Source organism: Arachis stenosperma, chromosome 7 (genome assembly GCF_014773155.1).
Source record: "Arachis stenosperma cultivar V10309 chromosome 7, arast.V10309.gnm1.PFL2, whole genome shotgun sequence".
NCBI classification, from domain to species: domain Eukaryota; kingdom Viridiplantae; phylum Streptophyta; class Magnoliopsida; order Fabales; family Fabaceae; genus Arachis; species Arachis stenosperma.
The window spans coordinates 6,438,814-6,510,902 of NC_080383.1; the positions used below are offsets into that span (position 1 = coordinate 6,438,814).

A 72,089-nucleotide genomic window follows, 5' to 3' on the forward strand; every position below is an offset into this window, starting at 1 on the left:
TGAATGAGATGATAAATTTGTCTTTCTTAAAGAGTTATATTAGGTTTAAATCTTAGCCAAGAATTAGAATAAGGTTTAACAATCATATAATGTGGGTGGGTGAGTGTGTAAGTTGTGTAATGGCAAAAAAAAAAAAAAAAACTGTTATTTTGGATTGAGCACTATCATTATTCTTAGTTCATTGAGAACCACTTTTGTCACAAGTTGCAATTTAGGAATGTTCTTAAATCAATAGGGAATGGAACCTGAAACTTTTTAGGGATCAATAGGTAAATCAATAGCACTGCATTATTCCATCTTTAATACTTTGTTTTAGGATCCATCAATACTTTATTCTCATGAATTATTATATTCTTTCTCCATTCATCAAATCAAACCTGCTTAACTATCTATTATTTTCATTTTGGATCACTCATTTTTTTTTATTTTTCATTTGTATTTCTTAATAATGTGCAAAAATATCATTGATGTTAAGTGTTTTTGGCTTTTTGCTTGATATTTTTTTGACGCTTAAGTGAGTATTGTATGTATTCTATATAAAGTTAAGTAATTCTATCTTATAAAGTGATTTATATAATCACTTTGATATCGAAATTAACTCTAATATCATACCTATTGGTCGGTTAACAAAAGAAAAAATCAATATTATTCATTGTGTCAATTACAATCAAGCGAGAGAATATAAGGTAAAAAGACACCATATGTTACTCAAAACTTTAAAGTGTCAAGTTAATGGGTCTCTCATCTTATAAACTCCTCACTCTTTTTTATTTTCTTTGATGTGGAACTAACTTCATGCACTCCTCGTACTTGCAATATTAACACCACACTAAGCATGATATGACTTTAATTAATTGCTTTCATATTGTAATTTGGGATAATTAAACTTTAATTTGGAGAAAAATACCAATAAATAATTAATAAGCTTAGTATAACATCATCACTCATAATTCTATTCTATATATATATATATATATATGTATACATGGCCTCCTTAGCTAGCTTACCATATGTATATTTCTAGATATACAAACAACCACTGCACCCTTATATACTTATTCAATTTTGAGAATGAGGTTGAAAGGTGCAATGAGAACTATTAGGGTTTGTTGGTCCATTTGGTTAGGTTATTTGATAGTGTTATTATCATTATTAATAGGAGGAAGTAGTAGTGTTAGAGTTAGAGAGTATAAGTTTGAAGTGGGATACATGAAGAAGAAGCCAGATTGCATTGAGAATAGTTATGTTATGGGAATCAATGGCCATTTTCCAGGTCCAACCATTAGAGCTCATGTTGGTGACACTCTTCATATTTCACTCTTTAATAATATTTCCACCAATGAACCCACTTCTATTCATTGGCATGGAATTTCACAGGTTCAATTCCTTTCACATCTTCATTTATTATTTCATTATGATCTTTTCACATTTTCCTCCACTATTTTTTTCGGTTAGTAATACTAGAAAGACCGAAAAAAAAATCGTCAAAATTTGTCTTATTTAATATTTAAACTAAATTTTGACTATTTTTAATTAATTTTTTTTGTTACTAAATATTTTGTATTAAATATGATATTTTTCTGTGCACCAACCGATTTTGTTTTTTTTTTTTTTTTGAATTTTTCTCTTTTACTATATAAGATATGATATTATTTGAATATGTAAATATATGATATCTATAAATACCAAAGTCAATCTAGTTAGAAGTGATGAAAAATAAGAGTTTGAGAATTATAATAGAAAAAATATACTGAATGAGCTCAAAGGTTACAATTTATAAAATAAGTGTTATATATTAACTAACACAAAATTTGAGAGTTTAATCTAGCAGTTGTTGGAATAATATGATTTTTTTAATTTAATTATTAAATGAATTTATGTAAAAATTCATGATTTTTTTTTTCAAAGATGTAACTAGTATTTTTCATATATAATAAGAAGAGTATGGTTGAGTACTTGGATCCAATTAATTAATGGTATATATATTATTTTCAAATTAAAATAATTTTTTTGTCTTGGTGTTTCAGTATGGAACACCTTGGGCAGATGGAACTGCTTCCATTTCACAGTGTGCAATAAACCCAGGAGAAACTTTCCATTATAGATTCACCGTTGACAAGGTAATTAATTAACTAATATACATTATTTAATTATTATTTGGCCTATATATATAACATAAGCTAGCATATTAATTAATTATGGTTTGATTAATCCAAACACTAAACTTGTTTTTGGTTAGTTAAAAATATAATTTGGTTAATTAACCAAATTGATTTTATGTGATAAAATTAGTTATTAATCGGTTAAAAAATTCAAAAACCAATTTTTAACCAATTATAAAAATAAAAATCAGTTTAAAAAAAATCGATTTTTTATCTAAAAAATTCGATTTTAAAAAAATAAAAAATAATTTTTAACCGGTTAAAAATCGATTTTAATCGGTTAAAAATTAATTTTTAAAAAAAATTGGTTAATCAATTTAAACACAAGAGTTGCATAAAATTTGGTTTTAATTTTGATTAACCAATTAAAAAATGATTTTTAAAATTTATTTTTGGTTAACCACTTTTAATAATATAGATATAATTTTTAAAAATATTTTATTAAATTGGTTAATCAAAATTTAGTTATGATCTTTTAACCAGTTTACCATAATTTAGTTGTTTTGTGAACACTCCTAATTAATATATGGTGAAGGCTGGTACGTACTTCTACCATGGACACTATGGATTGCAAAGATCAGCCGGGTTATATGGTTCTCTAATTGTGGATTTGGCATTGGGACAAAAAGAACCATTTCATTATCATTCTGAATTCAACCTTTTGCTCAGTGATTGGTGGCATAATACTTCTCTTCATCAAGAACTTTCCCTCTCTTCCAAACCATTCCAATGGATTGGAGAACCCCAGGTATATATATATTTTATAATATACTTATATTTATACAAATTAAACCAAACAAATACATATCTAGATGATATGTTGTTAATTTTCTTTTTATTATTATTATTATTATTAATTTGAAATTTAAAGTACACTCCAACATGTGACATGCATTGTGACATAGGAATAAAGATAAAAAAAAATGGAATATTTTGAAAGGACGGATTCAAATGCATTGCAAATCAAAATCTAACACGAGATATGCTTAAAGGTGTAGTTAGGAATACTAACATGAAGAATAAAAGCATAAATGTTCTTTGTCATATATAGTACAATTTAAAGAATACTTAGAGTAAAGTATATTTTGTCTTTGAAATTTTTGTCAAAAATTTTAAAAATATTCTGAATTTTATATTGTTTTAATTTTATTCTAAAAAATATTCTTACTAAATAATTTTTCAAGAATCTTAAAACTAAGTATTATTACTGTTCCGAGGCTTACCTAGAACCGGACAGTGGTTGGACTTGTTTGAGGCCCAAGCGCTGGAGGAGTGTGGTCTCCGACTTGGTTTACGTCTGGGAGCCGCCTCCGAGTTGTGTGTTCCAAGAGATGGGGGGTGGTACCTGCAAAGACACTCTGATGCCTAAGTCAGCATGGGGTTAAGCAGGTTTAGAATGTATTGGTACTTAGCGATACCTGAGGGGTGTCAGGGTATTTATAGTGGTGATCCAATAACCACCGTTGGAGTAGTGCCACCTTTTTAGGTGGATAACCGTCCCTTTTATCTAGGGATTGTTGGGATATGGCTTTTAGAAGTGGTTAGAGAGATTTTAGAGGCAGTTACTTATTTGAATAAGTGTTATCTGCCAGCTATCTCTTGAGCCCGACTTCTTTGGAAAGAAGTCTGTGTTGAGTCCGACCTCTTCTAAAGAGGTCGGTGAATAACGAAGGCCAATCTTTGGATTGGGCCTTTTGGTGTATTTGGACCTGAGCTTTAGTGTTGGGCCAGTGTATGAACAGTGCCCCTACTCGAGTTCAATCTCTTTTTCTTAAGAGTTGGATTCGAGTATTTAAACTCGGGCTTGTAGGCTCTGTATAATTGGTTTTAGCACATCTTACTTAACCAAAGAATATTTCTTGTCCTAGTTTCGTACAACTCGTTCAATTCGAGTTGTTTTGAGGATACATGACTTGTTTTAATACAAATCACCTTTCTGAAACTTATTCTGATTTCTTACGACTTGTTTTGATACAAATCGTTTATTTCAAAACTCGTATTTTTTAGTATAACCTCATCTAGCTTGTTCGATGCGAGTAGTTTTAAGGTCTTACGATTTGTTTCATTTCAAATCGTTTAATTAAAACGTGGCTATTTCTTGATCTAATTTCATACAACTCATTTAAATTCGAGCTGTTTTTTAGGACTTCACAACTTGTTTCAAGTACAAATTGTTTATTTTGAGTCCTTTTAAACTATCAGATCATCTTTATAACCATCGGACTTCGTTGCTTTATCCATTATGCCCCTGCTCGAGGTCGAGCTTTATGAAGTCGGACTCGAGCAATCAAGCAGAAAGGATTTTCGAATGAAGCCTTTTTTTGTTGAACTCATTCATTCTGAGTTTTCTAGATGACTTGTTTTTTATACAAGTCACTTTTTTGAAGCACAACTCGTTATATATCAAGTTGTTTTGCGCAATTTAAATTACTTAGATCATATGGTTATTTTTTACTCGATTTTGTTCAACTCATGGGCTTGAGTTGTTTTAAATCATCAAGCCGTATTATAACCATTGGACACCAATTTATACCTCGTCGCTTTATCCGAGCAACCATTGAAAAGGCCAGCTCGTGATTTTTGCGCTTTGTCGAGCATAAATTGGCACCTTAGGTGAAGGGATTATATGCTTATTCCCTCCCCTTTCTAGTTTTTACAAGGTTGTCGTCCTTGTGTATGATACAACTTGTTTTATCCAAGTTGTTTTGGAGGATAGTTTTTACGTTTCGATTTTGTTCAAAAACGTTTACAATCCTTCCTTTTTAACTCGTTTCTATATGAGTCGTTTGAAGTGATTCATTTTGATACAAATCACTTTTAAAGCTTTGCTTTTAGATAGACACGACTTGTGCTTAACACAATTTCGTTGAAAATATGGTTGACTGGCATAACTCGTTTAATCCAAGTTATCCTTATGTTGTTGTGAATGCTAGAACGAGTTTTCTTGGAACAACTTGTTTTTGTGAAAGTGTTCCATTTTATACGACTAGGTCGTTTATTTTTAGAACTTGTAGAGATGAGATTGTGGGCTTGAGATTTTGTACGATCCATTTGTTATCCGTGTGGATCGAGTTGTTAGATCGTATTTATGCCTTAAGGGGCATATTTAGTTAAGTTACTTTTGCGACTTGTTCTAAACACAACGTTTTCAACCCGTTTGGCCCGAGCTGTTTCGAGGTGTTTTCTTTCCAATTCGCATATGTAACTTCTTTCCACCAATTGGTTCTTCGTCGCTTCATCCAGGCGATTTCTATATGATCGGCCCGTGACTTTCGCGGTTTATCGAGCTTCAATTGGTGTGTGTTAATTGTAGAAAATCAATTTTCATAAGGAATTGTTTTATCTTCTTATGTTGGAGGTGTGTTGCGACCTGGGTAGTTTTTCACCCTCGAAATTAGACACTTTGTAGTAGCCCTTTTCTAAGATTTCAGTAATCTTAGAAAAAACCTTTTTGATTTGTTTTGAAAAACCTTTTTCTTGGCTGACTGTCCCTTTCTTTAAGTTAAGTTTTCCTTAACAACTCGGGACAGCCTTTTGCCTTAGTGCTTTCAATAGGTTTCCTGATCTCTTTTTGGTATTCCTTATACTCAATTTTTGATTTATTGAGCTCTTATGATTTAGGTTATTTTTGCGATGCGTTTCCTTTTTTCTCGGTTTTTCCGACTTGTAAGTCAGATAATTTCCGAGTTTATTACGATCGACTTTTATAACCTCTTTACACCGACTTGTACCTCGTCGTTTTATCCTGACGACCATCTAGGTCGGTTCATGGGATTTTCACGCTTTGTCGAGCTTAAGTCGGCGCGTTTCGTAGAAAGAAAGAAAAACGAGAAGGAATTTATAAGAGATAAAAGATCTTTATTTATTTGCGAAGGTACTTTCACTGCTACTAAGGGTTTTTCACTATCTATGATCCCTTAGTCTCTATTATGATGCCTCGTTAAAAACCTTTCTTTAGAAAAAATCCTTTAATTTTTGGAAAAAATCATGAAGTTGGAAAAAGAGTATATCAGGGAGTAGAGTTCGCTTTTAGCTATAGTACCTTTTCATGTTTCAAGCATGCCACGACCTTGGTAGCTCGGTGCTGTTTAAGTCGGTCACCTTGTAATAACCTTTTCCTAAGATCTCAGTAATCTTGTAGGGTCCTATCCTTTTTGTTGTCAGATTTCATTCGCCCGAGCTCAGTAGCCTGATATTTTTTCTTATCAAGATGAGGTCTTTTGCGGCGAATCTCGTAGCCATCCTTTGTCTCAAGAGCTCTTTCCTTATCTGAGTTTGCTCTCAGGTTTCTGGAAGGGGGTCACGTTCTTCTTTCGTGCTCTAGCATCATTGTAGAATGTTGTCTTTAGTTTTTAATAATTTTGGACTTAGCTTTCATGATAAGCCAGTGCCCCTACTCGAGGTCGAGCTTCATAAAGTCGGACTCGAGTATTCAGTCATGCCATTCTTGAATCTTACTATTTGTTGCTATGTGACTTTTACAAGTTATTTTGGACTCTCTTTTTGGGAGGTCGGATAACTTGTTTTATACTTGTTGTGTCAACTTAGTAAGGTTGCATACTTATCTCTTGGCTTGAGGAGGCATTCTTATAAATCGCCATCCTTTTTCAATTTGTTTTAAACAAATTGTTGTGACGTCGGGTTTACATCCTCTTCGTGTTGATGTTTGATTATGATCACGTTGTCCTTAAGTTATTTGTGCAATTCGTTTTAGGCTTTGTCCCTTGCCAGTTTGATTTAGTACAAGTGGCTTAATGAGGTCGGACCACGATTTGCATTTATAACTTCTTACACCACTTTGGATCTCATCACTTCAAGTCAGAAAGAGTGTGCATTAAGGAGTAAGGTGCACTTTCTAGCTGTAGTATCCCTTTTGTTGTAAACATGGCACAATTTAGGTAGATTGTTTTTGAGTAAGTTGAGTATGTTGTAGTAGTTCTTTTTCAAGTCTTAAGTGACTTTGTTGGATCTTTTTATTTTGGTGTTGGCTTTTCTTCGTCCGCTTTTGGTCCGATGTCATTTTGGATCAAGACGAGGTTGTCAGTTGAGAAATTTCTTCGTATGACCTTCTCATGGCTATTTATGCTTGAGATCTGGTTCTCGAAGTTGTACCTCAAGAAAGAAGTCGGACTTTTCTTTGTAAGCTCTTAAAGGAAGTCGGATTTTTATTTGTAGACTTGAATCCTCAGAGGAGGTCAAATTGTCTTCATAAGCTTGGATCTTTAGAAGAGGTCGGATTTTTCTTTCTAAGCTTGGAAAGAGGTCGGACTTTCTTTCTAAGCTTGGAGGTTTTCGACCTCATTGTAGACTCTGATCTTTAAAAGAAGTCGGAATCTCTTTCTGATATTCTTCGAGGTTTTTGACCTCATTATAGAGTTGATCGTGAAAGAGGTCGGATTTTTTACAGACTCCAAAACGAGGTCGGATTTCTTCCTTGTCGGATCTAAAGAGGTCGGATTCTTCTGAGCAATGAGGTTTTAGACCTCATTGTAGAGTCTAACCTTTAAAAGAGGTCGGACTTTCTTCATGAGCTCTCTAAAAGAGGTCGGATTTTCTTTGGTGAGCTCCCAACTCATCCGACCTTATTGTAAAGTCTAACCTTTAAAAAGAGGTCGGACTTTTCTTCATGAGCTCTCTAAAAGAGGTCGGATTTTCTTTGGTGAGCTCCCAGCTCATCCGACCTTTGAAGAAAAGTCTGACCATGATTCCCTCCAATGAAGACTAGGCCTTTGTCACCCCGACTTTCTTTTTTCTTTGGATCGGATTCCAGTTTTCTTCCTGGAAGACATCCATCTTTATTGGTGTGCAAACAACATCAAATTCTACCACAGGAATATTTCTTTCCATATTCATTGGCGATGATGTAATTTGTGAGCAACCAACGAAAGATGTACCATGAGAATTCTTTGTGTTATTCACTGTTGTAATTGACAGGTGAATCCACTGAAGGAAAAACTAGATTCATCAATCCGTTGTCGGATTGGGTTGCGTTCAAATTGGCTGATGCTGTGTATTTGGAACATGCAACTGTTCCATTTCATGAGTGGGTATCATGGATTTTTCTGAGATTGTAAGTTGGCACAGATGTCATTACCCATCCTATTTCACGAAGAGGTTGGGATTAGTCACGTTCCCTTTTCCCCTCTTTGTTTTTTTTTTCTTCACGTAACTTCTTTTGCCAATTGAATTTTCTGAATTGAAAATTCTTTTATTCAATTGGCTTTCGAGTTTATTTTTTTTTTCAAGTAACTTCTTTTGCCAATTGAATTTTCTGAATTGAAAATTCTTTTATTCAATTGGCTTTCGAGTTCGTCTCTTTTTTTTTTCACGTAACTTCTTTTGCCAATTGAATTTTCTGAATTGAAAATTCTTTTATTCAATTGGCTTTCGAGTTCGTCATCTTTTTTTTTTTCACGTAACTTCTTTTGCCAATTGAATTTTCTGAATTGAAAATTCTTTTATTCAATTGGCTTTCGAGTTCATCTTGGTTTGCTTTCTACAATGGCCTTGGGACGGTGCTTTCTTCTCTTTTAATCCAATTTAACTGTAGAAGTAGAATCATCATCCCTATTTGATATCCTCTGCCCATTGGGAGAAGTTTTTACGGGATTTCTGGTATCCATAGAAACTGTATTTCAGCTTCTTTTTAACATGCTTGCATCTTATTCATGTCGAGTGGTTGTCTGACTATGTTATTGATCATCCGCCATTATCAAGAGTTGAGCTCCAGGTCCCCGGCAACGGCGCCAATATTCCGAGGCTTACCTAGAACCGGACGGTGGTTGGACTTGTTTGAGGCCCAAGCGCTGGAGGAGTGTGGTCTCCGACTTGGTTTACGTTTGGGAGCCGCCTCCGAGTTGTGTGTTCCAAGAGATGGGGGGTGGTACCTGCAAAGACACTTTGATGCCTAAGTCAGCATGGGGTTAAGCAGGTTTAGAATGTATTGGAACTTAGCGATACCTGAGGGGTGTCAGGGTATTTATAGTGGTGATCCAATAACCACCGTTGGAGTAGTGCCACCTTTTTAGGTGGATAACCGTCCCTTTTATCTAGGGATTGTTGGGATATGACTTTTAGAAGTGGTTAGAGAGATTTTAGAGGCAGTTACTTATTTGAATAAGTGTTATCTGCCAGCTATCTCTTGAGTCCGACTTCTTTGGAAAGAAGTCTGTGTTGAGTCCGACCTCTTCTAAAGAGGTCGGTGAATAACGAAGGCCAATCTTTGGATTGGGCCTTTTGTTGTATTTGGACCTGAGTTTTAGTGTTAGGCCAGTGTATGAACAATTACTAAATTGATTTTAAACTTCTTAAAAATTTAGCTATTAGAAATATAATTGATATAAATAAAAAAATTTTAGAACAAAATTAAAATAATTTTAAAAGTATTTCTAAGACTTTTAATAAATTTTAAGAATAAAAAATATACTTTATCCGAATATTTATAGATCAAATATTCTTAAACCATTTTTCATATTATTAATGTGCTAAAAATCCATATAAATGTGCTAGCAACTACTATCCTATATATCTAAGCAGATTTAAAACCTACTATCTCGCGTAAGTGGTATGAGATATTTTTTAAGTTGTGCATTTTAAAATTAATTGCTTTTGATATAATGTAATAACTAATAATATATAATTAGATGTATATGTTAAACATACAATTTTATTCTCTGAGTCTATGAAAATTAAATTTAAAAAATTATTATTATTATTATTATTATTATTATTATTATTATTATTATTATTATTATTATTATTATTATTGATGTTGTTGTTAATAAGTTAATGCTAACTAATAACGTTATTTCGCTATTATTTTTTCAGTCTTTGTTGATTAATGGAAGAGGACAATATAATTGTTCCATGGCAGCTAATACTATGAATAATAATGCGACGTTACCCCAATGCAAATTTAGAACAAGTGATGAAGAGTGTGCACCACAGATTCTCCATGTTCATCCAAACAAGACCTACAGAATCAGAATTGCTAGCACCACTTCCTTATCTTCTCTCAATTTCGCCATTTCAGTAAGTTCATTATTATATTGATTATTATATATACAAGTTCCAATTTAGTTAAGAGTTTAATTTTGATGCACTGCTACGATCGTCTAATTATATCTGTTTTTTTACATGAATATTTATGCGTTTAATCTAAAATATAGCGTAATTAGATGGACGTCTAAAATTTTTTTACACTTCACACTATATCAAAATTATTTTTTAATTAATTAATAATTTATGTATGTCTCATTGAAAAGGCATAATGGTGGATTTTAATAAGTTTATATATATATATATATATATATATATATGAGAATGATGCTGAATTCCACCTAGTACCAAGAATTTTAAGTCTTTAACTGATGCAGTATGAATTAAAGGAAGAATAATTAGGGTCTAGTTGAAAAAGGTACATATATATAATAAAGCACAAAAGGTCAGGAAAGAATGAAGAGAAGCTATGGCATAGGAAAATGATAGATCAATATTTATGTATACCCATTTTAATGAATTAAAAAAAAAAAGAAAACTTCAATTGGGTGTGCTATTAAGTTAAATCAAACATGTTTTTTCAAGTAGAATTAAATATGGATTTGTTAGTATAGTGATCCATATAGTAATACTCTTTGGTGATTAGTGGAAGTAGGGCTTTTTAATAATTAAAATTATTAGTGTTAATTAGTTTAGAAAAGGCTTTGGATTTGAGCAAGTTGAATTGGTCATAACCTAATTTATTTTAGACGAGTATAAATAAATAAATAACTTAATATAAAAATATTGAATAAATATAAAAGTTAATTTTTAGTTAGTTAACTTTAGTTATTGTTTTATTGCAAAATGATTTTTTTTAAACTCTAATATAATGTTTTAGAGTTAAGATTTTAGATTTAAAGTTTAAAAATTATGATAAAAAATTTTAAATAAAAATATTAATTGATATTGACTAAAAGAATTAGCTTTTTAATTTAACTTTGTAATATAAGTCAATATAGTATTAGAGATAAAATATATTTATTTAACTTAATCTTTTTAAAGCAAGTCTCCAAATCATAGAACATGTACTCAATTTCTCATTTCTTAATTCTATATTTGTCCTAATTATTATTTTTCTTCAATTTGTGCATAATTATTGTAGAATCACAAAATGGTGGTGGTGGAAGCTGATGGGAACTATGTTGATCCCTTTGAAGTTGATGACATAGACATATACTCAGGAGAGAGCTATTCAATCCTCATAACCACAAATCAAAACCCTAACAACAATTATTGGATCTCAATTGGTGTTAGAGGAAGAAAACCTAACACCCCACAAGCCCTAACAATCCTAAACTACAAAAAAGCATCTATTTCTTCCTCTAATATTATTATCCCTAATTCTCCACCACCAATCACACCCCAATGGAATGATTTTAACCGTAGCAAGGCATTCACTAACAAAATCCATGCCCTAATGGGTTCCCCTAAGCCTCCAACTCACTATGATCATAGGCTTCTACTTCTCAACACACAAAACCTAATTGATGGCTACACTAAATGGGCAATTAACAACATTTCCCTAGTGTTGCCACAAACTCCTTACTTGGGTTCCATTAAATTCAAGATAAATGCTGCGTTCGATCGTAGACACCCGTCTGAGAATTTTTCTAATGGTTATGATATTTTTAGCCCGCCGATAAACCCTAATGCGAATTTTGGAAATAGGGTTTACATGTTTAATATGAACCAAGTTGTTGATGTGATACTCCAAAATGCAAATGTGTTATCCGGAAAGAACAGTGATATTCACCCTTGGCACTTGCATGGACATGATTTTTGGGTATTAGGGTATGGAGATGGCAAATTCAAACAAGGTTATGATGAGAAAAAGTTTAACCTAAAAAATCCGCCACTAAAAAACACGGCGGCCGTCTTCCCTTATGGGTGGACTGCTTTGAGGTTTAGGGCAAATAACCCTGGAGTTTGGTTCTTCCATTGCCACATTGAAGCTCATTTGCATATGGGAATGGGTGTGATCTTTGCTGAGGGCGTTCAACTTGTGAAGGGCATACCTAAGCAAGCTCTAGCATGTGGCCTTACTAAGAAGATAATAATGTCCTTCAACACAACTAATAATTAGTTTGAACCTAGGCACTCTAATTGTATATGCCCTAGCCCTAATTAATTTCTTGTTAATCTTATTGTTACAATATATAAATACTATATCAATATACTAGCACTAATGTTTCAATTTCTATGATATTTCGGTTGGTATCATTTCACATTATAGTTTTACCTTCATCAAGACATCAACCTTTTAAGGATCACATTAAGTTCAAATTTTATTAGAATTAGTATTCTAAAAATTAAAGATGTAAACTAATTTAATATTTATAAAAAAAATTGGATTAGTTTGAGACAATTTTCTAACGAATTATTCATTTTGGATAGTTTTGTCAAACTAATTTAATCTTTTTTTTTTTTTTGGTAATGTAATTTAATCTTTAATAGGTGTTGAATTAATAGCAATAAAGCTTTTGTAATTTTTATAAGTCTTTGCTTTTTATTCAAATGAGAAAAAATATAATGGGCCTAGCCCAATTATCAGTAATATAGTTAACATATAGTAGAAGCAGTATATATAGATTATGGGGTCAGGCCCAGTTGGAATTAAAACAAAAAGAAATAGTATACATTATATAGAGTTTGGAGTTTGGACTTGTAATGAAATTAGCATGACCGAAAAAACAATAAAATTGTTAAAAATAAAAATTAATTAATAAGTAAAAAATCCAATAACCAAATTAATTGTTATCTCGTTATTCTTACCAACCTCTTCTTATTAAGCATATATAAGAAAATGTTAATAAGGGTTGTTTGTGTTTCTACTTTGGGAATAGGGTGGTGGACTACCTCGTACAAGGGTAGTAATATAATCTATGTCGTGTTTCATACCTGCAATTTTGTACGCCTGGGAATTTTGTGACAAAATCCCAAAATATTTGAGCAATGCTACGGTGAATGGGGTGTCCATGGTCTGGTTCAGTCCAAAGATTTGGTTTAAATTTAAATATTTTAGAGGATAATTTAGTATGATTTTACAGGTCTATGATTGGGTAAGAGTCTTAAAAATAGACTCGATTATTATTTATAATTGGGTCTGGATTAAGACGAACCCGTCTTCATCCGACTCATGTGTACTCTAAAAGAACTAAAAAATATATATATGTTTTAAATTAATTATAATATTATATTATATTAATTATAAACTTATTATTTTATTTTTAATCACACTTGTTGAATTAGAAAATAGATCAAATAAATATCAAATTAGAATTTATAGACAAATTAAAATTTAAATATGGATATGAACTTCTCGCTAACATGTTTTTTCTTTATAAATAAGTGTATCATAAATAAATTTTTTTTATAAATTATTGTTAAAGCTTTAAAGATCCAGTTTTCACTCGATTTAGACCCGATATAATTGTGAACTGAAAATATTTAAGTTTCATTAGGTCTAAAACCGAGTTAAAGTCTAAAAAATAAATCTAATATATATTTAGGACCGAATCTGAATTAGAAAAAACCTAATTTCACCCAATTCATATACACTCCTAATAATAAAGAGTGATAGAATGAAGATTATATTTTTTTTAAATAAAAAAAAAAGAAATAGACATATCATGTGTAATACATACTTCTTTAAAAGATTAGTTTCGATCTTCATTCTTTATCCAATTTTATTCTTCATCAAAGAAATTCTCTTAAATAGAGTCACCAGAAACAAAGAAATTAAAATATTAAATATGGTATACTAAATTTGGAATCATCGTATCAAAGAATTAATAAAAAACGGTGCACATATACAATAATGAGTCCTCTATATATTCAAGCCCAACATAAAATTCCAATTGTCAAAAACATAAAGTATACAAAAATATCTTAAGAAGAGTGTGAATTTTAAATCCTACTTTTGTATATGTAATAATTTATTGGTTAATAATAAATTTTTAAATGAAACTCAGTATTTAGAATTTAAAAAATACCATTAAAAACCAATCTATATATATTGACTAAGATTTCTTTTTTTGGTTGTACATCTCAATCTAAAACCTAAAACACTAAAACATTCAAAAAATAAAAAATCTAACACCTAAAATGTCCTAAAAGAACTTGTATCCTTTCATCTTTTCTTGCTCGCCCCAATCCTCTTCTCCTTCACACATGGTGGGTCCAATTTTACTTGTTTATATATAATCCCATTGCCCCTACAATTAAGGTAACCCATCTTAGGTCTCAACAGTTTCTAGACAATTCGTTACCCTTCATCTTCAAATGTAGCTATCATTTATGTATCTGTGGTTTTACTTTATCCATAGTTTTAAGGTCTTTTCATAATGTAATGTCTGTGTATGTATGTAACCTTTATTGTTTATTTTATTTCATAGGTTTTGAATGGTTCAAATATATCCTTAAAAGTGCATCACATAATTTGTTCAATTCTATTTGTTTTTACTTGACATCAAGTTACATGCAATGTTCATAAAAAGTAGTTCAATATTTTATGGAGTGTGTGTCCTATGCTTTTTAAATGCTTATGGGCCTAATGGGTTTACAACCCCCCACTACTCTTAATGGGCCCATTATGGGACCACTTCATTTATCAATAGAATAGCAAGATACAATGGGCCCACATGACAAATGAGCCCGTTGACCACTAAGGTCCAAAAACTTAGATAATGACTTTTTGAGGGTTGACCAGAATGAAAATTTATATTTTGAGGATAATAAAATTTGGGATTTGGAACCATCTTGTCAAATAGTAAGATAATGTATCCGCTTAAATTTACGGTGAATTAATTTTTTATTTGTCGTGTTGAGAATATTATGGGAAACAAAAAACAAATTAGAATTTGATTGTATCTATTATTTAGAGTGTAAAGGACAATAATTAAATTATTAATGAGAAAATAAATAATTTTATATTTAATTAAAGGGAGTCACTTAGATAAAGAAGTCTAAAACGTCTTTTTTTAAAGTTATTTTTTAGTAATTAAAATTTAACATATATAATCGATTAAATCATGTTATTTTTGTCAAAATTAGGCTAGACAAATTGATTTAAGCAAAAAAATAGTGAATCAAATCTTGAACTGGTCTAAATTAATATTATTTTTTTATAAAAAATAACTACAATACCCTTATTATAGAGAATGATTAAAATACTCTTATTATATATTTTTTTTAATTTTAAAAATTCTAAATCCTAACCCTACGATAGAAAAATAAAAGACTAAAATTTAGAATTCTCAAAATTAATATATATTATAGAAGTATTTTAGTCATTTTTTATAATAGGGTATTGTAGTCATTTTCTATAAAAAATAATATTAATTTAGACCAGTTCAAAATTTGATTCACTATTTTTCCGTCAAATCAATTTGTCTAGCCTAATTTTAACAAAAATAACACGATTTAATCAATTATATGTGTTAAATTTTAATTATTAAAAAACATCTTTATAAAAAGACGTTTTCGACGTCTTTATCTGAGTGGCTCCCTTAATTAAATACAGATATACGCATAAGATGATAATATAATTTAAATTTTTTTAATTAATCGTCTAAATTTATATTTTGATAAAATTGTGAAAGAATAGGAAAAGAAAAGAATGCGAACTTTTATTGATTGTTGATTGATTGAATTGGATTGAAGTGTTGTAAACTATGAGGGTAAAACTAAATATATATAGAGCATTGTCCTATGAAAGATAAAAGTAAAGATAAAATAAGAAGAGAAGATAACATAAAGATAAGATAAGATAAATTAATAAAGACTAAAATTAGAACTGAATTTATGTATTCTGTTGGGCCGAATTTGTGGGCCACAAGACTTCTTTATTGTTGTCATGGGCTAATATAGAAGAGTATTTTAATATGCCCCCGCAAGCTGGTGGATGGAAGATGTCAATAATCCACAGCTTGGATAAGTTCCAATGAAATTGTTGAGGAAGACGCGTCTGACGTAGTGATGCGGAGGAAGATGCGTGCGGCGGAGCTTGAACTGCGGGTAGCAAAAATATAAAAGGAGATGCTGTACTTGAGCAGCGATCTTCAAAAAATGCGCGCAGCGGAGCTTGAGCTGCCGGCGGCAAAAATGCTGTACTTGAGCAGCGATCTTCAAAAAATGCACGCAGCGGAGCTTGAGCTGCCGGCGGCAAAAATATAAAAGGAGATTATGTGCTTGAGCATCCATCTTCAAAAAAATGCGTACGTATGACGCAATAACTTCAAATGACGCATAGAGCGCGATAAAAAAAAGAGGGCGCATGGAGCGCAATAAGAGTGCAGATGAAACTGCTAAAACATATGCAGATTAAACTGCTGAAACAAAATGCAGATATGACTGCTGAAACAGAATGCAGACGAAATTGTCGGAAGAAAGGAGGCGCAGACGGAATTGCTGGTAAAGAACTGGGGTAACCAAAACTGGGGTAGGATTTTCACTTGGATACCTTTAACAAAGATTGGTTGGATCTTGAAGTGAATTGGAAAATTGCTTATTCATTGTGAGAGGAAGTTGAAAAAGATGTAGGGTGATTTCTCACCGAAAAATGATAGCTTATGTATCCTCTTCAAGGAGGATACCAAGGCTCTGATACCATGATAAAATTGTGAAAGAATAGGAAAAGAAAAGAATGCGAACTTTTATTGATTGTTGATTGATTGAATTGGATTGAAGTGTTGTAAACTATGAGGGTAAAACTAAATATATATAGAGCATTGTTCTATGAAAGATAAAAGTAAAGATAAAATAAGAAGAGAAGATAACATAAAGATAAGATAAGATAAATTAATAAAGACTAAAATTAGAACTGAATTTATGTATTCTGTTGGGCCGAATTTGTGGGCCACAAGACTTCTTTATTGTTGTCATGGGCTAATATAGAAGAGTATTTTAATATATTTTATTCTCTAAAATATAACACACACTTTAGAAGATCTAATACTAAAATTAATATAAAACTGACTATTTTTTGTTCAAGAAAGCTAGAATAAGATTATTAAAATCAAAAGAAAAAATTGAAAAGAGATACATGTCTTCAATGATATGAAAATATTTCAGTATTTGGAGTACATTAAATTAACCTAGGATACAGGGCTTTGTCAAAAAATCTTTAAGGCAATAAGAGAGAAAAGTATCACTTGATTGAAATTTTATTTGCAGTATATAAGTTAATTATTGTAACATGATATAATTCACTATGAATCTCTCTCTCACTTGGTGGCTTGAGCAATTATGCTACTCAATGAACTAGCCTCCTCTTTAGCAGCTTCCAATAATTCCTCCTGCAAAAATCATATACTATAAGATCAGTATTTTATCAGTATTTCCATTTATATTATTATAATTAAATAAATAAAAGTTTAATTACTTTATTGATCCTTATCATTTTTTAAAAATTTTTAATTAAATTTTTATATTTTTTTATTTTCAATTAAGTTCTTATACTATTTTTAATTTATAATTAGGTTCTTTTCATATCAAAAACGTTAAAATTAACAGAATATTTCTTCTAAAATACATGCGGTCAAAAATCTAGTTAGGTTTTTAATTATGAATACCTTCAATTTGCAAAAAAATATTCAATTAATTCTAACATTTTTTGTACTATAAATGACCTAATTATAAAATTAAAATAGTGTAGAGACCTAATTAAAAAATATATATATATATATATATATATATATATATAAATCTAACTAAAAATTTGATAAAATTTTAGAGACCAATAGAATATTAAACCATAAATAAATAAATAAATACCTGTGCAGCTATGAGTCTGAGTGTAGTTCTCTTGCTAGTTTCTTGCATCTCTCCAGCAAGCAAAATTTCATCCAAAATAAAATATGCCTGCTTAAGATCAACCTTACACAGATTAGCCTTTTAATTAATTATTATTGAAGCCTAATTAGTTCAATATGATCACAGTAGATTATTTGACTCGTTTTCTTTGAAATTTCTTTAGTAATCAATTACAGAAATACATAAATACTAAGAGATATAAAGGTATATCATCCAGAAGACATACAAAAACAAACAAAATGTCTTTATTTTAAAATAAAATTATTTGTCTAATAATTTTTATCTTATTTCTATATTTTTTTTTTTTTACTTAAAACACTTATTAAACAAAACCTATCAAATACTTAAATGTGATTTGACCATATGCATGATTATATGAAAATGTATATTTCACATTCTAGTTTAGTAAAGAAACTAGAGATAATAATGTTTATGAGAAACGATGAATTACCTTATGGAAGTTAAAGATCAAATCCAATTCACAAACCTGATAAAAAAAGAAGAAGAAAAAAAAGTATCAGAGGAACTCTATTTTTTTGGTTCATATAGTTTTATCACATTTGTAATTAGTTCTTTATATTTTTTTTGTCTTTCAATTAAATTCTTATATTACTTTTAATTTTATAATTAGGTCATTTTTAATATAAAAAATGTTAGAGTTAATTGAATATTTCTTCACAAATTAAAAGTATTTATTAAATGAACTATACTACGTGTACACCAAATCAGCCACCAAAGTCAGCCACCAGTATAAAATACATGCCAAAATATAAATACATATTGAAAATAAATTAAATCACACATGTATTTATACACAATACATTGGTAGCTGATTTTAGTATATGAATAGCATTTTTGTTATTAAATTCTTATTTTATTTTTATTTGTTATCTCATCTTTTTCTTTTAAAAACAAAATTTTTTATACTTATCTTTTTTTAAGTTAGTTATGTTTATTTTTTTTAACAGAATCATCTAAATATTCTAGTTGTTTTAACTTGTTTTAAAATTTAAAATCAGTTTAGTAATTAGTATAAATAGGTAGTATTATTTTTTCATAATACAATAACAATACACAATAAAAATTCTTCTTATTTTTTTTATTCTTTTACAATTTTATTAATATTCGTAATTAAAAATCTAATTAAATATAATATTATATTAATTTTAACAATTTTATATAAAAAAACTTAATTATAAAATTAAAATAATTTAATAATTTAATTAAAAAATATAAAAATTTAACTAAAAATTCAATAAAATTATAAAGATAAACAAAATAATTAAACCGGTATAATTTGTTAAGAAAGTTGAGAATTAAATAACTTGAAACTCACACTGCCAAAGTAGCGATCCAATGTCTCAACATAGTGATGAATAATGGAGAGTGTCTCCAATTCATTGTCATCTTGATCATTGCATATGCAAAAGTAAAGGCTAGCATATCTGAATAACCAATTAAATAACATTCAAAATCAACTGAAACAATATTTCAAAAAAAAATCTCAAAATTAGAAATAAATTTTCATGTTATTTGAATATTCTCAGTCACACCTTTTATAAACAACTTTAAATCCCCTCCATTCTACGAAATTGCACAGTTTCGGACCTCGTGACAGAATTTCACTGCTTAACTCTCGAATTACCTTCAAAAAAAACACTTTCAAGAATTTAAATTTGTAATTAAGAAGAGAAATTTTAATATTCAATGTAAACTTATATGTCACAATTTTAATTTACCACAATTTAAACCCTAATTCCCAAATGATGATACAGCTCAAGATCAAATAACTTGAATAAACAAACAAAATAATGTGATCCTCTTCTATAAAATATATAATATATCGTAATAATGAATTAAAATGTAAAATTTTGTATGCAATTAAGTAGACAAATACCTTCGATCTTTCTTTTTGAGAGTATGGAGAATACCATTTTGTAAGCCTTACTTTTCCTTGTCTACTTATGAGAAGCACAAAGTGAATCTGAAAAAAAAAATTAAAAAAAAATAAAAGAAATCAAACCCTTGTTATGAGAAATGGATATTAAGATTAATTTAAAAATATAATAAAAATTGAAAAACATGTACCATGACGTTTAATTGTTTGATTTGGTTTTAGTTATGGTGAAAGGGATGGTGGTGTTGTTTTTTCAGATCTATGAGAACTGAACCTTTTGGAGTTTTGGTTAATTTCAATGGTCAAACAAAAACTTCAGTTTCATTGAATTTCGCACAAACACAACCATTTGTGTGACTGTTCTAACTTTTTTTTTTTTAAGTAGCCACCGTAATTTATCATTTAAATTAAAGTAACAATTAACTAAATAATATAACGAAAAACAGGGTAAATGACACGTATATATGAAAATATTTAGTAACTAAAGAAAATCAGTTAAAAATATCCATAATTTATTTTATTTAATATTTATTAATTATTACAATAATTAATAAATATTAAATAAAGCAAATTCTGATGTTTTTTTTTGTCTATCTAGGATTACTCATAAATTATATGGAGGGAAAAATCTCCCTTGTCCATGTCTTAATTAATAGATTGTGGCACGATGATTAAGACAACAATGTGGCAGATTTTCGTGTTATCTAATCGTTTATTTTGTCTTTTTTTATTTTATATAGATCTTACTTCATTGCTATTATTTGCACTCTAATTTGTCTCTTATTTTTAATTTTTAAAATTTATTTTTTAATTATATATATATATATATATCCCCACTTTGCAAGTATAAATTGTATTATTATTTTTAAAGAGAATAGATTTTATAATTTTCACTCTCCTACTAAATCGTTACACTCTAGTAATTTTTTGAAAAACTAATTTCTAGATAAATTTCTGTAGAGTATATGAATTTAAATATGGGTCTAAAATCTAAATCCCACTGTCCTATAGCAGCACTTATTGAGCAATTTAATCTACTAAATAGTAAATACACCACAGGCATAACAGTTTATTTATGTATAAAACATAAAATCCACTATCATACCTTTAATCATTTATATAAATAAAAGAGGTCTAATATGTAATAAAAATATTTTGCCTTCCAAACAATTTATATACGTTATTTATCCTACAAAATGTTAAATATTGTGAATAAATTATCATATATATATTTTTTTATATTAATCAAAATAATAAAATATTTTAATCTTTTCATTAGTGCCTTAAATTTCTTAATTGTACCCTATATCAATAATTGAATGGAAAGCAAAAACTTTTTATAATTTTCAAGATCATGATATTTCTATATATAAGTGTAATGTTACAGATGTTATTAAAATAAAAAGACAACACTTGCCATGGAACCACAATTATACAATGTTGCTTATTATTATTATATGATGATGATTTCAATTATATATATATGATGCATCAAACAAGTTCAATTTGAATGGTGGAGGAATATTCTCGGGAAATTTGTTAAGGAAAGATATCAAAATATTATTTCATAAAAGGCAAAATATTTATTTCAAATCATAATACTTAATAATTTTTTATTATGAACAGTATTTGTTATTTATTTCCTTAAATAATTTTTTTTGAAATTTATATAATAAAATATAAAATATTTAGTACAGAACATTAAATAATTTTTTCAACTGATATACATATTCTTGAAATAGAAACAAAGTTAGTGTAAGATTTTTAATTTCTTGTTGTTATTTTTATGTCACTGATGAAATATAAAGAAATAAAAAATTTTGTAGAAATTATTTTATATATTTATTGTTACGCTATACTCTCTTTCCTATTACTATTTTTTTCACATAAATAAATAGTCATTTTAACCTTCAAAAGATTTTGATTTTACAAAATAGATTCTCGCATTTATTTTTGATAAAAATAAACTCCAAATATCTACTTCGTTTGGTAAAATAACCTAATTATTCAGAATAATAAATTAAGAATTAGACTTTTTTTTAATCAATTTAGTATATATTTAAAAATTTATTTTGTCAAAAATAAATAAAAAAATCTATTTTATCAAATCAAAATATTTTAAATATCAAAATAATTATTTATTTTTTTAACAAATACAGACAAATTCAATTCAAATTGGTTATTGTTACTTCATATTCTTTTTCTATGTTATATTTTATATATATATAAAGCAAAATTCAAATTTTTAAGGCTTATTTAATTGCGTTCACTCAACTTAGTAATTATTACTCTATACCCTTGTATAATGGCTATGGACTCCAAATAATTAGTGGTAAGTAAGGGGGTGTAAATAGGTCAGGTCAACTGAGATTTTGTTTTTAATAGACTTGACTTGTCATGTAGTCAATTAGTTCTGGCGTGCAGTCTATTAATAGACTCTTTTTTAAAGTATTAAACTTGGCCTGTTATTCACCTTGATCTGACTTGAAGTTTGTTAAAAAGTCTGATAATTTTTTTTTACAAAAATAAAAATATAATTTAAAAAATTATTTTTTAATAAATATATTCATATTTAATATTTATAAAAAATTTTAAATTTTAAAGTATTTAAAATATATAAAACTATTTATAATTAAATATAATACATTTAAAATATCTCATAATTTTATTAATAATAAAAAATTATTTATATATATAATTATGTATTAACAGGTTCAATCAGACCTGGCAAATAAGATTAATTAGTATGAGATTGGGTCTGACCTATTAATATAATAAGACTTTTATAAAAGCCTGAGTTTGTGTCTATTTTATAACAGGTAAGGCCAAACACAAACCAAACTACAGGCCCTGGCAAGCCACTTAACCTTTTTCCACTCCTAGTGGCAAGAAGCAACAAAATTACTAAGCATAATATTTATCTATTTGTTGCTCTTCTTTTTTAAAGGTTAATTAGGGGTGAGTACGGGTGGATTGATTCGGAGTTAAGGTGAAATTAGAATCGAATCAATTGAATTGTAATTGGTTTAGTTTGGTTCGTATTTGTATTTTTTTTATGTATTCGAATCAAACCAAACCGATTAAAAATAGATTGGTTTAGTTTGAATAATTGGGTATCGAATGAAACATAAATTCATAAAAAAAATAAAAAATAAATAAAATTTTATCTTAAAAATTTTGTAAGTACAATAAACATGTAATATTAATAAAAATAATCTAGACATGTTAAACAGTAAATACATTAAACACTAAACACATTAAAATCCAAACATATTAAAAGGAATATATATATTTTAAATTTTATTTTTTATTTAATTAATATATGGTCGGGTCTATGGATTGGTCGGGTTTTACGCCCCCCAAAACGGTTATTCAAACCAATTATTAGAGAGAGTCATTGGTTTGGTTCGGATTGAATTCGATTACCCATTAATTTCAGAACCAATTTAATTGATTCGGTTCGAATTCGGACCGATAATCGAGTAGTCGCGACTCGTGTTCACTCCTAGATTAATTTAGCATCTTTGATTTTTATTTTTTATATTTTGGCTTATACCTAGAGAAATATCTAACAAAATAAAAATAAAATAAATAAAGTAACTCCCATTATACTAATTTTGGCATTAGAAGACGGATAAAAGTTATGTGTAATGACAAGAACAATAAAGGATGGAAATTCAACCAATGAAAATTAGCTTGACAAAAATGGGCTAAATTTTATGTGAACTTTATCCACAGGATTGAAGGTTTCAATTTTTTAAAATTATTTTAAATTAGCTTTTGTGTTGGGAATTTTGTTTATATACTCATAACTCATAAATAGCATTTCAGTTTCTGTTTTTGATAAAAATGATGAAAATAGTGTAATAATATATGTATATTTTTTAATTAATTTAGGTTGGTCGAGTGATTAGTTCATTTATTCGTTTAAAAAAATATTGGAGGTTCGAATTCTGCCTTGTGTATACAGTAATTCATTGACTAATAACAAATCTTTAAATAAAATTTATCTATAACGAATTAATCTTTAACTTATCAAATTTAAATACCATAAATAACTAAAAAATAAATATATATTTCCTATATTATTTTTATAGAGACATAGAAATGAACTTAAATTTCAAGTTTTTAGCATCTAATTTAGAGAATCATTCATTAAACTATATTTATAACTAACATAAAAATTAATGATATACTCAGCAGTCCTAAAATAAAAAAATAAATACGTGAGAAAATTTTAAATAAATCAATAATTTTTGAATGTCTTGAAAATTGTCCAAAGCAAAACCATCTAGTGGAAGTAAAGGGGGAATGGATGGGTTGCATTATTATCTATTAATTTATTATTATAGTTTTTTTTTTAAATAGTTATCCCCACACACAGTGTGTTCCACTGAGTAACCCACTTTATGTTATGTGTGTTTGTGTGCGTTTCATTTTGTTTGGGTGTGTGAACTTCATAATTGGTCAGGTGCCCTTATCAATTATCTGCAAACCGACGAAGCCAAACACGGTCCCCACTTTCACACATTACACACTTTCATAGAAAAATTAATTAAATAATAATAAAATTAAGATTTTAGTTAACTTGTGCTTTAAAAACATGGATTAATAACATCGAAAAAATAAAAAAACATATTAACATCATCAGATGAAACTCTTTTGAAGGGAAATAATTAGTAAAACGGTAAGATGAATGGTTAATCAATTTTAAACTGAGATAGTGAAAATGATGCATGTTAGGATTTACTCATTTACAGTTATAAATTCTGATTAATCTATTATTTTATTATTTTATAAATATTTTCATTTAGAAAAATCTCAATTCAATATTATTAAGTATTAAAATAATTGAAAATTTATTTATTAAAACAACAAATTTAATATGCGGTTTAAATAACTTGAATTAGTGAAATAATCACTTCATTTATTTTATTAAATAAATGTTAAAATTTTAAATTTACTCATGGCTAACAATAATTTTAAATAAAATTTTAATTTGTGACAAATTAATTTTAAACTAATCAAGTTGGGAGATATTTAAGAGGAAAAAATTAATATATATCCTTGAGAGAAATATTAAAGAACAATTAAAATATATTATTTTTTATCATCATTTAGTCATCAATTCAATTTCTCTAGTCAAACATTTTAATAATATATTTTATCCTATACTTTTAAATATTAATAACTAAGGAATGAAAAAATAATAAAGTCTAATAGCCTGTCATTCTTCTATTCTTAAAGCAAATATTAATCGAAGTGTAAAAAATAAATAGAATTTAGCTGATATATACTCTAAAAACACATGATAAGTTTATTGTCAATAAAATTTTTAAATATTTTTATTTAATAAATATAAAACAAATATATTAAAACTTAAAAATTTTATAATGTTAATAAAAAAATTTTAATTTATAAATTTAATATGTACTCTTCGACTACAAGATAGATAAATTCATAAATAAATAATATGAAAAGAGTTACTTGATCTTCATGGCTTCTATGACCATTAATGTGACCGAATATGAACACAAAAAAACAAAGAAATATAAGGAGAGTTACGTAACTGTTATTAAAGAATGGTACTGATGAATAGAATACTCATAACTTATCCTTCCAAGATTGAATTCAGAAGTGGATGGGATTTACCTACCCTCCACTCCACAACTCTAGCCATTATTTCTCAATTGAGTTTATTTACACATGTTCTTTTTTACTTCCTTTCTTTTTGGAAACAAAAAAATACCTGGTTTCCTCAGTATCTCACCTTGGGCAATTCTACCTATTTGGACATATAAAAAATAAGTCATTAAATTAACTATAATGTAAATATGTATAAATATAATTATATTATGAATATATTAAAAATTATTCACTAAATTAAATATAAACTACATATTATAATATAAAATATATAAAACAAAATATTTATATATATAATATTTTTAATATATATTTTGTATATACAAATAATTATTTTAAGGATTAATTTTTTATATCAATTATTAAATTAATTATTTGTATAAATATATAATAAAATATATTTAAAATAAATTAAACAATATATAATAATAAATTTAATAATTATTTTTAGTGGATACATAATATTTTTTATTATATACATAATTTTTTATTTCAAAACGAAAGTTTTTTTTACCCTCATTCATTTGTATCAAATATTTTCGAAAATTATTTTACGAACAATCTAGAATTAATCTAAGCTTAATCTATTAATTGTGTATGATTTTTTAATAGAATTAATCTAAAAATATATAAAAAATGTTCAAGTCTTTTATATATATCGAATATATAAAAAATCTAAAAATATTACCCTAAAAATGATTTTGATTTTATTATTTTAATAAATATCTTTATAAAATACACATTAGTTAAAGCTTTGATTTTATCCAAACATTAAATACATGGATCAAATATTTGTATCTATATAACATGTGCAGAACACAATAATAACTTTTAAAATTTTTTAGACGAATAATATGATATAAAAATTAATCTGTGTAATAAACTAAAAATTTAAAAATTTATTTAATAATTAAAATTTATTAGAAACTAAATAACTGATTAAACATTTTTTAAAAATTAATTTAGAGTGACTTATTATTAAAGTTTTAATAAAATAATACTTATAATCTTATAAAATATATAATTCTAAATACTTAAAGTTTTTAAAGTAAAAATTTGATAAAATAAAAAATAAAAATACAATTACCTATAAATTTATAAATTTAACACTAATTAATTTTTTAATTTTATTATTTTCTAAACCTTTTACAAGAATTTTTTCATAAATATATTATTTTAATTTTAATATACTAATTATATAAAATATTTTACTCACTTATTTAATTATATCCATCCAATCATTATATTATTTTTATTAATATAATATTACATAATTAAATATACGTATAAAATTATTTTATTATTTATCTCAAAATTAAATTGTAAATAATCTCTTAATTGAATTACTCCACCCCTCAAATATAGGATATTTTACTCTGCCCTGGAATATGGGATGGTTTTACATTTGAAAATTTTGTTTTTTTATGAATATAATTTTAACCATCCCACCAATGAGTAATGTAATTATATAAAGACCCACCACTTTCACATTCACCAACACTCTTCCTCTTCTTAAGCAAGGCAAATAAATATAAAATAATATAATATAAATACTTAAAAATATTATTATAACAAAGAAGATAATAATGCTCTAAACACCCTGTCTCTTCTTTCTCTCTCTCTCTCTTTCTTCCCACCTTCCCTTTCTCTCTCTTCACTTTCTCTTTCTTATGTGCTCTTCAATCTCTCTGAAATAACCTTCTCTTCTTCTTCCTCCTTCTTCTCCTCCTTCTATTCATTCTTCTTCTTCTATCCATATTGACCTCTTTGCTGACCACTCATCAAGACCCAGTTCTGGATCTTCTGGTAAGCTTCCCCACGTGATTAAAAAAATCAACTTTTTTCACTCTTCAGTTCATTTCTTAAGCTGCTTGGTCAACTTAATTTGTGGGGTTCTGTTTTTTTATTTTTATTTTGTTCCTTTTTTGTGGGGGTTTCAATTTGATGTTTCTTCTTGTTGTTTGTTTTGATATGTGGTTTCACTACCCTGTTGATCTGTGAAGTTTTAATCTTTTCATGGCTTTCTGTTGCTCAGTTTTTTTAACTTTCGAATCTTTTTTTTCCTATGTGCTCTTAAATCTTAGCTTTTGATGTTATGTATGGTCTTCTGGGTTGTTTTTTAGATCTTGTATTTCTGCATGGACTTGCTATTGTTTTGACGGTGGATTGAATATGGAATCTTCTATTTTATTTGTCCTGAAAAAAATAGTTTGATTGAATTATCATTGGAACCATGTTATGTGTTTATGCTGCATGAGTTTTTAGTATTTAATTTGTTGTTTATTTAGATCTATTCAATCTGGACAGCTCCTGATCTAGTTAGTGTTTTCATGGATTGAAGTTATCATATGAAACCTATGTTATTTTTCTATGATTTTTTTTTTCTAGTTTTGTTTTAAATTTAATCCCTTTTTTTTTCTACTTTTTATGACCTATATAAGTATATAATCTTTATCAAATTTTGCTGGATGAGAAGTAAAATCTCATAATTTGATATGCTCTTGATGTATTCACTTCATGTTGAAACTTTATTTTGTTCTTTGTACTAAATCGATTATTCTGTTCTTCCTTGTCCTCTTGACAGGTGTGAAAGCATCTATCTAAAGTTCTTGAGAATCTGTTGACCTGAATTTTTGTATAGTTCTGAAGGAGGGGTAAAATTTGGGACGGATTTTTTCGTCACAAAAGCTCATAGGTGGAAATTTAGGCCAACTTTGAAGGTATTGACAAGATGATGATGTTTGATGACATGGGGTTTTGTGGAGATTTGGATGTTTTATGCGGTCCCCTCGGCGAATCGGATATGACTGCCAGACAGACTGAGCCTGATGCAGTGGTGGAGGATGATTATAGCGACGAAGAGATTGATGTGGATGAGCTTGAGAGAAGGATGTGGAGGGACAAAATGCGTCTCAAGAGATTGAAAGAGCAAAGCAAGGCTAAAGAAGGCATCGATGCGGCGAAGCAAAGGCAATCCCAAGAACAAGCTAGGAGGAAAAAGATGTCAAGAGCTCAAGATGGGATACTCAAGTATATGCTGAAGATGATGGAGGTTTGCAAGGCTCAGGGATTCGTCTATGGGATTATACCCGAGAAGGGGAAGCCGGTTACTGGGGCGTCCGACAATCTTCGCGAGTGGTGGAAGGATAAGGTCCGGTTTGATCGAAACGGTCCGGCTGCAATAGCCAAGTATCAAGCTGATAATGCTATCCCTGGGAAGAATGATGGATGCAATGCTATTGGTCCAACTCCACACACCTTGCAAGAGTTACAAGACACAACCTTGGGCTCTCTCTTGTCTGCACTTATGCAGCACTGTGATCCTCCTCAGAGGAGGTTCCCTCTAGAGAAGGGTGTTCCTCCGCCTTGGTGGCCGACCGGTAATGAAGAGTGGTGGCCTCAAATTGGTTTGCCTAAAGATCAAGGTCCTCCTCCTTACAAGAAGCCTCATGATCTTAAGAAGGCATGGAAGGTGGGTGTCCTAACTGCAGTTATCAAGCACATGTCTCCTGATATCGCCAAGATTCGCAAGCTCGTGAGGCAGTCCAAATGCCTTCAAGATAAAATGACAGCGAAGGAGAGCGCCACCTGGCTCGCCATCATCAATCAAGAGGAGGCCTTGGCTCGCGAGCTTTATCCCGATTATTGCCCACCTTTGTCTTCTGGTGGGGGAAGTGGATCTTTGGTCATCAATGATTGCACCGAGTATGATGTCGATGGAGCCGAGAATGAGCCTAACTTCGACGTGGAAGACCGGAAACCGGAGAATCTTCATCCGTCTAATCTCGGCATGAGGGGAAGGCTGCAGGTTCAGAAACCTTCTCTTCCAATCAAGGGAGAGGTTGTAACAAACTTGGACTTCATTCGGAAGAGGAAGAGCGACTTTAACTTGATGGTGGATCAGAAAATCTACACATGTGAGCACCCTCAGTGCCCTTACAGCGAAGGCCGGCTCGGCTTCCAAGACCGGTCTTCGAGGGACAACCACCAACTCAACTGTCCATATAGAAACAACTCTGCTGCTGATTTCGCCGGTCCGAATTTCCATGTCAATGAGGTTAAGCCTGTTATATTCCCACAGTCCTTTGTTCAACCAAACACCACAGCTCAGCCTGCTAGTTTGGTTCCTCCAACATTCGACTTAACCGGACTCGGCGTCCCGGAGGACGGCCAGAAAATGATCAGTGACCTCATGTCAATCTATGATGCAAATGTTGTAGGAAACAAGACCACAAGCTCCAATAACTTTGTAGCTGAGAATCAAAATCAAAACATTCCTCAACAATGCATCAATCAACAACAGGAAAGTTTCTTTCCCAATCAAGGAATGGTGATGGAAGGGAACTTCTTTGCAAGGGATGATAATAATCAATTTGACAGGTTCAAAGCCATGAACACACCCTTTGAGACCACCACCACAGCCGCGGCCACCGCCGTCGCTGCCGCCACCAACCCCCCCAATAACAACAACAGCAACTTTAATTTTATGTTTGGATCCCCTTGTGATCTAGGATCATTTGATTTCAAGGAGGATCTACAAGGAGGAATGGGAATGGATTCACTTCACAAACAACCAGATGTTTCAATATGGTACCAGTGAAGAAAAAGAACACAAGTTTCATGGGAACTTTTTGTTGTGTCCTTAAAAAAAAGAAAAGAAAAGAAGGGTTTGGAACACACACCCCTTTGATCATGTGAACTTCCCTTAACTATCAAAGTTAGTTTTTAAATTACTTTGCATATTTTTATATTCACATGTAATCCTCTTATTATTAGGTCTTCTTTAGAGATATTTTATGTTCTATGGCAGGTCCTCTTCTGGTTTATGTGTTAATAAATCAATCATGGATGTTAATGTCACTATATATATATATATATATAATGTAGCCCCTCTCTTGTGTTTTACCACCTTACTATATATTATTATGTGTAATATTGTGACATAAATAAGATTTTAATTTTAATTCTCTCCTATATTATAAAATATAAATATGTGGCCCCTTTTATGGGAGGAAGGTAAAATTTGGTTGTGGATAGATGCAAAGGGTTTGGCCTTATTATTAATATTATTGCAGACTTTATAATATAAATATATTTTGTATGCTTATCTTGTTGTGCATGTGAATGGACCCCATTATCAAGTTGTTTGGCAGATGCAAAGCTAAATTGCCATTTCAATTCCGTGATCAACTTGTATGCCATGAATGAGTGTGTGGGTTGTGGGGTCTTTGTTTTCAAGGCCACGTTGTCTTTGTCTTTTTTAAGTCAATGGTCAAAACCCCAAGCCTGCTTTTTTACAATTTTGCCCCTATCTTTTTCTTTATTTGTTGGATTCATTATTTTACCAAAAATCTAACTAATTGAAGGGTGAAACTGAGATATTCTTAGATATTTGTATAAAATTGATATGAAATAGCAATATTTTTAATGGAGTGTTGAGAATATTATGTTTGATATTTTTAAAAAATAATTTAATTTAAAATTAAAATTTATATTAAAATTAATTTACAAAATAAAATTAGTATCATCTTAGAAGTGCGGTATTATTTTGATAAAAAATCAATAGAATTTTATTACTAATATAATTATGTTGATTAAATAATTAAAAATAATATAAAATTTTAATTAAATTAATATTAAATATTAAAAAAATATTTTAAATTTTAAATTATTATTTATGATATATAACTCACAAATATTTATATGTTATTTTGTACGATTTAAATTAAAATTAAAACCTAATATTTATGAATGAAATCTAAATTTCCAACAAAGATGTAATCATATTTATTGTTTTGGTCTATCTAGATTTCACAAGTACGAATTTTTTATTCTTTAATTTAAATTTTAGATTTCTAATATCCATAAAATTTAAAGAGATTTTTTTTTTCATTCCTATGATTCCAATTTTATATTTTCAATTAAGAAATTAATATACACACACTTTGGTAAAACTTTCTCCAAGTGTTGATTGAAAAAGAAAGTGGCACTTTGATTATACATTGAAAAAGTGGGGTCCACATCTCTTTGGAGTATGGACCCCTTATGGCGGCTGAACAGAGTTATTGATTAATTTTTAATTTTTTATTTTACCAATTTTCTTGTTCAATGATGTTATGATTGTGAAAAATACTTGTATTTGGTTTGATATTTGGAGGGTATTGTTGAATTATTGATGTAGAATGACACAGGTGTCATCAAATTTAGTGAAGTAACGAAATTATTTGAAAAAGGTTGTAGTGTTATGTAATTCATCACGTGTGCAAATTCGCATAGTGGAAAAGTCATCAAATCTTCTGTGGCTATTTTTGTAATTAGTCAAAATAAAGTTTTTTTTTTTTATATTCCTCTTTTTTTAGAACTTTATTAGTACAAATTTGACTAACTAATTTAGTCAATAAATAAATAAATCCATTGCAGCTATTTTTTAGTACTGGTTTATTCTTTTATTTATATATACTACTTACTAATATAAATAAAATTCATACATATATCCAACTATATATTTTTACATTAAGAAAAATATTAAATTTAATTATTCGTTATGTAAACCAAGTAAGTAGCTAGGCCTTCAACAAGTTGAAAAATGTAACGTCACATTAAAAAATATTTTACTAGGAGAGTGGGACATATATAAATTTTAAAAAATATTATGTATATATAAAATATCAGTTATTAAATAAATTATTATATATTTATGAATAAATATATATTATTTTATTTATTTTTAATATATATTTTATATTGTTATATGTATTTATATAAATAATTAATTTATTAATAGTTAATTTTTTTATATACATATAATATAGTTAATTAATTTTTATGTCAAGATTGAAATAATCTATTTGAATTGAGTCACCGATTTCAGACAAGTTACTGTTGTTATTCTTTGATTAGTTAAAGAAAAGGAAAAATTCTTCTGCCAATTATTTCTAAGAAAGGAGATTGTGCGATAAAAAAATAATAATAATATGACAGCCGTAAATATTTTTTTTTATCCTTTAGTTTGATTTTTTACCTCTTTTTTTTTTCAATATATTGTTTAGTCGATATTTTCTTATTTTTATCTTTATAAATATTTGAAGAAAACACCAGTAAATATAAAACATGGTTTGTGTGTGTAATATGAGATAATGTTTCTCACAAAGAAAATGTGAGACACATTGTTGTACGAATTAACATGCAAATTAAATATACCAATAATAATAACGAGTTCCATGACGGTGACCTAATTAATAACCTACCATAGGTCTAGTTTAGAGATAAATAGTTTAATTAAAATTAAAAAAAGATAATTTAAATAATAAATATTTATATTAAAAATAATTTATAAATAAATTATTTTGTAGTTGATTTTTTAATTTTAAAAGTGTTTATTTTAGAAAAGAATATGATAAAAAAAATTTTATTATGAGATAAGTCATTTTTTTAATTTTTTTATAAACATTTAAATAACTTTTTAATAAGTCATAATTTAATTTTAAAAATTACACCAAACATTAATATTATTATTTTTTATAAGTAAAAAATAAAAAAAAACTTTTGAAACTTTCTAAACAATTGTATATGTACTAATTTTTCAATGTAGAGTTTAATAAATGAACAGAGATTTACGTATAATTATTTTTATATAAAATTAGTAATTAATCATTATAATTTAATTAATATATATTTTAATGATACATGAAAAATTTATTATTAATTAGTAAAAATTTTTAAATATTTTTTATTAATAAATATAAAATTTAAATATTTATATTTTCACTAAAAAATTTTTAATTTATAAATTTAATATGTATTTTTAAAATATAAAATAAATAAATTCTAATAATTATTAAATAATTTAATTAAATTATTATTTAATAATTTTTATTATTAATTTTATATAACTATCTAAATTTCTACTACGAATTAATCAAAATGAATTTAGTTATAATTGGAAATTAAAGAGTACTGTAATGAATAACACGACAAGTCATTAAAGGGGCGCAAGTACGTATATGATGGGTTGGATCATGAACTGCTTTCATTTATTTATTTATTTATTTTTGCAATTTCTTATTTTTCTTCAGCACAATAATGTATTCTTAACTTCTTGTATTGATCCATCTAATTAAATTAATCTTTTTTCAACCCTAAAAATTTCAATTCGAAAATAAAATTCACCTTAAAGTTATTCTTTGATCATATTAGGTATTGTACAAATTGATCCGTTATCCTATAAGAGTCATAAATCAATTTTATTTGTGTTAATATCATATTCAAGCGTATCTTGTGTAACTAATAATTTTTAATATCATGGTTCCTTGATCAAATGGTCATGACATTAATATCTACTAAATAATTATATATTCATCATTTATCTTAATAAACTTTTATATTTTATAACTAATAGTCCATAATAATAGTAAGAAATCTCACACCGTCTTATAAATTTATTCCAACAAAATATATAAATTATACTATAGTATTTAATCTTTATTATTTTTATTTGTTTTTATTTTTTATAGACAATATACACTCTATATATATTTAATTTTATTTTTATAATTTTTTAATTAAAAAAATACAAAATATAATATTTTTTATATTTATTTTTCTTATTTTTTTAAAATTTTATAATAACTCGTATATTGTTCATCTTATATTTTCTCTTTTATATCATAAACTTGTACTTATTTATATATTTGAGTGTTAGACTATCTTTTATAAGTACATTTTTAACTATTTTTTGTTCAATTTCAACCACAATTATGGAAAAAATTACAATGGAGAATTACCAAAATGAGTTATAACTAGTTCAGAGTCATAACTTATAATTTGTCTACGAATTTTACAAGAAAGGTTTCAAAAGAGAAATGTATCTTCAATGAACTATACGTTAAGAAAATATATTTTGACCTCAGAGCATAAATTAATAGAAATTTATGTAGATATAATAATAATAACAAAAAAACTTCTTTTGCTTTCTTTTTGGAAAAATCATTTGAAAATAAAGCAGTACAGAGAATATGATACACAAAACAGTCTTAATTAATTAATCTATCAACTGATACTAATTAAATTTAAGAATCTATAACTGCAAGCACCCTACAACACATATTTTATAATAAATTTTCACATGAAAGAAGAAACCCCCATCAATTAATTCATAAACGTGTTTATATATCTTAAACAATTTGAAGATGACTTCTCATGAATTCAAAGCTATATGTTTAAACAGGAAAAAATTATTTATTTATTTATTTTTTTATTTCTTAAAGAAAAGGTAGAGATATGTTTCGATATTTGCTTCTTATTAACTCCACGAGGAAAATTAAAAGATGAATTTTGCCAACAACACACTCCTTAAGGATTTTAAAATAAAAGCTTTCTAATTATAAAAATTAAAATTTCGAGTTCTTCTTGTATTTCACCCATCAAAAACTAAAAAAATTTACCAAATCTTAACAAGTGCTCTTCAAGTAATTAATTATTAGCTAAACTACTAAAAGATTAATTGAAAAGCTGGCAATCATTAATTAATTCAGTGAAGAGTAGTGAAGACTTGTGGCTCCAAATAATTTAGAGTAGTTGACTTAGGAGCATATATTTAATAACGGTTTAATTATTCTATTGGTCTCTATAGTTTTATAAAATTTTTAATTAAATTCTTATATTTTTTTTAATTAGATTTTTGCACTAATTTTTTTTTTCAAATAGATCCCTCTTAATAGTAATTGACTTAATTTTATAGGAATTCAACTAAAAAAAATAGTGCAGAAATCCAAATAAAAAGAAAAAAAGTGTAGAGATCCAATTAAAAAAAAAATTGCTGCAAAGACTCAATTAAAAAAAAATACAAGAACCTAATTAAAAATTTTGTAAAATTATAGAGACCAACAGAATAATTAAACCTTAAAATTTAAATAATATACTGTCTATAAATTAACAACTATTATTACATATATATATATATTAAATTAGTTATTTATTTAAAATATATATTATGATATAAAATATATATTTATACATAAATATATAAAAAAGTATTAATTGTTTATATGTACATAATATTTTTTATAAATTTAATTAAATAATAATAATAATAATAATAATAAGAGAGTCGCTGACTATAATACACAATAAAATAGATTAAATAAATTAAATTATATATAAGTATATATGACTGGTAGTTAAGGATCTGAATCTGATGAATATGTATGTATATAGTAGTAAGCAAAAGAAAGAATTAGGAGGTTAAATAGTGGCCATTGCTTTTATTGGCTTAAATGTAAAGGAAGACAGCGTTATAGCTGGCCATATGGTTTTCTTTTAATTTATAGCAATAATAATGCATAAATAGTATGCACCACAAAAATTGTGATATGATCCCTTTTACTTGTATCTATATCTATATCTATCTCTTTAAAAAGAGTAGACAAACGCCACTGTTTCTTGCCTTTTCCCACTAATTCATTCATGCTTTTTCTATGCATATATATATATCCACATTTTTTTACATTATCATAATTTCATTTCCTTTATCTAATATTAGGCAAGATTTTTGCTTTCCATACATCATTTATAAGAATAATTAGTGTCATGTTTTATAAGATGGGGGATTTTTTATGGTCAGTAATTTTTAGTATTTTTTATTATTATTTAATTAATATAAATATTAAATTATTTTTAATAAATAAATTTTATTGATTTATATGTATAAATTTTAAAAAATATAAGTGTAAATTATATTAATTTATATGTATAAATTATGATAAATATATATAAAAATTATATTTTTTATACGTAAATTTTTTATAAATATGTGTATAAATTATTATTGACAAAAATAATAATATTTATAGATTATATAATATTACTCTTATAAAATAGTATTAAGTGTTGTATAATCTAAAAACATAATGCTATTATTGATTACTTTTAGAAAATTGAAATATCATATATGTAATATTGTCTAACTTCAAAGCATATTAGTAATTTACATTTCTTTCCCTAAAATATAGGTTGTAGAGAGTTTTTCATTTATATACTGAAAGACAGAAAAAGAATTTATAGCTAGAACAAGAGAATGGCACTACAAAAAATAAGTTAAATGCCCTTAGATTTACTGTTGAATGTAGTGACGGTCATTCCTCGCAAATTTAGCGTGGCATTTTTTGTAATGGATATAAATAAGATTTATAGTTTGTAGAATTAGTTACCGTCAAATTTTATATTTTGCCATTAGATTTGATGGTAATTAGTGGCACAAAATTTTATTTCAGTAGTTTCAACTTTATTTGTGAAGCTTTTATCAGATTCGGCTGTTAGTATATTAATTTAATGAAATATTTAATTTTATTGGTAAAAATTTTCGCTAATAAATTCGACGTTAAAATTAGGATAAAATTCAAACACAAAATTTCTCTCCCTCACTTGTGCGAATTCACTCTCTCTCTTCTCGTCTTCTCTCTTTGGCATTGAAGCTGCCGTAGTTGCCACCACTACCAGGAGCTTCCGCTGCCCCTGCCACTACATGTTGTCGCCGCTGGAACTGTCAGGCATGCCACTGCTGTTCGTGTTTGTGGCCATTGGTGGTGGTCACATTATCGCCGTCACTGCTGCCTCCTATCACCACCACATCTCTTCTATCTTGCAGTTACCATCAAAAGTAATTTAGGTATAATTTTTTTGTATTTTTTAGATTTTTTTGTGAGTTTAGGATTTTGTTAGATATTTTATTAAATTATTGATTAAATTAGTGTATTGAAGTTTGTGATTAGGATTTGGTATAGTTTTTTTTTTAATTTTCTTGTGAGTTTAGGATTTTGTTAGGTATTTTATCAAATTATTGATTAAATTTGTGTAATGAAGTTAGGGTTTAGGATTTTTTATGTTAATTTAATGCAAATAGAAATTAAATTAAGATAGATTAAGTAGGGTGTGATTAAAAGTGCTTGAACTGTTGGAAGATTTTATTTAGTTTGTTGAATTAGTTTCACCTTGTGAATTTAATAAGTTGTCTTTTTTATTAGGACGGTGCTATTTCTCTGAAATCAATTGGAGTTCGCTTCTTCTGTATTCTGTGTATCCGTGTTCTAAGTAGATTTTCTATCTCTACATATAATCAATTGTTTAAATTTTATGTCGAACTTACTTTTTCTAGAATAGTGTTTTAGGACGAAAGTGGGAGAAGATTGTGTAGATGTGCCTTCTTGAAACCCTTGTTTGCTAGAAATTGTGGAGTTATAAAAAGTTGCGCACTAGAACAGTTATGATTTGATGTGTTATTGAATTCATGTTTATTTTCATTTATGCCTGCAACTATTTTCTTTGTGAAAACTGTTAATTTATTTGGTGGATGTCTCTGGATTAAGAAAAAATTCTGCCGAAATTTCATTTAAATTGGATAAAAAATGTTTGGTTTGTGAAAAAAACGATAATTAAATTTGGTTGGAGATTCTATTTATAGGAGATACCCTGCCGAATTTTCTAAACATTTTAATAAGTTATGTTGTTGGATGAGTTATAGGGTATTTGTTGCAAGATGATTCCAAGTCATCGTCTGTGGATGTATAATAGGAACAATAGTGGACCGGGGGGTTTGTTTAAAACCTAAATTTTTTGAGGGAGTTGACGCGTTTGTTGCATATGTCTTCAACATGAAACCGTTTAGGTTTCAAGCGGTATCTGGATATCCGTGCTATAAGTGTCGGCTGACTAAATAGTTAGGACTTTTATATATAACACTTCACTTCTACCGTAATGGGTGCAAGGATGGGTATTGGATGTGGATAGAATACAGAGAAGTGGATGAGCAGGCAATTAACCAATCTGCCTCAAATTTCAATATGTTTGGAGACCGATCAACGAGAATTCGGATTGTTAAAGAACTAAACATGGAAGAAATCAATTCGGAGGGTAACCAAGAGAGTTACAACAAGATGGCGTTTGATGTAATAGGTATTACTGATATGGAAGATGTTGAACAAGAGCCCAACCCGGAGACAAAGAACTTTTATCATTTGTTAGAATCTGTCATGAAACCCTTGCATGAGGAGTCTGTTCATTCGAAATTGTCTGCATGTGTTAGAATGATGAGTATTAAGTTTGAGTCAAAACACATCCAAGAGTCTTTTGATAAGTGGGTCACTCTTTGCAACGAATTAGTACCTGTCGGGACTAATGGCATCCCCCGGAGCCACTACAGAGCAAAGAAGTTAATTTTAAAATTGGGTCTAAGTTCGGTAAAAATGGATTATTTTTTGAATGTTTGTATGCTATATTACATTGAGATTTTTTTATTTATCCTATTGTATCATAGGTTATTTTAAGAAACAAATTCTGATACATCATTGAACAATTTTTTTTTTGTTCAGAGAATACATCAGAGTGCATCTAGCTGACACAATAGATTTGAAACTAGTTGTACTTATTAGTTAGGGTCCAATGAATAAGGACACAAGCTACTCGATATACAATGTTAATGGATATCGGGTCCATTCTTTACAATGGTCGGTTAGAAAGAAAATAGATAACACTGGGGTCTAGATTCGTGAAAATTTAGGCGGTAGTCATTCTGATTGGTATGGTGTGTTGCACTACGTATAAGGTGTGCGTATTTAAATGTTAATGGTATAATCCAAGTTCGCGACAAAGAATATGAAAGCACAAGGATTACAATATCACTGAAGTAAATGTGACAAGGAAATATAAGCACTATGATCCTTTTTATTTGACCTCAAAATGCACGACAGGTATACTGTTTGCCTTATCCGGGGTCATGTAAGTCTAGTTGGGTATTGTGGTTAAGACTAAGTTAAGAGATCGCATTGAGTCTGATGGGACAAAGGGTTAGTAACCTTTCCGAATTCATGACCCAACTCCTTCGAAAATGATGGTTGATATTGGTGATCCGATCACCTTTAAGTCGGCTGTTATGGATTATGATATCATTGACCTTAGGGTAGATGACGACACGCACTGGACGACGACGATTTTCAAGAAGAAGACGGGGTTGATGCAGACGAAGAAGAAGAAGACGAGTTCAATAATCAAGAAATTACCTCGGAATAGGAGGATGATGAACCAGAAAAAAAAGATGATGAATTTGAATAAGATTAACATCAATATAGTTCTATCTTACGTATTTCGTTATCAAACTTTCATTCATATTTACATTCTATATATTGATATTTTACATCATATATAAATAACTGTTTTTAGATAAAATGCTAATTTATTCATTGTTAATTGAGAGTTGACTATCATTATATTGGGTCCATCATAAATTGAAAAAAATAAAAGAAATATTGACGCTATCGGCGGATTTACTAACGAAAAATTTTGACGTTAGCGATCATTCAGATTATTTTTTAAAAAATAAAAAAATTTCGACGGTAAAATGGCGTGAAGGCTTACCTTATGGTGCCATCGTTACTGTCGAATGTTTTTTGCCGGTAACGTTTATAAGATTTTTTGTTCATAAACCATCATATTCCGACGCTAAATTCGCCGCAAGTTACCAGTGAACAACAAAATCTAATAGTAAATATTTACCGACGAAATTTATACCGTCAGATTTAATTCAATGGGAGATTTGCCAGTAATCATAGTACTGACAGATTCTTTTCGTTTTTCAGCCGATAAATTCAACGATACTCAACGTTTTTCTTGCAGTTTAGAATAAATAAAAAAATAAATATTTAATTATTATTAAATTTATAACTTTATTTGCGTATGAATTTTATTATTTTAATTCAAGAATATCTATTAGTGTCTTATATTATCATTTTTGAAAAAAATTGATCCATAATATATATATTCTTTATATATTACTCGAGTTAAATTTTTATTCTTTATAAAATAAAAATTCTATTTTTTCTCACAGAACTAAATAAGGGTCAAATGACTTTTTTTAAAATCTTAATTGATACTTAATTACTTAGGTATATGCATCAATCGTTGATTATTGTGTACAAGAGAGAGAACTTGAAGATCATCCAACAGGGGGAGGAAAAGAATTAAAAGGGCGACAAAAGTATAAAACACAAAGACAAACTTTCACCGGCAAAACTCCCTTTTCTTTTTTAGCCTTGCAGCTTAGTTGCACATGCAATGATTTATCCAATTCATAAAGAAGTATTTCATCTATGAGTTTGGTGCTAAAACAATTCTGAGATTAATTGAGAATTGAGATTAAATGGGAAGGAAATTATTAATGTATAGGTTTAAATAAAAAATTAATTTTTGTAATTTTATTAAAATTTTTATTAAGTTTTGTATAATTTAAAATTTTTAATTGAGTCTTTGTATTTAGATAGATTTTTTTAATAAAATTCTTGTCAACGATTTTATAAAAGAAAATACAAAATATTTTTGAAAGATTTGTTTTTATGTTTGATTTATGATGAATGATGTAATACGGACGAAAATATTTAAAAATAGAAATAAATATTATTTGAAGTCAAAATAATTTTTTTTTATTTAAAATGATCCCTAACATTATATTTAATATTAAAATCATCCTTTGATCAATTTATTTTTGATAATTTTTTTTTTTAAAAAAAAACTTTTTTTAATTTCTCTTATCATCTTTCGTCAAAGACCATCAACCTCCATAAAAAATCATCATCACTTCGTTAATTTACCATCTCTTTTCTAATGCTGTCGTCATCTTTTTTTCCACCTCTCCTTTCCAAAGAATGACGACACGCTCTTTTCAGTTATGCCCCTTCAATCTTCTTCGGAACCTTCATCAAGATTCTTGAATCTCGTTGTCGACAATGGAATGAGGATAGCTACGAAGAGGAGGAAAAAAGATACTATGAGGATAAAATATAGGAGGAGGAAAAAAGCTATGACAGAAAAAGAAACAGATCTCAGAGTTTCTCTTCTTTCTTTTTTTGATGGCGATTTCGGAAAACAAGAACAACAGCAACAACGGTGGTTTTAGCCCCCCTCTCTCTATCTCTATCGCTTTCCCCTCTTTTAATCTCTCTTTTCAACGACTCAACTAGCAACAATGACAGTAGCAATAGATTCTTTTATTGTTACTGTCCAACATTCTCTTTTTCTTCTTCTCCTCTTCCTCCTTTACTGAGCTAACTCCATCTCTCTTATCTCTCTTTCTATTCTAATTTTTTCTTTCTTTCTTTCGAAAAATACAGATGTTGTGTTGTTATTATTTTTGTTTTTGTTGAATTTGAAGGATTAGGTTGTAATGAATATTGTTGTTGTTAATATTGTTCTTAAATTTGAATATTGTGTTGTTGATAGAGATGAATAAAATTGATAGTGTTTGAGAAGAAAATGACTGCTACTTGATAGGTATGAGAGTTTCAGTAAGAGAAATAAAATTAGAAGAGAAAATGCTTTTGAAATTGTATTAAAAAGTGTATTTACAAGAAGAGTATTTTCTGCTATATATAGTAGTAGGGGTCACACCACACACTTATTATATCAAGTGTGGCTAATAGCTATCCTTTTTCAGTTACAACACTAACACCCCCTCTCCCCTCAAACTTTGAGGGAGTGAACTATAGACCCTAAGTTTGCCTTTGAAAAATTCAAATAACCTAAAAAATAATGATTTTGTTAACACATTTGCAATTTGATCAAGTGCAGGAATGTTAACTACAAATAGTTTTTTCTTATTCACCATTTCTCTAATGCAAGTCTAATTCTAAATGCTTGCAACGACTATGGAGAACTGGATTAGCTGCAAGTATACACGCACTCTATTTGTCACAGTAAATTGTTGGAGCAATCTTTTGAGACACACCCAATTCACTAAGAAGATGCTGTAATGACACAAGTTCATACTACACGGAAGCTAACGCACGATACTCAGCCTCTGTGCTACTGTGGCTAACTTTAGATTATTTATGGTACTTCCAGAAAATTAGATTTGTCCCTAGATATACACAGTAGCCAGTGAAAGACCATCGGTCATCGAGATCACTTACTCAATCTGCATCAACAAAATCCAGGAGTCTAAAATCAGTACACTTTGAAAAGATAATCCCATCACTTACCGTCTCTTTCAAATACCGCAAGATCCTTTTCACTGCTTTCTAGTGATTAAGAGTGTGGTTGTGCATAAATTGTGAAACTCTATTAACAGAAAACTCAAGATCAGGTCTTGTCATAGTTAAATATTGGAGAGCCCCTACTATAGAACGATAAAGCCCCTACTTGTTGTTTTAGAGACTAATGTCTCTATGCAAAGTAAGACCACAGGTCAGGGACTTAATTCCCCTCCAAGTCAGGTTTCTCATCCAATCACCAATACACATAATATGGTAACAAGATCAAAGACGGGTATACATAAGCCAAAGGCCTATATTACACATATTGATATTGATCTTAAACATACAAGTACCTAAAACTGCTGCTCAAGCTATCCAAATCCCTCACTGAAGGGAGGCTATGGATGCTGAGCTTAAAGCACTAAGACATTGCAATACTTAGTGTCTTGTGACTCCCCCGCCGAATGCAACTATAGTAGGGGGCAAGTGGGTTTTTGCCATTAAACGAAACACTAATGGTGAGGTTATTCGTTATAAAGCTCGTCTTGTTGCCAAAGGTTTTCATCTAAACGAAGGCATAGACTATGAGCAGATATATAGTCTTGAGATAAAATCTTCTTTTGTTCGTGTTGTGCTTTCTCTAGCCATCAATCAAGGATAGGTTCTACGTCAATTTGATTTTAATAATGCTTTTTTAAATGGAATTTTAATGGAATAGGTTTTTATGACTCAATCACAAGGCTATGAGGACATCAATACTAACCTGGTATGCAAGCTGAATAGGGCCCTGTATGGCCTAAAACAGGCACCACGGGCATGGTACTCAACTTTCAAAGAAACATTGATAAAGTTTGGGTTTGAAAGTACTTGATCCGATATTTTTCTGTTTGTAAGAAAAAATACAAAATCAGTCGTATACATGTTAGTATTTGTCGATGACATTGTTGTCACTAGAAATGATACTAATGAAATTGATCTATTAATTAAGCAACTCAATACAATTCTTTCTCTTAAAGATCTTGGTAATTTAAAAATTTTTCTTGGAATAGAATTTTTTTATTTGCAGAGAGGACGTGTACACATATCTCAAAGGAAATATGCAATAGAAATTTTGAAAAAGGTCACCATGAAAACGGTAAATATCTTGCCTACTTTCGTCGTTGGAAATTTGAAACTCTATACAAATGATTCTGAACCTTGCTCTGATACCATATGAGAGTTTCAGTAAGAGAAATAAAATTAGAAGAAAAAATGCTTTTGAAATTATATTCGAAAGTGTGTTTATAAGAAGAGTTTTTTCTGCTATATATAGTAGCAGGGATTACACCACACACTAACAATAGCTACCCTTTCTCAGTTACAATACTAACAATAGGAGTAAGAGGGGTGATGATAGATGGTGAAATTAGAGTTAGAACATCAATAAAGATATTTTTGTCCAAAAAAATTTAAAAGAGTAATTTTATTTTAAAATGCAATGCTAAGAATTATTTTAAATAAAAAAAGTATGAGACAATTTTAACCTCAAATATTTGAGACTAAAATAGTATTTATTTTTAAAATTTTTTTCTTAAATAAAATAAAACTACTAATAAGTATTTTTTTTATAGCGAAACTACTAATAAGTATGTTATTGAAAAAACTTATCTCTAATACAAAGATAATTTATAAGAATTTAATTTAAATTTTGATAAATTATAACAACACTTAAACCTATTAAGGATGTGTAGTAACTAAAGGGAGTGAATTATCAAAGGAAGGTCATGTGAAACATTAATTAATTTTATATATTAATTTTAGCCATTGATTTTCATCTCACGGTCTCCATTATTGCATCTTCACACTTTTTCTCATAACAAAGATTTTCTGATATGAGTCCTTTCTTATATAAATGTGCACCCCTCCTTACCAAAAAAAATGGCTCTTTAGCGGTAGCATCTCAGCATAAATTCGATCATAGATGTGGACAGCAAATCTATATATTAAATAATGCAAATTCACTTATTAATTATAAAATAATGTATATGTCTTCTTTTAAAAATAAAAAAGAGTTCCATACATAGACCTTAAATGGAAAGACCAAAAAAGTGTCAAATAATATGTAACTTTTCCAATATGGAAATGTTTATCAACAGTGATCGCTTCTAGATTAATTTTTAGGATTCGCCAAATTAAAGTGAAAGGTGATAAAAATAGATAAAAGTTTCATAATCTTCATGTGATGATTTTCACTCTTTTTTTTTAAAAAAAAAAGAAATTTTGCTGCTTTTTAGTGTTAATTTTGTGCACGTAAAGATGAAGTGTTTATAGACCCCCAATTTAATCCAACAAGAAAAGAGTAATAATAAGAATTTGAGTGTTGTAAAAAATAAGAAAGTGCTAAAATTTGAGTTTTCAAAAAATATATATTATTTCTCTATTTTATTATAGTCCTGATTTAAACATCTGTTTAATGGTTATTAGCCAATCTTTTTAATTAGTTATCCGTAGCTTTCTTACTTTAATATATATTACCTTGCTATTTTGTGGAGCCAACCAAATTAAACAGTAGTTTTGTTTCCTTTATAAATTATAATCAAGTGCCAACTAATCACTAAAATTTGTTTAGGAGTGGGATGTGCACACCTACTATACAAAAGATATTATATTATTTGAAAATTAGTAATTATTTTATATTAATAGAGGGAACATTAAAAAGTGAAAATAAAAAGATCAGATGCTCTTCTTGTTAACAATTATCAAACTCCTTCTAGAAAAAGGTCCTGAAAAGAATTCAAAGAAAATAAATTAAATAATAATTAACTTGAGCATTCTTTTTAGAAATTAATATAGATTGATTATTGAGGGTGAAAACTCAGGTAAAGTCGATTTCACGTGAAGTTAATATTTGAAAATCGTTAAATAATTTGACTGATTTGACTAAATTTTCATCCAACGGCTCTCAGATATCAACTTCACGGAAGTCGACTTCACCTGAGTTTTCACCTTATTCGGACGTAATACATTAAAATAGGATTTGGAATAGGGTTATTTATTTTTGTCTGATTTTCATAATTATTACAAGAAAAAAAATTTCACAAATGGTAAAAAACCTGAAATTTATATTTTCGTATTTCACCTGAATATATATAATTAAAAATTATTAAATAATTTAATAAATTAATTAAATTATTATTTAATATTTTTTAACTATTAATTTTATCTGTTTTGTGTTTCTCTTTATTATTTAAACACCAAAAAAAAACTATCAATTTTATACAAAATTATTTTAACGGTATATTAACTTGAAATGAGAATAACCCTAGAAGCCGGAAAGCATGAATGCTAGCTAGCTAGCTTGTGATGTTATTAAATTAATTAAAATGCCAACAAATCTGGTCAAATAAACAAATATTCTTCCCTATAATTATGAACATATATACGCAATTTAAATTTCATTTTCTTAATCTTATTCAGTGTACACGTATAAGTACAGGAAAATAGAAAAAGTCTACTCAAACAAAACTTGCACATTTAGTCACGTCCCTTTCATTCATATATAATAAATTATCACTCATAGATGGCAATAATCAATAATGGCATATTCCCACATCAACTTCTAGTCAATAGGAGAATATTATATTATTATAATAAAATACTAAAAGATAACAAACTGTTTCTTTTAATATGATATTTTTTAGTTAGTAACATATTAATATAATAGAAAATAAGTCACAATCATGTAGGTTAAGAAGCTAAGAGAAAGATTTTTTCTTTTTCTTTTTCTTTTTTAAAAGAGAAACAATTGATATTGAGGAAAACTAACAAGCATGTGCTACTATTTGCACATGAGAAATTATGTAATATAATATTGAAGTCTAACATATTCATTATTTTCCTATCTCTCATTTTCTAGTTATTTTTTTTAATATTTTGCTATCAAAAAGTTGAGATATATATTTTTATTATAGACTTAGCAACCAAACATACTATATGTATTTATGTATATTTATATTATGAGTATAGTTTTAATGCATCGACAGTGTATAAAGTATATATATATATATATATATATATATATATATATATGTATAATTATATCTTTTTTTTATATGATTATTAACGTAGTTAATGTAAAAAGTAGTTATTTTTACTAATGTGATATTATATAATTCAAAATACGTGTAAAACTATTTTACATTAATAGTGCATCAAAATTAAATTCTTATACTATATATATGTGTGCGTGCGCGCGTAATTATATAAGTGTTCTTTTAGGTTGCGTTTGTTTACAGAAACAGGACACTGATACAATAATAGAGACACAGAGACACAAAATTGTATTTAACAGATGAGATATAGATAGAGACATTGTGTCCAAAAATACTGAATTAGTATATTTTATATCAATTCTGATAATAAAGATACAGAAACACTAACAAGAGATATAATTTATTTTTCATTTTTTCTTTCACTATTTTTGTTAATTTTTCATAATTATATTTTTTATTATTATATTTTCTTTCTCAAACTTTTTGAATAAAAAAATGAGAATGAATTAAATTTTTATAATTTGTTCTATTTTATCACCAAATAAAAAAATATTAAATTCTGTATTTCTATTCTTTATATCTTATTTTTAGTGTCTTATCTTATCTTATTATTTAAAAAAAAAAGTAGGCTATTCTTGAGATAATAAACAAACACAATCACTACTTTAAATAGACACTACTTTTATTAGGGGTATAAATATCATTATTCTTTCATATTATTTTTAAATTTATTTTTGTTGCTATCATCGTGAGAACTAATGATTAGTTGGCACTTTATTAAGTTAGGGAAACTAAATAATGCAAACTACAAAATGCAATCTCGTTATTATCTCAATTCTCAAAGTAGATGAGAAAGAGATGGAAGAGGTTGCAAAAGTATATAGTAGGTTAGGGTTATATGATCTCTTTATTGCAGTAATTAATAAGTTTCACCTAACTTAATCAAAATCAATCCTAAGAAAGTTAACTAAAAAGCTATAGTTAAGCAAGAAAAATATAATAGATTTATAACTACCATTTAAAAAAAAAAAAAAACCTACATAGGTCATGTATATATAGCATGTGTTGAATGTCTTACCATTTCTTTAATTTTCATTTATTTATATATTTTTATTTATATAGTATGCTTCTTAAAATGTGTTTGTAAGTTGAGATTTTTAGTATTTTTTATTTTTTGTTTTTCTGCATAATTATTATCACGCATGCATATATCAAAAATTACTTACTGATCAACCGATGTATATAAAAATATGTATTTAATATCTCATACAAAATTATTCTAATCTCTTTGTATTGTAAAATTAATTTTTGGTCCTTCTCTAAATTTGTCTAACTTCGTTCTTGATTATAATTAAGTTGATTATTTTAATGATTGATTATTTAATTAGAAAAACATATAAATTAATATATATATAAATATACATAAATACATAATGTAGTTGAATTTAAATGTATATGAAATATTTTTGAATTGTTGCTAAGAAGAAAGAGAATTTGAAGAAGTAATATATATATAATTTAACAAAGAAAAAATTAATGTTATTTGAATTAAAAAAATAGGACATGTTAAGAAAAACTGATGATATATAGCAAGGGAACTTGACATACATATCCCTTTTTCTTTATATAGTATCTATTAAGAATGTAAACTTTAAACATTAAAAAATAATATAACTCCAACAAAAGCAAGACAACATTATTGGTTACAAACATCTCCATAGTCATGAAATTATTACCCCAAAACAAAAGCAAGAAATGTGACTTTTATTGGTCATAATAGACATACAACTATACAAGTCTCTATATGTATATTTTGTTTGTCGAATTACAGTCTTTAATTATAAGCATTATATTACACCTATAAAATATGGATACTTTGCTAAGTAACTATGTTCGCATGTTGGATGTATTTTGAACATAATATTTATCGATATTGGTTCGATATATATGTTTGTTGTGTCTAATTTTATTTTAATAAAAAATAAAAAATTTTTTACGAACACATTTGGACACACTTAAATACAATTATGTGTGAGCATATCCAATCTTATTTTTAACATGTATTTTTAAAATAAATTTAGAAATAGTATGTATTATTATTTTTAAAACAAAAAAATGTTTTAAATAATTTATATAATTAAAATAAAATATTAAAAATAATTAAAAAATTAATTTATATTTTAATATCAATAAAATATCAAAATATTATATATATGTGTGTTCTTGTGTGTTATAAAATTTTAAAATTTACATATCGATGTGTTGCGTATTGTGTCGTGTCTTGTGTTCTTACACACACACATATTTAAAAATTCTATCCATTATTTGGATATATTAAAAGACAATATATTTACTCAACTAAAGTTGGGGTGAGTACGGATCGATTTGGTTCAGGTTTATGGTAAAATTAGAACCGAATCGATCAAAATATAATTGGTTCGCTTTGGTTTGGATTTGCGTTTTTTTGTACATGTATCCGAAACAAACCATACCGATTAAGAACGGATTGGTTCGGTTCGGGTAATTGGGTACCCAATGACTTTGAAATTCATAAAAAAAATCAAAATTTAACTTAAAAATTTAACAAGTACAATAAACATATAACATCAGTAGAAATAATCCAAATACGTTAAACACCAAATACATTAAAAACTAAACTCATTAAAATCTAAACATATTAATAATGAATAATCATTGTGCCATATATATTGTTTATTTTTTTATTTAATTAATATATGATCGGATTCGTGGGTTGGTTCGAGTTCAACACCCCTAAAATCGATATTCAAATCAATCACTAACAAAAGTCATCAGTTTGATTCGAGTTGAACCCGATTACCAGTTAGTTTCAGAATCAATTTAATTGATTTAGTTTGGATTCGAACGGTTAATCGAGTACCCGCTACCGTGCTCACACCTAAACTAAAATCTCAGTTGTTTTATATGTATATTAGTATTAAACATTTAAGTGGCATAGCATGAATTGGGGCATTGGGCTAATGTTGGTGATGATTAATTAAGCAAGCCAACACAAATATATATAGACACACATAAAACGACAAAGCAAGCTGTTACTAAGCTGTGTTGGTGGTGATAAGTGATAATAACTGAGTGCATGATGAAACTGAGATTGGGGTTAGATCAGTTTTGACACTTTAACTGCTAGTAGTTGTCTCAGTAATATAGGTCACACTTTATTGGGCTGCTTTCTTTGTGTATCTACTTTAGAATAAATAAAACAAGTATCTCTTTAAAAAAAAAAATACTTATTTTATTTTTGAGTAAATAGTTTATACTTTTAAAAAGTTTTAATGAAAAATAAGGTTTTTTTTTGTGTTTTTCTAGAAGCAAGTAATGATTCTTTTTGCCATAAACAGAAACAATTGAAGAGGGAAAATTTGAAAAATGATTAGGCTTACAAATTATTCCCATACTGTTTTTAAAAAAGACAATGTATCCATTTATTAAGAAAATATAAAATACCAACCACTGCACTGTACAAATTTTTATCAAATTTCTCTATTTCTATTGCATTATCCTAAAATTGGATTTAAATTATATTATGGTTATTATTTGTTAAATAATTTTTTTATGTTTTTTTAAAATAAAAAATTGTACTAGCTAGTAGTATCTCTGTATGTATCTAAAAAACATATTATATATTACATGCTATTATTAAAATAATATTTTAAATAAAAATATCATTAAAAAGATAACATAATTAGTATGTTCTATTAATTATTTACATAAATATTTTATTTTATATAATTAAATAAATATATAATAAAATAATTATTCTTTTTAAATTTTTTAAATATGTCATATTATATGAAATAATGTTTGTTCTTCACTAAAAATAAATAACTGCTTCTAATTTTAATAAAAATTACTTTTATAATATATTTTTTTATTTCTACTTCTAAAAAAATTATTTTTCTTAATAACACAAGCAAAGGAATCCATCATATAATACTTATAATATAATCATTAAAATGATAACTAATTAGTTAATGGTAATGGGAGATGGATGATGAGGATGGAATCTAATGTAGCTAGAGCTAGCTAGGGTTATCTATTGGTAATGAATAGTATAATTATTGTTTGATGGAGGACAAGAATTGGGGATTGAAAATGAAATAATAATAAATAATAATGTAACCCACCGACACAACTTGTATGGTAGAGATGAGAGAGCGCCGTCTTGATGAGGAAGTTCTTCAATCCCAACATTATTCATTTCACAATTCACAAATGCAATGTAACTCTCAATTTTCCTCTCAATCACCATCACCTCTCTCTCATTCAAATATTCGGATATTGATTCTATTATTACAAATAAATTTTACTTATTCGATCTAATTTAATATTTGATTCGATATTATATCAATTAAGTAGTAAAATAATAGATAATCATAAAAAAATATTGGTGAAAACTTAGTACAGTCAACTTCACGTGAAGTTGATAACTGAGGACCGTTAGATAATTTAACTGATTTGACTAAGTTTTTATCTAACGGCTCTCAACAATCAACTTCACGTGAAGTCGACTGCACCTAAATTTTTACCAAAATTATATTATTTTATGAGGAGTGCTACACATACAAGTCATACAAGTCAGGAGAAACTTAACAAAAAGCACGCTGGCTCATATACGATTTCCATGGCGTGCTTCGTGTTTCTCCTTCTCCTCCTTCTCTTCCTTCTTCTTCTCCTTCTTCTTCTCCTACTCTTCTTCTTCTTCTTCCATGAAAACAAGTTTCTTGTCAAATTTATTCGATCTCCTCCGTGCGTTCTCTCTTTGTCTTTTCATTCGTTGTTTTATCTGCATTTATCATTGGTATTCTTGCTTCGTTTTTTTCCTTCGATTTTCATGGTTTCTGAAATCAAGTTTTGAAATCGTTTTGAAGATAATGGAACTTCAGAAATACACCCAACCGATTACAGAAATATACTCAAACGGTTACAGAAATACACCCAAACAGTTACAAGAATTCACCAAAACGATTATAGAAATACACCCAAAGGATTATAGAAATACACCTAAAGGATTACAAAAATACACCCAAAAGATTTAAAAAATACACTCAAAATTCGTTGAAGTACATCTTATGCATAATTCAGAACTCTTCCTCTTTCTCCTCCTCATCTTCTGCTGTTTCTTCTTCTTCATTTTCTTATTTCATATTCTTATAATTTTTTTTGAGAGGAAAAAATCAAATAAAGAAAAAAAATACATAATGTTACAAAATCAAAAGAAGAACGAGAAAAAATATGACGATGAAGATAAAACACTTAAAAAATGAGGTACGAAAAAAGAAAAAGAAAGAAAAAAAAAAGAGAAGACATAAAAAAATGACTTATATGACTTGTATAGATATTATTTTATATAATTGCCGGTGATGGTAGTTACAGATAAGTTGAAATGGTGATGGCAAATAGTTAGAGATTCAATTTTTTTAAAATTTAAGTATTTTTATCAATTAAAATTTTATTTTCTGTGAATATAATTAATAGTTTATTCATAAAAAAATATTATTTCATATAATCGAAAGTGAGTAGGTTAAATAGATAGAATTCTGGGATAGTCTTGCTGCTATTAATTAATTATCTGTAATGATTTGCCTAATTAACTTTAGGCTTGTTTTGTTTTTGTGTTTCCTGTTTTATTTGATTTATTCCAATCATAAAAAAAAAGTATATTCACCAAACTCTATTTTAGGGCATTACTCTCTAATAAATAGTTAATAAATAAATATGTTTATCTGTTAGCTTTTGTAATGATTACTCGTTATCTAATATAATTGTTAATATAATATTTTTTATAAAATCTTTTAACCCAATAAATTAAAGACTGCGTCTATCTAAATTTTATTTAAAAATTTATCATTAACTAATAATTATTATCTAGATAAAGAGTGATTTAAACTCAATATTTAATTAAATAGATAAATAAATTAATTATTGGACTAGCTTAAATTAATTAAGTTAATATCCTATTTTTTAATTATCTCATAAAAGGGGTGAAAATATTTTAACAGATTCTCTTTAATATACATAATTATATCATTGATAATTATAAATAATTAGGTTTTAATAAAAGTACATAGTTCATATGATAAATATAGATGATAAAGAAGTTGGTTGATCTGAGGTTATTATGAAAGATGAGTGCATTTATTAGTGACTGTTCTTCTAATATAATATTAAGTCTCAACTTGCAATCTTTTCAGCAACAGTCCAATCCCTTCTTCACACACTTCTTCATGTGTTATGGTAGGCAGATGAGAGTAACCGTGGAATAATATATAATCTTTTTCAAGCCATTATTTATTAGTATGTAATTTATATATTATACGAAATATTTTAAGCATTCAAAATGTTTCATTGATTTCAACCATCTATATAATTTGGAGGCTATGTTATCTTTAATAATGACAATATCGAAAGGAATACATAGCGGTTATAGGTTAGTTATGTTTTTTCTCTTTTAACAAGTCAAATTTATATCCAACAATCTAAAATAAATAAATTTTATAATTAAAATCAACAACTAAAATTATTAAAATACCTAAATACTAAAGCGCTTGAAATACGTTTTATATAAAAAATAATTTGATTATATATGTTACATATTAGAATTAGGGATGCACATGGTTCGATCTGACTCGATAATCCGGTCTGATTTCGAATATTTTTGGAGCTAATTTGATATGATTTTATCAGATCTATGACCGAATAAGGGTTTCTAAAATAGACCGGGTCGATATTTTGAGTCAGATCCGGGTCAATACAAACTCGATTTCACTTGACTTATATACATTTTAAGGGAACTAAAAAATGTATATATGTTTTAAATTAATTTCAATATTATTTTATATTAATTATAACTTTATTGTTTTATTTTTAATCACATTTGTTGAATTAGAAAATAGATAAAAGAAACATCAAATTAGAATTTATGGACAAATTCAAGTTCAAATATGTATATCAACTTTTCGATAACAAGTTTCTTCTTTATAAATAAGTGCATCATAAATAAGTTTCTTTATAAATAAGTTTTGTTATATTATTGTTAAAGCTTTAAAGATTCGGTTTTCACTCGATTTGGATCCGATATAATTGTGGCTCGAAAATGTTTAGATTTCATCGGTCTATGGTCGAATTAGTGTCTAAAAAATAGACCCAGTATATATTTAAAGCCAAATCTAAATTAGAACAAACCCGATTTCACTCGACTTATAAACATTCCTAATTAAAAATTAAAGTTTTTGTATATTTTGTGTACTAAAGAGAATAGTAATAAGTAATTTTTTTGTGATATAGTATTAAGTAACTGTGGAGGAAGAAGATGTTTACTCCCGACTAGATATAAGAATAAATTTGTTTACTGATAGGCCAATTCTATGATACTTATGAATTTGTATTTAAATTTTGTTTAATTTATTTTTTATGATAAATTTTAATTTTTTAAAAGTTATTAATTTGTTTACAGATAGGCCAATATTAATTTTTTATTTTTTTTTGTAAATAAACATAATTTTTTAGATACCATAGTATTCACCTTACAGAAAAAGCAACACTATATATAGTCACAAACAACACTGAAATTGTTAATGAAATAATGTGGCAAAATGTCATATTAAACTAAACATGAGATCTGATAGTAGTGTAATATGGGGGAAAGAAATAAAACATTTTCTTTTTTAAAGAAAATATAAAATCAAAGAAGTAGACATAAAAGGATAGTAGGTAAAGAAATTTAGGAGAAGAGATATAACATCAATTCTGTCTTATCAAAAATAATATCCCACAATGGATAATGAATAAAACTTTGTTGAAAGGCTCTAGTGAATAATTTTGGTTTTGACCATAATCCTGCAACACTATAGTATAGTATATATTTATAAATTTAGTTAATTATTCTGTTAATTTTTATAGTTGTTTACAATTAAATTTTTATATTTTTTTAATTAAATTTTTATATTATTTTTAATTTTATAATTAAATTATTTTTAATATAAAAAATATTAAAATTAATTGAATATTTTTTATAAATTAAAGGTATTATAATTAAAAATTTAATTAAATCTTTGATTATATTATATATATTTTTAAAAAAATATTATGTTAATTTTAACGTTTTTAACATGAAAAATATCTAATTATAAAATTAAAACAGTGTAAGAATCTAATTAAAAAATATATATATATATATAATTAAAAATTAAAAGAAATTATAAAATCAATAGAAATGTAATACTGTGTAACATTTTTTTTTTGGTCTTAACACTGTGTAACATCTTGAAGGAGGGGGTATGACTTATGAGGCAGATTTAATGCATAGTATTGATATTTTGTTATAAAATGAAATGGGCCCTTCCCTTCTAAGTTATTTATTTAGGCATTGCATTCATTATGTGCCTTGTTATTGTCATTGCAATTAAAGCACTCTGGCCCAAAACGCAAAACCTCAATCAAACACTTTGACCCAATTTTCTCTTCTTTTTCTTCTTTAAAAAAAAAAAAAAGAAAAAGAAACTTAGCCATGATAAACACTACTAGAGTAATATTGACCAAATAAATTTTAAAATAAATAAATAATAAATAAATATCAGCCACATGGATTGGATGTGCTATTTTCTTTTTTACACTTTCACAAGTAAAAATTGTTGGACGATTTTTATTTACAATAATAGTATAGAAATATTGGCTCACGTATTTTCTTTCTCTAACTTTTTTTCCCCCCTCAAGTTACTAATTTTTTAACACAAAATTACAAACACCTTATAAAATTAGTTGATGGATATTGTCGTTTCTAAGTTGATAATATTACTTTATTATTGCATATTATTCTTAAATTACATTTTATAACGGGTTATTATTATGAAAAATAAAATAATAAAAACAAATAATAATTTGATAAAATTATATTTGAAGAAAGTAATATTATCAAATTTGAAAATGACAAAATCACTTCCCACAAAATCATTCAATCAAAATTATTTGGTATAAACTATAAACAATTTAGAGAAACATCATTTTCAATCATAGAAACATCCTATAAGATTTGTTTTGGATTTTTTTATTTTAACACATGACAGATCGAAGATGCCTAGTCCAATTCTTGTGAGCTTCTAAGTTTCTAAGCTCAAATTTATTTCCAGACTCAAAAAAGCTAAATTTTATTTAGCATCACGATAACTATTATTATTATTATTATTATTATTATTATTAACATTTATTTTTTTCTCTCTAACTTGTTTGAGTTAAACCTTAAATCTCTTAAATTGGATGTACGTATTAAACGATTTTTGAGATCTCAATTACACTAAAATACTATTGAAATTGAAAAAATTTGCACGACATTAATCCTCAATTCGTTTTTGTGAAGTTACTCCTCACATTATAGTATAAGTGACCTCGCAACTATTCTTTTATATTGGATTAGACAAAACAATGTTGCTTTAATTTTGACATTAAATGTTTAACAAAACCATATCGTTTAACTTTCATAAACTACAACTATTTAGTGCCAAAACTAAAACAACATTATTTCTCTAATCCAAAGTGAAATGGTATGTGAAAAGTCACTGGCATGAGGAGTAATTCGACAAAACGAGAGTAGAGGATCCAATCTTAAAGATATATATGATGCAATTGAAATTTCAAAATCTCTTTTAATATAAACGCTAATTTTAAAAATCATTTTGAGGTTTATTTAGCTTAACTTGTTTATTTACTTTTTATATATAAACAAACTAACAATTTGATAAACGAAACGAAATTTTTTAATGAGTTTATAACAAATAAGTTAGAGATTGATAGTAAAATCAGCATATTAAAATATGTATTATTTATAATTTATGTTAATTTAATAATTTAATTATCAAAATATTTGTAGCTTCTTCAATGGAAAAGATATGGTACTTTGCAATTTTTTTTATAAAAAATAACTCAGATATAGAATTATACATATAATTAAATTAAAAATATTTTGTATTATTAAATAATCATGCATTTTATAGATTTATATGCAATTTTTTTTGAGAGAGTTATTATGACTTTAAATGAATGAGTAACATCTAAGAAATAGGATAAAGGTACACTTTTGACTTTGTAGTGATATTGAAAAGACATTACTCATATTACTGAGCAAATTAAAAAGGTACTATAGGATCCCACGTGAAAAGGGAGAAGAAAAAGTTAATCGAAATGATTGAATAAATAAATGAGTAATCATAGAACATAATAGAGTAATAACAATCTACATAAAAATCCTTTCAAAAATCTTAAATCAAATGAACAAAAACATAAATATAAAAAAAATATTTTTAAGGTGTCTAAATAACATTTTTTTTATTTATTTATAAAATATATACTCTTCTTTTTTACAAAAATTAAAATAACGTATTTAGTATATTTAACTAAAATATCTAATTTCTATTTTTATATATATTATATGATTAATGATACACTATTAAAATAAATAAAATTTATTACATTAATAATAAATATATATTTATTATTATTTGAATAATATTATGTCCAAGTGAACTAAAGAGTGAGTTATTTTATTTTATTTTTTAAAAGAGAGTGTGTTATGTATAAATTAAAGAGAAAAAAAAGGCTGATTTTTTTTATTTGAAAAAAATATTAGTGTTTTTTTTTGAAATGGAATTATTTGGTATAATTATAGATACGTGAATTTTGTAGGTGAAAAATTAACATGTAGAGGGAGTGTTGCAACACGTGGGATGTGCCGAACATGTGGCAGTATTCTGGTCAACGAGGGCGTGTTGGACACGTGATAATATATTGGCCAACACGTATGAGACGTGTTAAGTAATTTTTACAATATTATAATACACTTCAAATATCAATATTTAACTAAAATACTATCTCCATCAACATATCAAAAATAATTTCTGAGAAAAAAAACATTCATTTAGATATCTCACGAAAAAAAGTTGTCGTTTCCTCATGGAAAAATAATAGATTATTTCTGTATATATATAAAATAAAATAAAATAAAATAAAAGATGTGATCCCCAAGTCACATTCAGAAAGAAGCTTTAGTAGCAGAAACAGAAGCTAAAGTACTTTAAATTCCACAGATGGAAATGCTTTTACATTGGGATGCCTTGTTGGACCATTAAAAACAATTAAAAAAGACAATGCGGTTAAAACTATTTAACCAAGTCAAAGGTACATGTCTTGGATCAACGAGGAAAACAATATAGTAAGAAGATCTAGCAATAACAAAGAAATAAGTGAGAGATAAAAAAAGTCTTTAATTTGAAGACGTAGTTTGTGGAGTGTGACGAACTCTATTAATATTATGGAGTTTGTCGAAAGATACACGAACATACTTAAAATTACAAAAATGAATTTAAAGTTGAAATATTTTTTTTAAAAATAATATTTTTTTTAATTTATTCCAGAAAAGAACCTTAATTTAGTATATATAAGATAAGAATTTTATTTTATTTTATAATGTTTTTGTTTTGTTAATCCTGATAAAACATCAACTCACCTAACCCTTTTATGTTGTCTCTTCTCTCTTACTCTTCTTCTCCTTCTTCTTCTTCTTCTTTCACTGTGTATTCTTTGCTCTTGCTTCTGCTTCTCCTTCTTCGTTCAGTCTCTTGCCAACAATTCCTTATACACACTACATTGTACTGATCTCACTTCCTTGGTCGGATTCATTTGTTTATTTATTTATTTTTGACTTCCTATAATCAAAAGCATTCTTGTTTTACAGTAGAAACTTGTTGGGGTTTGGTTTCTTTCTTCTGAGCTTCTTCTTTTGTTGCTTCTGCTGTTTCACTACTCAACCGTGTCTGTGCTGTTTATCAATTAAGAGGTAACAATGCACCATTATAATGCCTTCTTTTTTTATTTTCTCTTTCTAGTAATTCTTCTTGCCTTTGCTTATGAATGTTGATAAGGTAAATTATGTGAATTGAAGTTCATAGGTCAAGGATGAACTTAGTTATTTGTAAATTTTTCATTTCTTTTAGAATTGGCATTAGAAATTTGTCTGCATTGCTGAGAATATTTTGGCATTTGTATGTTTATGCAGCAGATTATGGAACTACATTTCTTAAAATCAATGTTTGGCACCCGAATTTCGGTTCTAGAATTGTGCATTTCCTGATAAATTGATGTGTGTGTTGTTGGTTATTGGAGTAGGAGCTAGTGGGAAAGGCATGCAGGGTATGTGGTTGATGTTATTCTTGTTGGTGGCTATTGCATTTGGTAATTCAGATATTGATGCACTCCTTGAACTTAAGAAGGGTTTTCGAGACGATCCTGCCGGACTAGTTCTCGATTCGTGGAATTCCAAGTCCTTAGATTCTAATGGATGCCCTCAGAACTGGTATGGAATATTGTGTGGTGAGGGAAGTGTTACATCAATCATTTTGGACAATGCCGGGTTGGTCGGAGAGTTTAATTTCCCTGCAATTGGTGGCCTTAAAATGCTTCGAAACTTGTCTGTCGCGAACAACCAATTCGAAGGAAGTATCTTGCAAATTGGTCAGCTGGAATTGCTTGAATCTCTTGATTTGTCCCTCAACAAGTTTAATGGATTGTTACCCTCGAACTTTGTTGAATTGCGAAATTTAGTGTATCTGAATCTTTCTTCAAATGAATTTGAAGGTACTCTTCCTGTTGGGTTTGACAAACTTAGCAAGTTGAAGTATTTAGATTTGAACACTAATAATTTTTCTGGGGATATTATGCATATCTTTTCTCAGATGGGAAGTGTTGTGCATGTGGACTTAAGCCGCAACAGGTTTTCTGGGACACCGGATTTTGGACTCGGAGATGACTCGTTTCTCTCTTCGATTAAATACTTAAATGTTAGCCACAATTCTTTGACTGGTGAGCTTTTTGCTCATGATGGAATGCCTTACCTTGATAGTTTAGAGGTCTTTGATGCGAGTAATAATAAGTTAGAGGGTAACATACCTTCCTTCACATTTGTGGTATCGCTGCGTATTCTTCGACTTGAACGCAACCAATTGTCGGGTTTGCTACCACAAACTTTGTTGAAAGAAAGTTCAATGATGTTGTCTGAACTGGATCTCAGTCAAAACAAGATTGAAGGTACTTTGTTGTCTTTGTTTTCTGTCTTCAAATTCAAACTTGTCCCATTTTTCGTGTCTGATGTATGACACTGCTAAAAGATTCGAAACAAGAGCTTCTCATTTTAGTCATTAATTCATCAAATTAACTCATGACATAGGTTCATACAGCTACCAATTTCTTCATGTACAATCTAAACTAACTAGTTCTTCTTTGCAGGTCCCATTGGAAGTATAACTTCTGTCACTCTAAGGAAACTTAATGTATCTTCGAACAAATTGTCGGGTGCCTTGCCTCTCAAGATAGGCCACTGCGCCATCGTAGATTTGAGTAATAACATGCTGTCCGGTAATTTGTCGAGGATCCAGTATTGGGGTAACTATGTGGAAGTCATTCAGCTAAGTTCAAACTCATTGATAGGTACTCTGCCAAATGAAACTACTCAGTTCTTAAGGTTAACCGAACTTAAGGTATCCAATAACTCATTGGAGGGAGTTCTATCACCAATCTTGGGAACATATCCAGAGCTAAGAGAGATTGATCTTAGTCTCAACCGGCTTTCTGGCTTCCTCCTACCGAACTTTTTCACCTCGACCAAGTTGACTAAGCTTAACCTTTCCAACAATAAGTTTTCTGGACCCATTCCTGTTGAACTTCGACAAGGTCGAAATAATCCATCAGTTTCTTCTAAAAATTCTAGTATGGTATATCTTGATCTTTCATGCAACAACTTGAGTGGGGTTATACCTTCAAAATTAAGCAAGCTTCGCAATTTGGCTTTTCTCAATCTATGTAGCAACAAATTGGAAGGTACTATTCCTAATGACCTTCCGGCGTTGCGAGGTTTTAATGTGTCCTTCAATAATCTCTCAGGTGTTGTGCCAGACAACTTAATGCAGTTTCCTGAATCATCATTTCATCCGGGAAACTCTCTGCTGATTCTTCCGAAATCACGATCATCACCGAAAGATGCTTCTGACTTTGGTTTGGGAGGACATCAGTCACATAAAAAATCTGCAATTAGGATTGCTTTGATTGCAAGTTTGGTGACCGGCGCTCTTGTGATGGCCTTTGTTGGTATGGTGATTTATTACATGGTTCGCCGGCAAAAAGAAAGGACTTCGAAACAAAATGAAGCAAGAGGTATAGTCCAAGTGAGTTCTTCATTATCAACCAGAGAGGGACCTAACAGAAATTTGGAGGCAATAGGATCTTCTAAGGGTGGATCAGCTGACGATGGAGGAAACGTCGATGCCTTGACAAAGAAGGCAAAAGATCTTTGCCAACCTGAATTAGTTAAGAACGACGAGGACATGCTTTCTCCAATGTCTTTTGTGTCAGCCTCAAATCCTTCATCGTCTATAAGTCCTCAGTTTGAGAATCCCGGTTCCCTCAGTGTATCCTCTCCAGATAAACTAGGCGGGTACTTGAATCTATTCGATGGATCTTTGGTGTTAACCGGTGAGGAACTTTCGTGTGCTCCGGCGGAAATTATTGGTAGGAGTTGTCATGGAACACTATATAAAGCCACACTTGACTCTGGTCATGAATTAGCTGTAAAATGGTTAAGGGAAGGCATCACTAAAGGGAAGAAGGAGTTTGCGAGGGAAGTTAGGAAACTCGGGACTATCAAGCATCCGAATCTGGTTTCTATTCAGGGTTACTACTTGGGACCAAAGGAGCATGAGAGACTGATTGTAACAAATTTTATTAATGCACATTCTTTGGACATTTATCTCCATGGTAAGGTTATGCTTTCATGTTTCTATTTTCAGGATTTTACCAAGGAAATATTGAGAATGAGAAAACGAAAACAGAAACCAAATAGTATTAGTTTTTACACTTCTGATGTTCTTGGTTGGCTTGGAATCTTTTAGAGATCGAAAAAGTTAATTTTGGAAATTTAGGTTGAATATAAATTCACACTGCAAATTGTTCATGCGAAATACGGTAGAGATTCACGTACATTTGTCTTCATGTGAAGTTGATAGTTGAGAATCATTACATAATTTCATGTTTGACTAAAGTACTAAACTTTACGTTAAGATAACTGTGTTAAATATATATGTTGTTTTCATAATCATGATAGAAATTTCAACATTCAAATGCATGGAACCATTTATATTTAACTGCTTTATGTTCTTTTTTTCTGCAGAGGCAGATAAAAGAAATCTCCAATCTCTGTCTCTTGATGAGAGGCTGAGAGTGGCCGTTGAAGTCGCACGGTGTTTGAATTTCCTACACAATGAGAAGGCCATACCTCATGGCAATCTCAAATCCACAAACATTCTACTTGAAGCTCCAGACCGGAACGTTCGGCTCACTGACTACAGCCTGCACCGGATACTAACTGCTGCAGGCACGGCCGAGCAAGTCTTGAACGCCGGTGCTCTTGGTTACATGCCTCCCGAGTTTGCCAGATCATCAAGCAAACCATCCCCTTCACTAAAGAGTGATGTGTATGCATTTGGAGTAGTCTTGTTAGAGCTCACAACAGGGCGAAAATCGGGTGAAATATTGTCCCAGATTCCAGGAGCGGTCGACCTGACCGATTGGGTGAGGTTCTTAGCCAGCGAAAACCGGTCTAATGAATGCTTCGACAGGTTCCTTGTGGAACAAGAAAGAAGTGAAAGAGCATCTAGAATCCTTGATGAAATGCTTAAGGTTGCTCTTACATGCATTCTTCCAGCATCAGAGAGGCCTGACATGGAAACAGTTTTTGCTGATCTTTCATCAATAAGGTAGCAAGCATTTTAGTTTCTGATCATAAAATTATTAACCACTAACATCATCATCATCATCATCATTATTAGTTATCTATGATTGTTTTTTGTTTAAATTTTTGGTCCCTTGATTACACAACTCTCCATAGGCATCATTGCAACATGTCAGCAAGCAGCATATTGTTATGAAATTCTTTAAGCATGGAAATAATTCATTCTTTTCAACCCTTAAATTGTGCAGATTGTGTATTGTTGAATTTACAGTATTGTCCTTGTTCCATCTAGTTATATACAAATGTTAATTAAAATGAGTAAAAACCCAAATTAGTTTCCAAGGAATTTCAGGTTGGCCACTTCGGTCGCTAACAAATTTTTATTCTTTAGAAGTTCTCGAGAATTACTGTAGTCGAATTGAGTGGTCATTCTATCTCTTTCAATCAAATTTTTAATACGGCGTGTTTGACAAATAAATCTCTAACAAGTTTTATTAAAAGACTATTAAATTCTAAAAAATATCACTATAAGATAAATTAGTTCTTTCAGACCGATAGAAAGATCAATCTATCCGATGTAAGTAATTTTCGAGGACTTCTAGCGGATACAAATTTGTTGAGTACCAAAATATTCGATCTAAAATTTTATTGACCAATTTAGATGTTTACTCCATTTTTGTTGTTATTGTTTACATAATTTAGTGATGCAAACTAATATTAATGAACTTGCTGGAAGACAAAAATACCCTTTAATTTCAGAAACTGAACCATTATCAATAGAACATTGAATTCAAGTATCAAATCGTTCACAAATCACAAGGATAAAGTCATGCATATCAGACAAATAGGTCAATTTTGAGCCCTATAGTATAATATATCTTGAATGATAACTAAGATAAATGAGCATTGTTTTTATTGAAGTAGCAAAAAGATAATATATGGCATGAAACCTAAGCCAAAAGTCGGCAATGTATTGATCCAATTTCAATTTAAATTCAATCATCCAAAACATTTGCCGGCTACAACACCAAATTTTCATTGCCATCACCACAAGTAAGGTTATGAACTTAAAGAAGCATTGGAAATATTGTATATCTCAAAATTCTTTGCCGAATGTATTATTGTTTTTGGTTTTCCGCGGTATCTTTATTTAAGGGTTTGTCGTTGACCAATAAGTTATTGCATGTATAAGGCGAGATTCAAACCTTCGACACTTATTTAAACAGACTAGAGAATTAATCACTAGACTAATCCAATATGGTTCTTTGCCGAATGTGTTAAATACTTAAATCATACATTTGTTATATATCATGCCAACCTAAGAGGCTAAGACCAATGACATTTAAAAAAAAAGGATAAGATATATTTTTTGTCTCTGAAATTTGATAAAAAATTTAAAAACATTCTTAAGTTTTATTTGTTTCAATTTTGTCCTAAAAGTTTTCAATTTGTATCAAATATATCCTTGACGGCTAATTTTTCACAAAATTTAAGACCAATTCAACAATAATTTCATAAGAACAACTTTTAACACAAGCAAATTAAATATAATTTTCATGCATTATTGTTAGATTGATCTTAAATTTTTTTAAAATTTAGCCATCGAAAATATATTTGATGTAAATCGAAAATTTTGGAACAAAATTGAAATAAAATAAAACTTAGGGATATTTTTAAAATTTTTACCAAAACTTTAGGACAAAAAATATACTTTACCCTTAAAAAAATTATAATTATTGTAAAATCTGGTGTACATAATAGAAATTTGCATCAAAATTATTTGCGATTCTTGTTACGAATTTTGGTACTTGTAAAATTTCCATAAAAAGAAAAGTACGAGAAGTCAATCGAATATTTGTAATTTTTCTTACAAATTTGGTGCATATCACAAAATTTGCAACTAAATTTACAGTAATATTCGATAAAATTGTTTAATATTCCATGAAATTAGTTACAAATTTGAATGGCTTTTTTTTAGCAAAATTAGCAGTAACTATTATCTACGAATTTATATATATTGCGAGTTTAAATTCACAGTAAAATTTATAAAAGACAAAATTATCTATAAATTTTAGCCAAATTTTACAGTAAAATCTATAGATAATAGACTATTTTTAAGTAGTGAAGGGACAAATAATAATAATAATAATAATAATAATAATAATAATAATAATAATAATAATAATAATAAAACAAGCAATGTCCAGAGGGAAGTTGTTTGATATTCATTTATAAATAATATTATATTTTAAAGTAGTTCAGAATTCAGAAAATAATATCCACTGTCATTTTCATCCAGAAGTGAAATCACAGCTAATATATATTAGTTGTAAAGATTGACTATATATATGAATGGAAATTAATATCATTTATTTTTCTAGAAGCATATTATATTGTCTTAAGCTATTTATTACCACTATGATTTACCAAAAAAGGGGAAGTTATTTACTAACATTTAAAGACATTTTCAAAATCATCTGGTAAACTTTACTGTATATAGTCTTTCATTTACTCAACCAAATCCATAAATTACAATTGATTAAGAAGATAAACAATAACCTGAAATATGGATATTTCATTGAGTTATCGTGTCTGCGTGTCGGATATATTTTAGATACAATACATATTGACACTTGTTTGATATGTGTGTCTGTTGTGTTCAACCATATTTTAATAAAAAAATTCTTCTCCAAACATACTTAGACATACTTAAATACCATCACGTGTCAATGTATATAGTCTTATTCTTAATATATATTCTTAAAATAAATTTAGATATAGTATATATTATTATTTACTAAAAAAATATTTTAAATATTTAATATAATTAAAATAAGACATTAATAATAATTAAAAATTTTAGTTTATATCTTAATATCAATAAAATATCAAATATCATTACGATTTATTTAAAAAATACTTTATATTTTATATGTATGTGTGTCCTCGCGTCATGTAAGATTTTAAAATTCACGTATTGACATGTCTCGTATCGTATCGTATCCCGTGTCCATATCCGTGTTCGTGCATCATAGAAAATACCTAAAGTAAATCATATTTTCAATATTTGATCTCAACTCGATAACTGTGTAAAGACACCAAAATCTAAAATTATTTGACTTAATTTAATATCTATAATTTTATAATATAATATTTATAATTATATATTTATTATATTTAATACTATTTATTTATTATAATAATAATTGATGAATACAAAATAAAATAATTTTAAATTAATTTGAGTTGATTTTTATTGTATAATATATTACTTTTATATTAAACAAATTCTTATACGTATAATATATTATTCTCCTTGGTTGATTAATTCTAACATAGAAAATACAGACATGAGACATCATCAATAATTAAAGAAAATAAAGATAGTCAAATTAATATGCAAATGTCACTCCTAACCATAACAATAATTTGCAGTGCTCCAATTGGATACACGATTGGACAATATGGTAAAATGAATTAGTCCAATGGAATATGAAAAACTTCACACCTCACTACATATGTTAATCATATTATTATTTTTTTGAATATATTAAATTTTAACATCAAATACTCTATATATTTTGTATGTGTATATTTGACTAAATCATTACTTCTTTTTTTTTTTTTGAAAAAAAGAAAAGAAAAGTGGTTTAGCATAAATTTATTATTCCTACTTTTGATCATTACAATGCCAATAGAAACAAAACCGTGTATGGCAAAGCTCCAACTAACGCGCTGACAAAATGGAAATAAGCAAATTATATAAAAAAAAAACATAAATTCTATAATACTTATAATTTGATGTCTAATTTTTGTCGAAGTTATTTTTTTATGATAAAGTTTAAATATTTAATAATTATTTATTTTTATACTATAAAAATTAAATTAAATTTTTTTTAATAAATTAGACAAACACTTTTAAACAACGTATTACAAAAATTAGGAATTCAGCATTACTTCCTCGGGTGCTTACATAAAAAGAAACAGCCAAACAGTCCCTTACCATTTTCCTTTCTTTTTCTTTTCTCTTTTCTTTGCTTCCTTACCTATTAATCTATCATTCATGTGAGTTGTATTATTATACATATAATTTATAATTTTGTAATTTCTTTAGATAAAGTTAGAGGCATTACAAATAAACAAAACCTAAAACTTTATATATATACACAAAATTTGATAAATTTCATTTTTAAAACCCAATAACTTGAAAAACTAACTTAAATTGGTCGAGTAGTCAGTTCATTCATTCGTTAAGTAAGTGTTGAGAATTTGAATCTCGCCTTATACATGCAGTAATTCATTAGCCAATAATAAACTTTTAAATAAAACTCAGATCCACAATAAATTAGTCTTTGTCGAGTTAAAAAATACTATGAATAACAAAAAAAAAATTCATTTTAAAATAAAACAAAAATATATTATCTACTTTTATATTATTTTGATAAAATATTTTTTAGGTATTTGAGTTAGTATTGAATATTTTTATAGTAGCAGCCTTCTTTCTTTGAATATGCTCCGAAAATAGTTTATTATATAGAATAATATTACACATTCACATTTTTTTATGAATTAAATCCAATCAAGTTAAATAATAAATTTTGAAATAATATTAACTATAATTAATTTTTATTATATAAGACTAATTTAATTAAACTTAATTAACAAAAGAATTTAAATGTGTAGCATTATTCTATATATATATATATATATATATATATATATATATATATATATATATATATATTCCACAATATCCATGAGACCATAACAGTCACTTTCAACCTTAAGCTATATAAATAGACCTTTGTCCATCATATAGTCTCATCTATTCCAGAGTAATCTCTGTGTGAATGCGATAGACATCTTCTCTCCTTGCTCCATTTTCATGTAAGCTTTTGTTTGAAGATCTAATTAATTATTCATGTAAGTTTATATCTATTTAATTAGTTTTCTATTATTTTCATGTTATTGTTTTCCCAATATGTGAAATAAGTAAAATGTTAGTATATATAATATTCACATATTTAGATCTATGAGTATTGATATGATCATGGTTCAAAGAGAAAATGACGAATTACGCAAAATCAGAAGCCGCAAATTACGATGTGAAAATTAAGTGTCCAAATAGTACAAGTTCTTTTCATCTAATTAAATTCAATATGCATTTGTTATCTTCCTAAGATTTTAACCATACAATTATAATTGTTGGTATATTATAATCAGTGTAATTATTCTCATTAAATCAATATATGGCCAATCTTTTTCATCAGTTACACTGCATTATGAGGAACAAAATTAAGATTTTTCTAGAATGTCAACAAGTACAATAAACACTTTTGTCGTGCTATTCATCAACATTTTCCATTTCAAAATGCTAAATCATATTATGTATAATTAAACCTTATTAATGATTTTCTTAAAGGCATTTACTAGTAAAACCTAAAGGGATCAATTTTTTTAAAATAATGCATTTAATTTTATGAACTGATCTAAAAATTTAATTTTGATTATTATAAATATTTTTTATTTTTATGAGTAAACTGTTAAAATAGTACTTGAAAATTTACTTTAGTGACAAAAACAATTTCAAAAGATTCTAAGGACAAATAAATTTTCAGAAAGATTTAAAAATACGATAAAAATAATTAGAGATCAAATTTTGCTTCAAATTTTTTTTGTATCTTCTAAATATTTATTCAAATATTGTCAAAAAATTCATATAAAATGAATAAGTTGTTTGCTAAATTTAAAAGTTTTTTGTCACTTATAAAAAATATATTATTTATTGATTACTTTTGTCGTATTTTTAAATTATTTAAAAATTATTTTATCGATAACATTTTTTAAGGACTTTTTTGTCAATGGCTAAATTTTGTGGGCACCAAATTGATAATTAACTCCTACTTTAATAGTGAGAATGATCATCTGAATAAATAGATATGAGTGAAAAATTGTCTAAAACATTTTATTAGTTAGAAGTGTTTTTGGTACGGTTTGGATTGATGGATTGATTTTGAATGAAAAAAGTTCATTCGATTTGAACACTATTTTATTTGGGTGTAATTTGGATTAGATAATGTTCTGTAAACAATCCAATCTAATTTGATTAATTTCAAATGGTTTAGATTAGAATAAATTTGTGATTTTGTAAATAAAAAAAATTACCAATAATGATATAATAAGTTTTAATAGTCGACAATAATATAACAATAGAATAAAATAAATAAATAATAATATTTTTTAAAATTTATAAAATATTTACAAAATAATAATATATGAAAAAAAATTAATAATAAATTGAATATATTATAAGTAAAATTTTTAATATAATAATAATATATTATATTGTACCATTTGAATTAAATTGCATTGATTTTAATTTTTAAAAAATAAATTTAAAATCCGATTCAGTCAATGTAGTTCACCAAAAGTATAATTTAATTAAATTTAAATTATTACGATTTTAATTATTTTCCATTTGGATTAGATTAGATGAATGAGATTTGGATTAGATTAGATGAATGAAATGGTGATTTAATTTGGGTAAGTTTGAATTTGATCACCTTATATTTTATATTTTATTTTATAAGGTGTTTTATAAGTTGAGGTCTTAATTTGGAAAAAAATAAAACAAAAACAAATTTACTACTTAAAATTGCGAATATACCCTAAAGGCGTGTACAGTTAAATGCTACCCTTTACAGGCTCACACGGAAACTCTACTCTTCTTATTCATCAGTTAGACACCAGCATTGCTCACTCTTCCGTTCGCATTTCGCATTTCCATTTCAATTTCAATTCTCATTTCATTTGCATTTCGCAGAGACACATAACCTCCCCCACCTTTCACTCGGGACTCGTCCCTCACTCACCTCAATGGCCGACCGAGTTCACCCGCACGACTCACCGTCGCCGACCGTCTCTCAAATCGACTCCTCCGACGCCGCCGTCGCACCGAAGCCTAGTCTTCCGCCGGATGGGAAACCCGTTCCGCCTCCGGGAACCTACGTCATCAAGATTCCGAAGGACCAGATCTACCGTGTTCCTCCGCCGGAGAATGCTCGCCGCTTCGCCAAATACACCGACAAAAAAAGTAAACGGAGCTACGGCGGTGGCGGTCGTCGCCGCTGCAGCTTCTGCTGCTGCTTCTCCTGGTTCATCGGAGTCCTCTTCATCATCGCCTTGCTCATTGGAATCGCCGCCGGCGTACTCTACTTAGTTTTCAAGCCGAAGTCTCCGCACTACTCCATCGACCACATCGGAATCAAAGCAATGAACCTCACCACGGCGGTGATCTCGCCAGAGTTCAACATTACCGTCAAGGCTGATAACCCTAACGACAAGATTGGAATCCGTTACGAAACGGATAGCTCGGCTGAAATATTCTTTAAAGGCGTGAAGCTCTGTGACGGAGCGTTGCCGGCGTTTTACCAGCCGCCAAAAAACATCACGGTGTTTATGACGCCGTTGAAGGGTAACGGTATCAAGCTGAAGAGCGAGGATGAGAAGGCGTTGGTGGATGCGCAGACCAAACGGCAGGTGCCGTTGAACGTTAAGTTAGTTGCGCCGGTGAAGATAAAAGTTGGTTCCGTTGAGTCGTGGAAGATCACCGTTAAGATTGACTGTGATGTAACAGTAGACCAGCTAACGGTGCAGTCGAAGATTCTTTCTAAAAAATGTAATTACAAGCTGGATCTTTGGTTATTTAAAATATGAAAAAAAAAAAAGAGCGGTTGGATCACTGGGGTGTTTTGTTATAGAGATAGGATGAAACAATTTTAGGGGATATTGTTATTCTGATTCATTCTTTTGTCTGTTTAAAAATAATTGTCAATTTAATTATTAAGTTTCTTATTTGAGAAAAATCCTAAAATGACACCGACAATTATTTCGAAAGGCCACGAAGTCCTTAATAAAAAAAATATCCAATCCGACTTTGAACTTTATTTTTATAGAACTGATTAGTCTTTGTTTTTTTTTTTGTTTTTTTTACACAGAAGCTAATCAGTCTCATAAAAATAAAGATTAAGAGTTAGATTAAGTATTTTTTTTCTTTTCTGTTAAGAATTTTGTAATTTTTTTGAGATAATTGTCAAGAACCAAATTGTGTATTTACTCTTTTTATTTTGATAATCAGTTTGAAGTTATTATAATCTTGAATTGATGCTTTTTTTGTCAATCTAGTTAATTGGATACTTACGTGTAGTTAACAGACATATTTAACAGTTTATGATAACTAAATTGGTGTAGAAAGGAAAGATATACTTTTCATGGTTATAAAATTTAAGTACCAAATTTTGGTTTGATTCTCCTTGACCATTAAATTATGTTGGAAGCACAAGTTATAATACATGTGGTGTATTAATCTAACGAATAAGATTTTCTTCTTTTCTTTTTGTTTCTTCCTATTTTGGTACGATAGTTAAGCAATTAGGCACAATATATATCTATATAATCATTTGTTATTTTATATAATTAACAAGTAATTTATAGCTTATTTCCATAAAACAAATATTCTATGTTCAGAGATATGTTGGATCAAAGTTGTTACTATCTTTTCAATACAAGAATGAATGCTAAAATGGTGATACTTAATTAAGGGGAAAGTAAAATATTTAGGGTACCTATGCAAATAAACATAACCTAGTCAAATTGGATGAATGGAAAAATTTCTTTCTCTTTGCCAATTCAATCAACTGAACAAGAAAACAAAAGAAGAGTGTATTTAGAAGCAAGCTCTTGCATCTAATGAACACCCTCTTTCAATGCACCGAATAATTAGTGTGACTAATTTACTATACACATTATATATACACACACAAACTTCGTTTAGGAGAATGATTTTGACATTCTCTAATTGATGATGTCATTCTTTTATTGTATGCTATTTTTAAAAATAAAATAACAAAGATGAAGAATAATTTAAAAAATTATACAAAAAGTAAATAATATTATCAATTTTAGGAATAACAAAATTATTCTATCTAATATCTTTAGTATTAACCCTTTTACTGTTTCCACCTTGTGTGTGTCATTGTAGCAGGTTAGAATTTAAGTAACTTGTGTAAAGCTATTTAGAAAAAGAATTTAGAACATATAGATTCTTTTGTACATTTGCATTATTCTAAGATAGTTTTGAACTTTATACATGGAAGAGTTCATGGTTCTTCAATATATGTAGGTTTGATTTGTTATACATAATAAACACAAGAAATAACCGGTACCAAACCAGATTTGAATTTTAATATCTGATTTTAACACGTTTTCTTTATCTGAGGTAAAAAATGTATTAAGGAAATAGGATAAAAAATAAATAAATTAAAAAAGAAAAAGGAAAGAGAGACGATTAGTTTAAATTTCTATAACAGAAATGGGCCAAATAGCCTTGAGTAGCTCATTTAGAAGTATCAGGGTTAATTATAGTAGCCCAATTAGTTGTAGTATGCTTTGGAAGTCTACAAAACTGTTTTTCTTAAAGAAAAAATGGAAAAGGAAGAAGAAAGAAGCTGCTTTGAGAGGGACAAATGTGTTTGAACTTTGAACAAATTTTCATGATAGGGTTAGAATACAGATACTATAATTTAATCAGTTTTTACAACACCAACATAATGTTATCTTTTTATCAAAGTGACCCCAAATAATACATATTTACAATATTTACTTGCTAGGCATTGAAAACTT

The 72,089-nt window shown here is 28.0% G+C and overlaps 5 protein-coding genes across 6 annotated transcripts; 4 read left to right on the plus strand and 1 right to left on the minus strand.

The window, feature by feature from the left end:
- Positions 1-1,013: 1,013 nt before the first annotated feature.
- Positions 1,014-12,473, plus strand: LOC130940477 (L-ascorbate oxidase-like). Its single transcript, XM_057868605.1, has 5 exons — positions 1,014-1,377; positions 2,028-2,120; positions 2,698-2,910; positions 9,990-10,193; positions 11,305-12,473. Exons 1-5 carry the CDS (start codon positions 1,072-1,074, stop codon positions 12,283-12,285), a joined length of 1,797 nt encoding a protein of 598 aa, XP_057724588.1. The 5' UTR covers positions 1,014-1,071; the 3' UTR covers positions 12,286-12,473.
- A 4,922-nt stretch (positions 12,474-17,395) lies between these two features.
- On the minus strand, positions 17,396-20,105 carry LOC130939302 (AP-1 complex subunit sigma-1-like). The gene is made up of 7 exons (XM_057867415.1): positions 20,097-20,105; positions 19,912-19,998; positions 19,568-19,659; positions 19,351-19,459; positions 18,466-18,501; positions 17,976-18,062; positions 17,396-17,497 (listed from the first exon to the last, which is right to left on the minus strand). The coding sequence occupies exons 1-7, from the start codon at positions 20,103-20,105 to the stop codon at positions 17,426-17,428; spliced, it is 492 nt and encodes a 163-aa protein (XP_057723398.1). The 3' UTR covers positions 17,396-17,425.
- A 7,007-nt stretch (positions 20,106-27,112) lies between these two features.
- On the plus strand, positions 27,113-30,524 carry LOC130941557 (protein ETHYLENE INSENSITIVE 3-like). The gene is made up of 2 exons (XM_057870110.1): positions 27,113-27,363; positions 28,142-30,524. The coding sequence occupies exon 2, from the start codon at positions 28,289-28,291 to the stop codon at positions 30,155-30,157; it is 1,869 nt and encodes a 622-aa protein (XP_057726093.1). The 5' UTR covers positions 27,113-27,363; positions 28,142-28,288; the 3' UTR covers positions 30,158-30,524.
- Positions 30,525-58,444: 27,920 nt separating this feature from the next.
- LOC130942043 (probable inactive receptor kinase At5g10020) lies at positions 58,445-62,583 on the plus strand. Its single transcript, XM_057870719.1, has 4 exons — positions 58,445-58,466; positions 58,796-59,713; positions 59,912-61,435; positions 61,848-62,583. The coding sequence occupies exons 2-4, from the start codon at positions 58,813-58,815 to the stop codon at positions 62,435-62,437; spliced, it is 3,015 nt and encodes a 1,004-aa protein (XP_057726702.1). The 5' UTR covers positions 58,445-58,466; positions 58,796-58,812; the 3' UTR covers positions 62,438-62,583.
- A 4,679-nt stretch (positions 62,584-67,262) lies between these two features.
- LOC130941505 (NDR1/HIN1-like protein 13) lies at positions 67,263-70,354 on the plus strand. Of its 2 annotated transcripts, none has more exons than XM_057870038.1 (2): positions 67,263-67,331; positions 69,232-70,354. In XM_057870038.1, the coding sequence occupies exon 2, from the start codon at positions 69,285-69,287 to the stop codon at positions 70,122-70,124; it is 840 nt and encodes a 279-aa protein (XP_057726021.1). In that variant the 5' UTR covers positions 67,263-67,331; positions 69,232-69,284; the 3' UTR covers positions 70,125-70,354. The 2 variants fall into 2 exon arrangements, with proteins under 2 accessions (XP_057726021.1, XP_057726022.1); XM_057870039.1 differs by having other exon boundaries at positions 67,277-67,295.
- Positions 70,355-72,089: the final 1,735 nt, after the last annotated feature.

Coding starts and splice junctions, on each gene's coding strand:
- LOC130942043 (XM_057870719.1), top strand. CDS start 58,813: ATGCAGGGTATGTGGTTGATGTTATTCTTGTTGGTGGCTATTGCATTT. Junction 59,714..59,911: donor CAGTCAAAACAAGATTGAAG/GTACTTTGTTGT, acceptor TCTTCTTTGCAG/GTCCCATTGGAAGTATAACT. Junction 61,436..61,847: donor TTTGGACATTTATCTCCATG/GTAAGGTTATGC, acceptor TTTTTTCTGCAG/AGGCAGATAAAAGAAATCTC.
- LOC130940477 (XM_057868605.1), top strand. CDS start 1,072: ATGAGGTTGAAAGGTGCAATGAGAACTATTAGGGTTTGTTGGTCCATT. Junction 2,121..2,697: donor ATAGATTCACCGTTGACAAG/GTAATTAATTAA, acceptor TATATGGTGAAG/GCTGGTACGTACTTCTACCA. Junction 10,194..11,304: donor CTCTCAATTTCGCCATTTCA/GTAAGTTCATTA, acceptor TAATTATTGTAG/AATCACAAAATGGTGGTGGT.
- LOC130941505 (XM_057870038.1), top strand. CDS start 69,285: ATGGCCGACCGAGTTCACCCGCACGACTCACCGTCGCCGACCGTCTCT.
- LOC130941557 (XM_057870110.1), top strand. CDS start 28,289: ATGATGATGTTTGATGACATGGGGTTTTGTGGAGATTTGGATGTTTTA.
- LOC130939302 (XM_057867415.1), bottom strand. Junction 19,660..19,911: donor CTCAAAAAGAAAGATCGAAG/GTATTTGTCTAC, acceptor TTTTTTTTGAAG/GTAATTCGAGAGTTAAGCAG. Junction 19,460..19,567: donor TTTAAAGTTGTTTATAAAAG/GTGTGACTGAGA, acceptor TTGGTTATTCAG/ATATGCTAGCCTTTACTTTT.